This window comes from Seriola dumerili, unplaced genomic scaffold (genome assembly GCF_002260705.1).
Source record: "Seriola dumerili isolate Sdu_G_001 unplaced genomic scaffold, Sdu_1.0 BDQW01000177.1, whole genome shotgun sequence".
NCBI classification, from domain to species: domain Eukaryota; kingdom Metazoa; phylum Chordata; class Actinopteri; order Carangiformes; family Carangidae; genus Seriola; species Seriola dumerili.
The window spans coordinates 397,986-470,074 of NW_019174432.1; the positions used below are offsets into that span (position 1 = coordinate 397,986).

Sequence of the window (72,089 nt, forward strand, 5' to 3'; positions counted from 1 at the left end):
AGAAGAACATCAAGTGGAAGGCATATGAACAGATAAATCAATGGTCAAACATTTTTGCAAGATCAAAGACAAGTATCAAAGTACAGTTCAATGGAAATATATACATTCAGTAGACTATCAACAAAGTTTCTATACAGTTTTTTTGTTTTGTTGTTTTTTTTTTTCATCTGTAAAAAAGAAAAATAAATATTGGTTTTCATATTCTGCTCTTGGTGATGAATAATAACCCATGATTTGTGTATTTTTTATGTCTATGCACAATGCAAAGTGTTTCAAAGAATAGAGGCTAACAAATCAAATTATTATTATTATTATTATTTGGTTATTGTTATTGTTATTATTATTATTATTATTATTATTTATTTATTATTATTATTATTATTATTATAACTTATTCCCCTGAAAATGTTCCCCCCTCTCTTGATATAATAGAAACGAATGAGACAGTTTAATCATCTTGTCAGTCACTTAATATTTCTGTTCCATCACATTCTATCACAAAATATAGATAAATCTATGGGTAAAAGTAATTATTATCCTAAACTATATCAGGAAATGGATGAACAATCATGGCGGTGAGTTTGCTGTCGTTGTGCGCATGCCAGCACGTCTAAGTGGCAAAATGAAAAAAGGTAATGTTGTTTTTTTTTTACTTTTTTAGAGTATTTTCCCCACAGATTGACCATCACTTTTTGACAATTGCCGTTGCATCAGATAATATCATTTATCCAGCCTGGCTCTGGGCGATAGGTGTAGTCTAATTTTGTTGCCTCTGTGAGCTCCTGGCTCTTTGTGTGAGATCCAAGTTTTTGGGAGGCTGCCATATGCATGCCTAAAGGGGGGAAACCAATAAGATGTGAATTGTTCACATCTCGATATTGCAGTGCTTGTTTTTGAGGGCATTTTCTGGAAGGGCTTCTGTTCTTTTGACTTTCCAAACACGTCTTTTGCCCTGAGTTGTTTTTTTTCACCTTGCTTCGCCAGGGTGAGATTAAATCTTTTCCTTTTGATGAAGGTCTACTGATGCAAGAAATCCAAGTGCAAGTGACTTCTGTGGGATTTCGAGTTTCTCAATAATTTTTCAATGTTAATTTTATCAGCTGTTAGTCAGCTTGCTCTTGTTTTGGTGGCAAGTTGTGAAATGTCAACAGATTCTCAAAGCTTTGGTTTGAAATTGGATTTATAATGTACAAACCATTTAGTGACAGACCTGACCCAGATGCAATGCACAATAATCTAAACTACACTCAATCAAATTCCATGTGGTGCTTCAACAGATATATGAATGTTTTATTGCAACAGGTTACACAACTTGGCCACTGTTCCGCTTCAAATACGCTGGCAGTTCTGACACACAGGTTTCTGGCTCCATGCTTGTCTGATCTCTGTTCTCCCTGTTCTGAACATGAGACCACTGTCTCTGTTGAATTGCCAAAATCTAAAAATTTGAAAAGGTGCGATTAGAAAATTTTCTTGGACCTCAACAGATAGTAGGTCCATTGGTGCTCATGTTTTAAAGATTCCTGTCTGTTCAAAGCATTTGTAGATGTATATTTTTAACATATAGTTTATATGCTCTTAGCAAACATCCTAGACAAAAATCTAAAAAAAAACGAAAAAACAAATAGATTTCCTGCACATTTTGTATCCCCACAACCAGCTAGATCAGTTTTGATGCATATCGTTTAAGGATGTTGACTGAAGTTGTTTTATATAGGCAGTGAGAGATGATCATAAGACGCTCCGGCGAGGCGAAGATCCTAGCTTAGCAAATCCCCGAATATTTTTCGAGCATCGTACTAAAGCAGCCCTTCTTTTTCATGCAAGTTATGCTTTACTGTGTTGTGATTGCTGAAACGCCGCAACACACCAACAATTGCTCATCAGTTTGTATTAAGTAATTGAAAACAGCTCTGTTACACAGTCCATAATGATTAAAAATACTATTGATAAGAACTTTTACAAATGTGTCAAGACGACTTGTTTAAATCCATGCACTTCATGCATAGATGATGGTCATCCTCTGAGGCCTGCAAAGCCCCGCTTGGAGAAAGCAGAGAGGTTGAGTGTCTGCTGCACGTCAGCACTTTCCAGCCAGTTACCTGTCATTCCAGACCCGAACAAACACCCTCCCTCCCAAGAGCTGTTAACCTGCTTCATCAACCTGCTAACATGCCTGCTCAGACTGACCCCTGCAGCTTGGTAATGAATGAAACCATCACACACCGCAACACCTCCCTGCCAAAACTCTGCCGTAATTATCTGTTTCTTACCAGGCTTATTCTTATTCCAAGTGGTTTTTGAACAATGTTGCACCACATAACATTATCCCACAACACTGTTCACAATCCAGACCTTGCACAAAACATTTTCTACGCCTCAGGAATATATTTCTCCAAATGCCCGCCCTCGAATTTCAACAGATATTTCTTCACTACTCGTTTATAAATAACCGCATGGTACACTGGACAAATACAAAACTGGAACGTCACTACAACTTCTCTCTTATAGCTGCCACCGACCTGAATGCAACACTGCTCAAAATGCACATAAGCTAATGAAAACGTAAATGTTATTGTATTACGAAGAGTGATATGTATAGTCAGGCTGTCCACTTTAAACACACGCAGTCTCTTCGTGTGTGTGTGTGTGAGGTCCTGTTTGATCCTTGGTGTATTCCTTGAAAGCTGTAGCATGTCTCTGTCACCAAGACAAATTCCTGCACATCGTAGTGTCCTTCTTGTGATCCAGTTATACTGCTGTCATATGTTTGATGTGTGATTGTATGTTGTATTCTTTTTTTTTTTTCCCCTTCTTTTCCTTTTTTTTTTTTTTTTTTTTTTTTTTTTTTTCTTCTTTGTTTTTAAGCTTCCATCTCTCAGTCATTTTATCTGTGAGGCAGCTTTAGGTGTGGTCAAGGCCTGAAAAATGCCATAGGCTCTTAATTTCCAATCCGCTCCGCCAGCACGCTGATTGCTGCATTGACATGACGCATGATGATGAAAGCAATGGCGAAGGCGCATATCAGGCTCTTGCGCACACAAGTTGCTTGACTTGCTGTGTCGGGTCTGGAACCTGGAGGGAAAAAAGAAGGAGGAAGAAGAGGTGGGAATGGGTCCATTGAATTCAGGTGTTATTTCATGCTTAAACAAAGATATCTGATAGTAATTTCCGAATGAAAGAGCTCAATCACAAAACTTAACAATTACATGAACACAATTAATAAGGGAGGAACACTGCAAGAAAAAATTTTTGTTTTCACACCTTATGCTGCGTACACTGCATCTAGATTTGAAATTTGCATTGAGTTTTGGAACAACAAACACAATGGAACTAGAACTGACTGGCATATTAAAGGATCTCCTCCTAAGAGAAGGTGTGTTGTACTGCAGAACCATCTGAAGTAGAAGAAGGCAGCTGAAGCTCAATCAAATGTTCAAAATAGAAACTTTCATAAATCTGTTGTACCTATTTCTGTCCAAATGGAAGGGATTTCAAAAGGGAAATTTCTTCCATTTCTGTCCAGAGGCAATTAATGTTCTCATATTAAAAAAAAGTGTTTTTCCAACAGCAAAGATTAGATTTTTTCTCATTGTAAATCAATAGAATAGGGTTTAATAAAGGCTCCATGTCATTAAATCTACACACATTAGATAATAGCCATATAAACCACAATAATTCCCTCAGTAAATTGCCCATTAAAGGACGATTCCAGCCCTTGAGACACCAGTTTGCCATCTCCAGTTAATTTCCAGTTATTTTGTAATAAGAGGTGCAATTTAACTTTATCACATGCGGATGATCCCCTCAATCTGGGCGGTCTGGGCTTTAGCAAAGAGGTGTAAGTCATTTTTTACAGGTGGGGAGAAAAGGCGAGAGGGGAGAGAGGAACAGTTTGCTCAAATTATATATATGAGATATCCCATATTCTCTGCGCGCCAGAGATTGCTAACTTTTCAAGAAAGAGAATATGGCGGACTCCAACAAACAAAGCAGTGGTCAAAGATAAATGGGAAATCCTCCATAGACCAAACCGTCTCATTTCAGTTAAGCCTTAGCAGTCTGCCGGGTCGGGTTCGTTGACCATGTCCTCCGAAGGATGCGGCCCCCTGAAAATGGGACACAGCTTATGTGTTTGGGAGTGTGTGTGTGTGTCTTTCTCTCATCTCGGTACATTCATGTAGCAGATTCAAAAGGCATCAGGATTGGTGTGAATTTTTCATGAAGACGCAAGAGTTTTGTGACAAAGAAGTTGAGAAACAAAGTTTTCTGTAACAATGTGGTAAATATTTTAGAGGGGGGCTGGGCAATAATCACTATTAATTATAAATGTGTGGGGCAAGCACACTTTGAAGCCTTGTTTCTACTATAATGAAAGTAAAGTGGATCTATTTTACAGAGAGTGTGGTCCACAATTTAGGTCAATGTAATTGATAAGCTTGATCTTCCCTAAATGGCCTTAGTTTGCTGCACCTTTGTTTATAATCGATTTTACTGTAGATAATGTAGATGATGAAAAACTCATTTAAACAATTCTAACTCTGCCCCCCCTGAAATTTGAGATTGAAAGAATAAATCATTAATAAGCTCAGATCCCTGGCTTCATATATGGAGGCAAAACAGGCTCATCAGTAATGGATGAGAAATGTCTCCATTTTTCTGCCACTGCTGTGAGAACCAGTCCTTTTAATCACTCGCACTCTGTGGGAAATCATCGTCTGGCCTGATGTGACTGCCAATGTCCCCGTTGAAAACAATGTGATCTCATTCTGCAATATGCACTGATACAAATTACAGTACTGCCATTTTTTTTGGGGGGGGGGCTTACGGCATGTATAGATCACAAACAAGTAATCTGTATGCGGCCTGGACGGTCCAAATTGATGGTAATCGGCCACTACAGACGGCCCCTTGACGATTAACTTTGCTGGATAGTGCAAATGTATTCAGCAACTTATTGGGAAATGATAATGATCTGGTGTGCTCAGACGCCCAGGAGAGCGAGGACAATTGAAAGAAGTGACTGAAACATGAATGTGCCAGCCTTTAATTCTGAGACTGAGCTTCGAAACAACATTTGCATGCACATTCACTACCTGCACACAAATACGCATTATGAACCTGACTGGCAAAACAATCCTTTTAACATATTCAGTGTTTCCCTGCATGAATTCTGTTGTCCTCCCATGTGAGCGTTTGCTTATCCATCTGAAGATGTTTTTTCATGGATTCAGAGATTCCCTAGAACAAACTTTATTTGCTCTCTAATTCCCACCCTTACATAAATAAATTTGATTACCACTGGAGCTCCACCATAACGGCTTAGCTCTTGTGCTTATTTAGGTATGGTAGAGAGGCAAACATGCTAAATTGCCCATTTTGTTTGTGAAGCTGTAATGAGATTAACAAAACTTCCTCTAAGGGTTTGCATAGCTCTTAGGTATTATCTTGAGTATTTTTGCAACATGTTCTCATGTCCTCTCTCTACCACCCATTGGGCTCATGCCATCTCTGGGTTTTAAGTCATATTAAGAACCATGTCAAACCTTAGCTTGTTCGTTTGAAGCAGCATCAAGATTTTTTTTTTTTTTTTTAATGAAAAGCCTTTAAGCTTCACCAAGGAGGCAGATCGTCCCTGGATGCACAAAGGCGCTGGCAATATGCAGAACTTCAGTGAAAGCCCTTTACGGACTGATGCAATAGTGCTCTTTCTGAACCCTGCAGTTGAGTAATAAAGTTACTGTGAGTCACTGATCCCACAGAGGAATCTGGGATAAATCTGGCTTCTCGCCTAAAAAAAAAAAAGGGCTTTTTATTTTGGCACTGCACCACCATGTAGAAACTTATTCCATGACGATTTATGCATTCATGTGGAACTTCATTTTCTGACCTCCATTGATCAACAGATTTTTTTTGTATCTCCAAGGTTTTTACCCAGCACAGAAAAAAGATGAATGTCATGCCAGCTATTTCCTTTTGATTACCAGTGTTCACCTCGAGGCATTCAGCGACTGATTAATGTTGAGACAACAAAAATGAAATATTTTTCTTATTTCCTCTCCCTCTGGGAATGACAAACTCATTCTGGCAAGGGCTTGTACTGCCATTTGGAACCTTGTAGAGCATATCAAGTTGGAGAAATGTGTTAATGGACACAAAATAATCATTATGAATGATCCATTCTCTTATAGTGACATCCTTGCGATGGGTTAAAAGCTCTCTAGAGGCCGCTTTACAATTCTCCCTCTCTAAATTCCCATTTTCTTTGCAACTGCAATTTTTTTTAATTCACTTGTTTTTTTTCTAAATTAAGTCTAGGATATTTATTCAAAGATGTCTCAAGTTGCTAAATACATGTATAATATGTATATATCAGCATGTTTCAGAAGTGCTTAGACAGAGGTTTCTCTTTTAGCTATCCTTATTTGAGGCATCAGTAACATGCACCGTGAATCATCATCATACTGTTGTCTGATTCAGTGTTACAGTAGCTGTCTCTTTCAACAGTGTGACTCCCTTTCTTTTTTATTTCAGTATGCAGAACAGACACTTGAGAGATTTGAATGGCTTGTGTGGTGAACATAGAAAAAATACATCAACATGTAAATATACCAAAGCTGTGAAATGTAGCCGAGATGATTACTTTGCCATTTAGAAATGACATTAGACAAAGATTGAAATGGTTTTTCAAAAACATTTGGTAGAGGCAATTTTTTTTTTTGGTGGCTTTACAGAATGGTATGATGTAAACACACACCCAAGTCTGACAACTTGCATATCAATTTGTACAGTAAAGGTGGTGCAGTATTGCTAACAATAGCTTTCAAAAGCTGAAGATTTGAACGAGATACAAAATTCTGATAATAACATGTTGTCTTTTTTTTTCTTAGATGTTTTCAATGAGAGAAGGTTTTAACTTAAACAATTTTGCTTTGTAGAATACAACAGTAATAGGATCTGTTGCTCTGCTATGCATTTTATTTTCAAAAATGTTATTAATGAGGTTATTTCTAAGTTTTCTCTGCCACTGTTGTCTTGCTGGTAGCAGGTGGTGGTGATTGTCACTTGACAAGAGCTTTGACCATCCTTCCATTTACAAGACAAGTGGTTATAATACATCCTATGAGCAGCACTATGTCAGGGCAGATTGGAGGCCACAGTAAGTCGCTATAGGAAAGTGACGAAACAGGCCATGGGCAAGCTGGTTAGCATGCTAACTTCAGTAATGGAGACAAGAGTTAACATTGGTGTTGCTTTCCACTTCTGGAGACAGCTCTTGGTGAGTAAAGGAATGAAGTCTGATGCTGAACTTGCAACATTTCTTCTAGACTGGTTAGTAAACAGCTGTTAATGCTAACACTGGCGATGTAGCAATAGCTAAACTTACAAGTAGCTCCTTTCACTCATCTTTTTAAAAAAGGTTTCATATTAATGTTGTCTCTTTAAAGTTCTATTAACTGGATTTACTTTAACATTTACTTTGGACATAAATCTGTGCATTATTGTGCACTTTTGCTGTAAATGCACCTTTACCTCTAATAAACAAATGGATATGTCAACTGTTTGGAAGCTGCTGAACTGTTTGTTTTCCTTTGCTCACCCACCAGATGTCCTCACACTTTTCTCCTAGTTCCCATTCACCTGTCTGCCTTGCCCATCCACACTCCTGTTCCCACGTCTCATCAGTCCTGCAGTCACCTGGTCTCTCCCCACCTGCTCCTTGTTCCCCAATCAGCCTTTTCACTATTAATACCAGCCCACAGTCTTTGTCAGATCGTGCCCTTTTCGTTCCCAGTTAAGGTCCCTTGTGGTTCTTGTGGGGTGACTCCTGTTGTCTGTTCCTGCTTTCCTTGCCTGCTTGCTCACCTGCCATCTGCCTATAGGCCTTGTTTACTTCATAAAAGTATCTTCACAGCATCAGCCTGCCGTTGTGTGTCAGCATTTGCATCTACTGCCTGTCCTACTACCACTATGACATAGGCTGTATATAACCAAAAAAGCCAAAACTGCCAGTGATTCAATAATTTCACCAAAGACAAGTTGGATTTCCAGCATTCAGAGCTTGTTTGGCTCAAACTCAGTTCTGGGACGCAAACCAGTCCACCTCCTGGCAAATCAAGATAGTCCTAATCTCCTCTCACCACCCACTTATATTTTCAGCAGCTCAAGGACGGAACATGGTGCTGTGAGCAAGAGAACAGCATCATAAACATACAGTACATTATCGAAACATTTACTACCAAAAAGGGCTGATGTTTCCTTTCGAAGTCGAAAAGCAAGTGTACATGCAATATTATCACTCCAGTTATGTGTAAGATTTTTGTTTTTTAAATTTAGCCACCTTACTTTATTTACAGGTTGCCATAGCTCGAAGGAATGGCACAGCTGTCGGGAATACTTTGTTCTTTGCTTGTCATGGCACCAGTTCATGCTTGAAGGTCCCATATTTAAACCTTGCTGGTGTTTTATTTGAAGTTTTGATATCCATAAGATGTATTTGTGGTTTTAAGTACCAAAAACAATCTCAGTGTAGGTTTACATCTCCTCTGAGGCTTCTCTCTGGTGCTCGGGTAACAACAGGTGAGAAGAGAGACTCTGAGCCTCTCTTCTGATTGGCTGACTGTTTTCTGAGTGATCGAATAAAAATATAGCAGTTTTTCAGGTAAACACTCACAGAAACCAAATCCTGCAAGGTTGGATGGTGGGTCCGGGTGGGCTGAGCTTGGGGAATGACAGAGGGTGGTGACTGCTTTGTTGTGACATCACAAAGTTACGGGAAGTCCTGATGGCTTGTTTTAAGGCTCAGTTTCTGAATACAGGCTGTGTGCATTTCTCTGTGGACTGAGCGCTTTGATACTTTTCACAGTATTAATGTAGAACCTAGACCTGCTTTATAATCAAGACATGGAAATCTCACTTACATATACAATGATATATATACAATATCAGACCTTAAATGCACCATTTAAGGTACAGTGGTGACTTGGTGAACTAAGGTAGATATAATTACATATGATGTACATATAAACCAGCAATTTTTGGTGAGTTATTGTTGCAGATAATATCTCCCAGTCTGCTTTTAGATTGCAAGGATTGCAGCAGTCTGACCATTGCTGGTGGACATAAGAGATATAAGAGGTGACTTTGTTGGGATAAATGTGACAGATGGGGTTCAAAACACTGCTAAGCCAAAGGGTGTCTCCGAATGGAATAAAGCAATCCATGGACTCAGCGAACCACGAAAAATCCATTGCTGTCTATGGATTTCAATCTGAAATGTCAAGATGTCAATCAATACCGTGAGACTGATCCTCAAGCATTTCATAGCCATCTAAGGCTCATGTCATTGAGGATCTGACAAATCGAAAACTATTCAGACACATGGCAATGGTTGGTATATGATTTTTTTTTTTTTTTTTTTTTTTAATTCATGTGAAATACCATTCCACAGACATAGAAGAAGAACATCAGGTGGAGGCAATGAACAGATAATCACATGGTCAAACATTTTTGCAAGATCCAAAGACAAGTATCAAAGTACAGTTCAATGGAAATATAACATTCAGTAGACTATCAACAAGTTCATACAGTTTTTTTTTTGTTGTTTTTTTTTCATCTGTAAAAAGAAAATAAATATTGGTTTTCATATTCTGCTCTGGTGATGAATAATAAACCCATGATTTGTGTATTTTTATGTCTATGCACAATGCCAAAGTGTTTCAAAGAATAAGGCAACAAATCAAATTATTATTATTATTATTATTGTTATTGTTATTGTTATTATTATTATTATTATTATTATTATTATTATTATTATTATTATTATTATAACTTTATTCCCCATGAAAATGTCCCCCTCTCTGATATAATAGAAAACGAATGAGACAGTATCATTTGTCAGTCACTTAATATTCTGTTCCATCACATTCTTATCACAAAAATAGATAAATCTATGGTAAAGTAATTATTTATGCCTAAACTATATCAGGAAATGGATGAACAATCATGGCGGTGAGTTGCTGTCGTTGTGCGCTGCAGCACGTCTTAAAGTGCAAAATGGAAACAAAGGTATTTGTTTTTTTTTACTTTTTTTCAGAGTATTTTCCCCACAGACTTGACACTTTTTGACAAATTGCCCGTGTGCATCAGATAATCATTATCCAGCCTGGCTCTGGGCGATAGGGTAGTCTAATTTTGTTGCCTCTGTGAGCTCCTGGCTCTTGTGTGAGATCCAAGTTTTGGGAGCTGCCAATAGCAATCCTAAAAGGGGGGAAACTCATAAGATGTGAATTGTTCACATCTCGATATTGCAGTGTCTTGTTTTTGAGGGCATTTTGAAGGGCTTCTGTTCTTTTGACTTTCCAAACACGTCTTTGCCCTGAAGTTGTTTTTTTCACTTGCTTCCAGGTGAGATTAAATCTTTCCTGATGAAGGTCTACTGATCAGAAAATAGCAAGTGCAAGTGACTTCTGTGGGATTTCGAGTTTCTCAATAATTTTAAATGTTAATTTTATCAGCTGTTAGTCAGCTTGCTCTTGTTTTGTGGCCAAGTTGTGATGTCACAGATTCCTCAAAGCTTTGGTTGAAATTGGATTTATATGTACAATACACATTTAGTGACAGACCTGACCCAGATGCATGCACAATAATCTAAACTACACTCAATCAAATTCATGTGGTGCTTCACAGATATATGAATGTTTTATTGCAACAGGTTACACCATTTGGCCACTGTCCGGCTTCAATACGCTGGGCAGCTTCTGACACAGGTTTCTGCTCATCTGTCTGATCTCTGTATCTCCCTGTTTGAACATGAGAGCCACTGTCTCTGTTGAATTGCCAAAATCTAAATTTGAAAAGTGCGATTAGAAAATTTTCTGACCTCAACAGATAGTAGGTCCATTGGTGCTCATGTTTCTAAAGATTCCTGTCTGTTCAAAGCATTGTTAGATGTATATTTTTACATATAGTTATTGCTCTATAGCAACACATCCAGACAAAAATCTAAAAAAAAAAGAAAAAAGAACAAAATAATTTCCTGCACATTTGTATCCCCACAACCAGCTAGATCAGTTTTGATGCATATCGTTTAAATGGTTGACTTGAAGTTGTTTGGCTCGTCAGTGGCAGTGAGAGATGATCATCAGACGCTCCGGCGAGGCGAAAGATCCATAGCTTAGCAATCCCCGAAAATAATTTTTACGAGCATGTACTAAAGCAGCCCTTCTTTTTCATGCAAGTTGTATGCTTTTACTTGTGTTGTGATTGCTGAAACCCCGCACCACAAACAATTGCTCACAGTTGTCATTAAGTAATTGAAAACAGCTCTGTTTACACAGTCATAATGATTAATACATTGATAAGAACTTTTACAAATGTGTCAAGACGACTTGTTTAAATCCATGCACTTCATGCATAGATGATGGTCATCCTCTGAGGCCTGCAAAGCCCCGCTGTGGAGACAGAGAGAGTTGAGTGTCTGCTGCACGTCCAGCCACTTTCCAGCCAGTTACCTGTCCATTCAGACCCGAACACCCTTCCTCCCAAGAGCTGTTAACCTGCTTCACCCTGCTCCATCCTGCTCAGACTGAACCCCTGCAGCTTGTGAATGAATGAAACCATCCACACAATCGCACACACCTCCCTGCAAACTCTGCCTATTATCTGTTTCTTACCAGGCTATTCTTATTCCCAAGTGGTTTTTGAACAATGTTGCACCACATACCATTATCACCACAACACTGTTCACTCCAGACCTTGCACAAAACACTTTCTAGCCTCAGGAATATATTTTCTCCAATGCCCCCCTCGATATTTCAACAGATATTTCTTCCTACTCGTTTATAATAAACCGCATGGTACACTGGACAAATACAAAACTGGACAGTCACTACACTTCTCTCTATAGCTGCCACCAGACTGAATGCAACACTGCTCAAATGCACATAGCTAATGAAAAGTAAATGTATTGTATTACGAAGAGTGATATGTATAGTCAGCTGTCCACTTTAAACACACCGCAGTCTCTTCGTGTGTGTGTGTGTGAGGTCCTGTTGTCCTTGGTATTCTGAAAGCTGTCAGCATGTCTCTGTCACCAAGACAAATTCCTGCACATGTAGTGTCCTTTGTGACTCCAGTTATACTGCTGTCATATGTTTGATGTGTGATTGTCTGTTGTATTCTTTTTTTTCTTCTTTTCTTTTTTTTTTTTTCTTCTTTGTTTTTAAGCTTCATCTCTCAGTCATTTATCTGTGAGGCAGCCTTTAGGTGGTGGTCAAGGCTGAAAATGCCATAGCTCTTATTTCATGCCGCTCCGCAGCACCTGATTGGCTGCAATGAGCATGACGCTGATGATGAAAGCAATGGCGAAGGCGCATATCAGGCTCTTGCGCACACAAGTCTGCTTGACTTGCTGTGTCGGGCTGGAACCTGGAGGGAAAAAAAGAAGAGAGGAAGAAGAGGTGGGAATGGGTCCATTGAATCAGGTGTTATTTAATGCTTAAAAAGATATCTGATAGTAATTTCCGAATGAAAGAGCTCATCACAAAACCTTACAATTACATGAACACAATTATAAGGGAGGAACACTGCCAAGAAAAATTTGTTTTCACACCTGTATGCTGCGTAACTGCATCTAGATTGAAATGTTGATTGGAGTTTTGGAACAACAAACAAAATGGACTAGAACCTGACTGGCATATTAAAGGATGCTCCTCCTAAGAGAAGGTGTAGTGTACCTGCAGAACCATCTGAAGTAAGAAGCAAGGCAGCTGAAGCTAAATCAAATGTTCAAATAGAAACTTTCATATCTGTTGTACCTTATTTCTGTCCAAATGGAGGGATTTCAAAAGGGATTTCTTCATTTCCTCCAGAGGCAATTAATGTTCTCATATTTAAAAAAAAATCGTCAATCTTCAGAAAGTGTTTTTCCAACAGCAAAGATTAGATTTTCTCATTGTAAATCATAGAATGGGTTTATAAAGGCTCCAGTCATTAAATCTACACATTAGATAAATAGCCATATAAACCACAAAATTCCCTCAGTAAATTGCCCATTAAAGGACGATTCCAGCCCTTTGAGACACCAGTTTGCCATCTCCAGTTAATTCCAGTTATTTTGTAATAAAGAGGTGCAATTTACTTTATCACTATGCGGATGATCCCCCTCAATCTGGGCGTCTGGAGCTTTAGCAAGAGTGTAGTCATTTTTACAGGTGGGGAGAAAAGGCGAGAGGGGGAGAGAGGGAACAGTTGCTCAAATTATAACAGCTGCCTAAGAGGGCACAGCATTTCATACACCGCTGATGACATGCTGGGATACATTATGATCTATCGAGGCTGGTGAGTGGAGTAATTGGTGTCTCTGCTGTTTAAACAGCACGGTTTGTGTGATCCATGTGTGATTGTTGGATGTTGGGGCAAAACATTGGGACCAGAAACATTTTCAGATTGTGAGGATTGTTTTTTTTTTAAGGTTGAAATCTGTAATGTTTTCATTAAGGAAAAATATCATCATTAATATATTGCGAATTGGAGTGTGGAGAAGATGAAAGAGAAGAAATAATTTATTTTACTATGATTAGACATGCTCTATTCAACTGAGGAATGTTGATCAGCCATCTGACAGCCATCATAATGAATTATTATATATGTGGCTTGTAATGGCCATAATGCTTGTATTTCAAAGAGAAATTTCCCCTATTCATAAACCCCTCGCTTACCCAAAATGGCACTTAACATGGCAGATAGTTTAGATTTTTATTCATTTGAGATTTCCACCTCTAAGATTTTAATAAAAGAAAAGTAAATTCAAGTCAAGTGAAATTTTATTTGTAGCACCAAATCATAACAGCAGTTATCTCAGGGCACTTTTCATACTGAGCAGGTCCAGACTGTACTCCTTTATATTATTTACAGAGACCCAACAATTCCCGAGGACTAAATTACATTTATTTGTGGTGTTCAAAGCCTAGCCTATATGAGGTTAAGATGCATGCAATATAACTACAACTTCTGCGTCTTAATTCCACGTGGGTCTTATGCTGAATGTCATATTCCTCTCTGGGGAATATGACCTGCAAATAAGGCAAAACATTGGCAAATAAAACTGAAAATGGTCCATTATTTGTGTGTGTGTGTGTGACTTGGGTGAAGTGACCCTTTAAATATTTAAATTTTAATCACCAGAAATACAAACAGCTGAAGTCTGTTAAGTATAAGGAGGTTCTTACTTACTGTCTATATCCACCTGGCAGTCCTCAGGGTTCTCTATGTGGTTCTCCTCAGTCATGATGATGTTCTCGATGTCTTTCATTGAAAGGTGATCGCAGAAGGTGTCGTACAGAAGCCTCTTGAGCTCCTCCACTGTCAACTTCTGCATGTCACACTGGAGACACACACACCCATAACTGAACATTAACATGGACACAGGCTGGTGGGCACAATACCACACAAACACAAACACACACACACACAACGTATAACGAGGAAGTAAACAACAGAAATAGCAGTGTATGGAAAAAGATTAAGTTGAGTGTAAATTTTATCAGGTTTTGGAAATATAAATAAAAACATAGAACAGACAATGTGAACAGAAGGGTTAAACTTCTGACTAAGTTGACATCCAATCAAAACACAAGTTCCCACCAGCTACATTTCCAATTGGACGATTAAGCGGTGTGGAGTTCAAACTCCTCACTTGGAGTCAAACCTGCAGCCCGGTGGAAAACGAAACTTTATTCAGATGTTGTTTGTTTTCCTGTATTGTTGTTAAAAATGCTACTATTGGACCCTTTAATATTGGATCAATAATATGATGGACAAACCAAAGGAAGTCTCACATCTGACTGCCTGAAATTATTGATAACAGAATTCTAGCTTGAAATGAAACCAAAGAATAAAGATGAAATTTATGTTTTTCCACATTATAAAATAAATCTAATGCATTATGCAGTGGTGGACGAAATGGAGAGATAATTTATTTTTAGTGAAGGTATCAATACCACATGATAAAAATACTCCAGTCCTGCAAAAATCCTTCAAAATCTTACAATTACCTTTCCTGACTATTGTCAACAGAATTTCATTATGATAAAATACACAATAAGGAGTGTGGCTCCTGTCTGTGTCATACTATTATACTGTATGTTATGTGACTGGATTATACTGTAATTACCAATGCATTAGTATGTGAGCGGCTTTTTACTGGTGTAGTTGGCATTAGGAGCTCATGTCAAATCCTTTATATACTGTTGCATAGTTTAACCTATGGTAAGGCTCTGTATTTTATAAGCTGATTATATGTTTTGTATGTAAAACCATATACTGCAATGTAAGCTGTCAGATAAATTCAGTGGAGTATGTAATCGTAACATTAGTTATGTTAAGTTTTGGAGTAAATATACGTAGTTACATTCCACTGTGTAAAAATTGAGTAAAATAAAATAAATGTGAATGACTAAGCCCAAACACTAAAAACAGAATCCAGGCTCTGTGCCTGTTTGGAAAGCATATTTATGTCCTTGATTTTCAGCTCAGCCTGAGCTGCAGCTCACCAGTGTGACCGCAGGCTCTGTGTGATCAATGCAGCAGCACATGCTTACTACTATTCAGTTATATAATGTTATGTGAAGCTATGCAGCAGCAGTCCCTCAGGTTTCTTGACTCTCCCAGCAGGTGTCTTTGGTTGTGATTCTTTGTTGTGCGAGAGAAGGGGATTTGTGGGAATTCTTGGTGCAGTGTGAGTGCACGAACACTCAGTTTGGATGCTCACTTTCTGACAGCCACTCTGGCTCTATCGTATAACTACAGCAAAGGCGGGTTTGACACAAGCTCCATCCCATTAATTTCCATCCCACTGTCAAAGTGAGCTGTTGATTATCTAATGAGGTGTCTGTAAATAAATTAATATCTATTTTACATAAAAATTGACTTCTAAGTAATAAGATTGTCGGCACACACACACAGAGGCAGAGATGAAGGTCTTGATGAAGGATAGAGTTCTTTAGGGAATCCAAACCTCTCCAAGATTAAAACGCTCCCATTAAAGACACAGTGGATGTGGCAATTAAAACTGGTTTTCCTTTAAAGTCGTACTGTGGCAGCGTCTAAATGTTTCTGCACTTGTGAGGTTTGCTACAGCTGTGACTCTGCTGTCTATCTTCTCTCTAATAGGCAGGAAGTGAGTGACTGAATAATGAGCACCTTCCAGAAAACGGAGTCAAAGTCAGTGCCGTTGAACTTATCTGGCATCCCAGCTGCTGTCAGCTTTGGGCCCAGAAGAGTGACAAACTCCTCGAAGTCCACCTGTCCGTCGCCTGGGGGAAAGAGGAGAAGTTGGTGTTTATTGTTGCCGGCTCTACTGCTGCCCAGTTTTGTGGGCGAATAGAGAGCAAAGCTTCTACGCTTTGTGGTTTAAGATAATAAAATCCAGGCTGTGCGTTTGCCTCACCGTCCATGTCCAGTCTCTGGATGATGACTTCCAGCTCCACCTCGTTTGGCATGTAGCCCAGGGAGCGCATGGCCATTCCCAGCTCCTGCTTCGAGATGAATCCATTCCCATCGCGGTCGAACACTTTGAAGGCCTCGCGGATTTCTGCAGAGACAAGACACACACACACACACACACACACACACACACACACACACACACACACACACACACACACACACACACACAAACACACACACCAGCTGAAGTCTTACGGCAGAGCAGGATATGAAAGTGGGAAATATTCCACGCACCAAGACATATTTGTTATGCCGCATCAATGCTTGAGTCATAGTTATATGTGGGTTGGCAGCTTAGAAGAACAAATTCCACCAGTGAAATGACAAATAAATAAATATATAATAAAATAAAGAGCCAAAATGAAATCAATATAAAGAGCTGAGATCGGAACAAATTGTCAACATTTTTTAAAGGGCAGTACTCTCTGCCTTCTGTTTATTTTTTAAAATTTTATGGCCATGAATTAAACCTGTGAAGTCTTAGTTTCTCAGCTGCCACAACCTGAAAAGCTTTAATGCCAAAAATAACCTAACCTATAAGGAATATGATCTGCTATCACACGAGGGGGAAAGTGTAGCTGTGTGTTCAGGTGGTTTCCTAGATTCCCATCAGTCTGATAATTTCTTAGAAAGAAAGATAAATGAATGACAAAAAGCTTAATATAAGATACACACTGAAACACTCAAATGACTGTTGAACCCCTGTGTGTAAGAGCTGACATAATAAAATCAAATGAAATATAACTCCCTATAATGTGAAAGTATTCTTACTACTGCCAAGCGGATTTTAAGGTAGCCCAGAAAACCTCTGTAACAAAACGGTAAATTTGTGGACAGTGAAGGATATTTAAAGAGCCAAGTGTTTGTCTCAAGACTTGGTGGACCAAATCTGAACTAAAATCAATGAACTATTGAATTTGAATTCAGTGGTGGTGAGAAAGAAGACTCCAGGGCACTTGTGGTGTTCTGTATTGGTTGGATGCGTAAGAACTGGATGGGCTGTTGGTACTTGAAAGTAGAATAATTAATGTCTCCAGGAAATAACCTGTGGCATTTCCATATATTTATATGCCAGTTTTATTTCTCACAATTGCCAGTTAAAGGGAAACTACAGATTTTATTTTCATTGGAAATACTACTCAGTTTTTACAGCAATTATAAAACTACTCCAGAATCACAGAAGGCATCGAGAGACTAAGTCATCATCAGGGTCTATTCTTAATTTCTGTTAATTGAATACCACCCATTTCCATGGAGGACTACTGTTTTTTACTTTCCTATTTTTTTTTAACGATTTCTGGTGAACTTTTGATGGATTTGGAATCCATGTTGTGTTGCTGCGGTAAAAATACTGTTTTAATGTAAAAAAATAAAATAAAAAAATCCAGAAAAACCCTGAGATTATGATCAATGCATTAGTTTTCATCAAGCGGTTACCTCCAGGGCTGAAAAATGAAGCCAAAAGCTGCATTTCCTGGAATGACCACTAGAGTCTCCAGAAGCCAGTCAATCCCCATAGACTCCTAAGTCAAAATGTCCAGCTTTACAGTAGAAATAAACATGGTCTCTATAGCTAATTTCCCCCTTCGTGACAGCTGTATGGGGGGGGTGAATTGAAATTTATAAAGGCTTAAAGTTGCATAATTGAGGTTGTGGCCACGTGCCCCACCTCTTTGCCCATTTTTGGATTAGCCAAGATGGCTACGGCAGAGCAGCCCACTCTGAATTTCAAAACCGCTCTACAGAAACCTATGGGTGACTGCATGAAGGCTACGTCCATCTTTATATACTGTCTTTGGTTTACCTCTTGTTTTTAGTAGCTGCTGCCTGTCGTGTCTATGAGATGCTGTAATGTTGAATCTCATCTCCGCTGTTCAGTTCACGCCACACCGCTATAAACCATTTCAAGATTCTCAACCTTGCCACGAACTCACATTAAGAGCTGAAATTTAATAAGATTTTGACCACTCATAATCTTTCTCTTGAGGCTGCCCAGACTACCCAGAGTTCCCATTTAACATAACTTGGTAATGAAAAACTGGAGTAATGTGATTCATGCAATTAGCAGTGGTAACAGGAGTTAGTTTGAGATAAACAGAAAAAAAAACAGAGAGCCGCCATGCCCCAGATAGAGAAAACACCATCACTTACAGAAACCTCAATATAAAGTCCCATGAAAAGACAATTTAAAAGTGTAAAAAATGCCTCCCACTGTTACACAGCCACCATCACAACGGGAAATCTTTTAAGCATTTAATTCCTTCGTTCAGCCACACTGTGTATTCCCCTTATACTCTTCATGAGGGGCTGAATCCCTGCATTTATATGCAATAACACCCACGACCGGGTCAACTACAATTTTTTGACTCATCACATCCTTGTGTGTGTCACATGCCTGATTAGCGCACAGAAGAGCAGAGCAGGAGATGAATCTTAAGATAGAGATGATGCACGGCGTAAATCTTCAGTAAATCACATGTAATCTCTTTAATCTAGCGCTTGTTGAAATCAGAAACCTTAAAATACATCATTAAACATTCATGTAAGTGTCATCATCTATCTCTTTTTTTTTTTTTTTATGGTTTAGGAAAGGTTTCCAGAAGGTTGACACAGAGATATAGCTTATGTCATAGAAAAGATAAGATTATAAATGAGAGAAAATGTTTACTGGGATTCCAAGGAATAATGAAAACAAAACGAGAAGTGAACGCTGTTGCTGAATAACGCATCCCTTGTCTCTATTAAACAAGTGACAATAACAGCCTTCCAGGAAGACCAAATAAAAATTCAAATGTGTATTTAAATAACATTCCCCTCTCAGTTTACAGCCAATTAGCTGCTGTTAAGTTACTGAAGTGTAATACTAAACAAACTTTATCAATCCCCTGCAAAAGCCCAAAGTCTTGTAAATAGGAATTGCTGCTCCGGTGATTTACAGGAGTGTCAGCACGCAGACGAATGGCCAAAGCCTCGGGCCAAAATCCACAGCGTGACAGTCTGTGACAAATATTTCAGCTGGAGAACAAAACATAAAATATCAATGATGGCAGGAAGCAGTGTGTGTCAGTCTCTCTGTGTGTGTTTAATGTGGCAGCAGGGCTTCAGGAAATAGTTTGTCGTACGCGTCCACGTCCACAGAATAGAAACTGTGCCACAGGGACAAGGGTTCTTGGCAATCATGTATTACAATGGATTACATCTGGGCATGCAATTTATAAAAACCAAGCCGAGTAACATTCGCAGCAGTTATTTCTCACATTGCTTTTTCGTGCAAAATGTCTTACTGTATAGTTTGAATCATTGAGAGCCTCCAGCTGTGTTTTTTTTCCCCATCCCTGAGTGTGATCTTATTGTTTGTTTTATAGAATAACAATACCTCAGTATCCACCTGAGGTCCCCCGCTCCATCTGTTTACTTTAGAAAGAGGGGCTTTCCAGCAGACACTTGATGGAAAAAGGAAAAAAAAAAAATCATGTTGCCACCTTGCAGGAGGCGAACACTTTCTTAAATAATGTGCCAAAACAGTTTTGGCAAATACTCCGTCTCCCCCGAAAGCTTTATTTATTGATCAAAGGCCAAGGTGAGCAAAACATCCCGACTGGTGAGGGGCGTACTGTGTATATATGATATAAAAAAAAGTTGGTATTGTGTAAAAAGAAATACCGGCACAGTTTGTTGAAGGAGGATTTTATATTCTGTCACAAACCATTTACAGAATACAAATGCTTCAGTTCTGCAAGGGCTAGAAATATAATGACTGGCTTATCAAGTCTAGTGAGATATACAGGCGTGAAGCTGGAATCTGTATCGCCATTACAAATATATTATCAAAACTACTTGGTTCCACTTGAAATCAGGACGGAACACTTCTTCTAGAGTGAACTAACGAACGTGTAAAGTAAAGCGGACCGTACACATCCCCCGCTCCAACGGTTTATCAAAAGAGGCTGACGAATCATCCTCTAAAAGAATTAATTTCTCTCTCTGACCACACTTCATCCAGATAGATAAACTCTCAGAGAGATAGCACTCTATCTTAATTGTTCCCCGAAGAGATGACTACACTCTTCCATTTTCACTTTAGTCTGTGAGCTCAAAATGAGCCAAATTCTCATGCATGCCCCCATAGTGACTCTATTGTAATAGAGAAACTGAGAAAAAAAATACTTCCTGACTGCAAATAAGCGCATTGGCAAAAAAAAAAGTTGTAGCTGGTCTTGGTCTATGGCAGCACAGATGACCTGAATTATCCTGCCCAATCAAAGAGAGGCAGTTGGCAAAAGTTAACTACCGCTTACTCATGCCGCCTTGAAATAAATGGGTCTTAATACAAGGAGCACATAATTAAAGCAACAGCGGGTCAGTGGCTTCAAATCACTTTCATGTTCCCAAACCAAATCATAGAGGTAAAAACAAACAAAGAAAGCAGAGGATTTATTTCTGAGTAACCATTATGACACGAGCTTAGAGTATTTCACACTGTTACACCTTCCACCTGAGAAACAATGATTCAAAATGGTGAAGTCTAGGTCCGCAGCTAAGGATTGTTCACAGTATCTCAGTGACACCGTAACGGAACTTCTTCAAATTTGGCAAAAACATTCATTAAGACTCAAGGATGAACTGATTCGATTTTGCAGGTCAAAGGTCGCGGTGACCTCGGTGAACGTGATATCTCAGTAATGCCTTGAGGGACTTTTTTCTTTGTTTTCTTGCGAATGCAATGTATCAGGAATGCCCAGAGGTTAATATCATTAGTTCTGTCACACTGTGACCTCACAAAACACATTTTGGGCCATAACTCTCACAAAGTCTTTCACTACATGACACAATTTAACTCGTATCTCAGCAGGATAAATCTAGGTGATAATATTTTATATCCAAATGGGGAAAGGTCAACTTCACTGTGACATCATAATGTTCTGTGAAAACACTTCTGACCATTATTCAACACTGTAACTAAGGAAGGGGAGATTGTGACCATATTTCCTGCAACTTCATTGGTTGGCGGAGGCATACAACCACGAGGCGGTAATTCTAGTTTTTTGAAAAAAAAACAAAAAAAAAACAAGATTAATATTAATATTCTATATTCCCACAGCCCAAGGTGACATGGTCAAATTGTTTTTGTCTGAACAAACAAACAATAAACAAATCCTGACATTTGAGAAGGCCGGTCTTTTTCATTTATTAAAATGATTATCACAATGGTTATTGATTAATTTGACAAATTATTTCAACGTTAATGCTTTTTTGTTTCTACTTTAAAAGCTGCAGTAAACTTGTTGTTCAGCACAGCGAGCTGTAAACACAACACTGCCACATTACCACCTTTTCTAAAGTCCTCTATGGGAAACATGTTGGTTCTGTTTAGTCACTCTTTGATTAAATCCTTCACTGTGTTCAGCGGTTAGTTGCTAACTGTGTTTGACGTTTGCTGTGTGTCTTTGCTTAAAGAAGCTGCCTGCTGCAGCTCGGTGACCGTGATGAGACTGAAACAAAACGGCCACAGCTCAGGCTCGCTGTAGACCCAGGTTATAATTCTCTCTGGGTTAGTCACTATAAGCAAACAACTTCACGTTACACTTTGTCATTTGATCCCTTTATGAAATATTGATTAGAGCTATTCAGAAAGCTTCTGTATCTTTGGAACCAGTGAGTGTACATAATTTCTGCCAAAAATACCATCATCCATTTGTTCTAAATCATTTTCCTGTTAAAATCACAAATCACATCTTTGGATGTTCAAACCCAAAAAATTAGTTAATTTTAATCAATCAGTAATTAGAAAAAGTGTTGGAAGTAAATTACTCACTGTGCATGTTTGTTGAAGTCTATTGACAACTGTGTCTCCTAGAAATTATGTTTTTATACAACTAAACTGTTTTTTCCCAATTATTTGTGGTGGCAGTGTATTCCCTGGCTCAATTCATTTTTCATTATTTTTTTTTTAAATTAATGAAGCGTTTATTAACAGCAGCAGAATCATCAGGAGGTGGATGGGTTTGGAGGGTGGGGGCCGTACAAAGTGTGCGACTGTCATACAAGACACCAGGGTTTGCATCCAGTCTTGTAAATGGTGAATGATCTGCACTTACTTACATAGCACTTTTCTGAGTCTTCATGATCTTCCCCTAACCTTAACCAAGTGATATGAGTGTCTAAACATAACCATAATTTTAATGATGCTGTGGATAATTCGTACTGCAAGATCAGATATTTTGGCAGAAAATAAATGTGCGGATCATTTTACTGACTGTAAATTAACAAAAATTCCTGACATTAAGAGAAAACATATTCCTGTACCAATTATTTCTGCTGTTGCGTATTTGCTGTTCTGCTGCATATTAGCTGTATATAAATGTAATTTCTGGGAGAGAAACTGGAATAAAAACAAGATATATAATGAACCTGCCACCTGGAATGTCACCTTTTTAGATTTTTCTTTGATTGCTGCAGATATCACTATTGCTCCTGGCCTATTTAAACTCAGCTTCAATTACAACATTAATATCTACATACGATTTTGTTTTTCAGATTGAGAGGTTGGCGTTGCTGCATCTTCCTCCCAGTCTGTGGGACCAATGCTCCATCAGGGAGGTGTGAATATTTTTGTTGAAAGCGTGTGGTATTTGCTTTGATGTAGAGAGGTGCTTGTTGGCCTTCAAAGATGCGATGCCACTCCGTCCCCTGTGGTGTGATCTGACAGAGGATGAAAAGCCCCAAGTTAAGATCGTGAGCTGCGAGAGCCAAGCATCTAAAGCTGAACTCCCACAACAGAAAGGTGCAGTGTACTCCCGTTGCTCTCCCCCGTACATTGCTGTATATCAATGAAGTGCACTGGATCCTTGCTGCAGCACAGAGATGCCGAACAGTCTGTGAACTGTGCGCAGCGCTAGACAGAGCAAGGTATCACTTGGAAATAGAGCTGATTCATACAGACTAAGAGAAAATGCTTGGATTCATGACAAAGGTGAAGCTTCAATGACGAGAGGCATGACATCCGCTTTCTATTTTCTATCAGACTCCGGAGGATATACATATAATAAAGAAACAAGTGATAGGAAAAAATTGGGTGAAATGAACTCTCCTCATCCTCACAGAACAGAAACACATCACATGGGAAATATTTACTTGGATTTTTTGAAGCATGCCTAGAGCAAAGCTTTACCCCTTTTCAGGCTAAATTTAGCATCAGTGAAAACTTTTGCTAATTACACACAGTGAGCTTTGAGCAGAACGCGCTAATGCCGGGGCTTTTGTAGCGGTGAAGTGTCCATGAATGTAATCCAAGGGCCTGTTTTTCAGAGCCAGAGAATCCTCTTTGCCTCAGTCAGACCTGCATCTGCTCAGGGCTGCTTTGGATTGGTAATTGCAGCACACCCACTCTTTATGTAAGACCTTATCAGTGTGAGGAAAAACACAGATTTGCTGTGTGTGTGTGTGTGTGTGTGTGTGTGTGTGCGCGCGTGCATGAACCTTGTGCGACTATTTTTAAACACCGATAGCAACCTTAATCCATCTTTAGCTGGATATGGGCCAATGTGGGCACCCAGAAGATTTTAATATTACCATAACCGGTTTTTAACAAGGCTCTGGAGTATTCAAAAGGGGTATATGGCAGATACTAAGTCGTCTGTGTCTTAAGGAAAAATCCCATCTCTGGGTTTGGATAGAAACTGCTCCCTACATTATGAAAGCGCTTTAACCTCACCAATGCAATGCTGACAAGACCATGGGGAGAAACTGGAAAAGGGTTGCAGTGCTTTATTCTCAATAAGAAAAAAAAAATCCCTTCGCCAACTTCTTCAACCCCATCTGACCTTGAATGATTGAAGTCCTTGAAACACTGTGTAAGTTTAGCCCATCTCTGATTTTTCTTTCACTTTTCTGTAGGAGAACCATTGATCTGCTTCTATTTTCCCCCCTCCCTCGCTGCAAGTTTCCGTCACCGCAGCCGATACTGGAGGTAAATGCTCAAGGCAAAAACCCATGAGAAGGACCTTAAACAAAAAGGTCAGATGGGAACAATCAGAAGCCCCCCCCCCCCATGCATTACGGCTTATCCAACACTCCCTCATCAGTTCCACCACGTTAACGGTACGTGCTCGCTTATTGATGCCATTTTTCTATCGCTGTATTTTGTTATTGTCTGGTGTAGACTTTGCAGTATTGTTCATCAAAGGGAGGAAATATTACCCAGGAGGGGGAAAAAAAAGCACTTCACCTTCCAGAACTCATCACAGTTCATTTCACAGGTAATAAAGTCTGCTGGATCCACTCCTTCATGGCAGTCGATCAAAATGGAAATAAATGAGTTAACTTCAACCTACCTGACAGCCATAATCACAGCACTTCATGATATTCGCTGCTAATCTGCACCACATGTTTCCCAACAAAACCAAATTTGGCAAGGTAGGCTGTCACACCACATTACAGCAACTGATTAACTGAGAATCTGTACGAGGCTGCGGTTGCTGTCGTGATGAAAATGTCAAACGTTCAAAGTGGTCACTAAAGTGTCAACAAACAAATTTTTTTTTTCTTTAAGATTTTAGATTATCTGCCTCTGAATGTGCATCCATTTCACAATAAGCGCAAAGAAATAAGCAATAAACTGTTTCTATGTTGAAGAAATAGATCATTATTTTGTGAAATACATTTTCTGGCAGGGAGATGAGAAGATTGATACCACTCTCACATTTGTACAGTAAATATGAAGCTTCCAGGAGCAATCGGTTAGCCTAGCTTAGCACAAAGACTGGACACAGGGGGAAAGAGCTAGCCTGGCTCTGTCAAAAACTGAAATGTAAAAGTGACAAATTGCCATTTTTCACAGGGGATTGTCCGCAGCATTATTTCCTGGCCAGGCACAGTAACCTCTTCACTGACTACACAACAGGTTTTGGCAAGTGTGAACAGTGTTCAGTTCACAGTTTCAAAAATTAACTAGTTCATGTTCATTTGTTCAGTTTTTTTTTTGTTTTTTTTTAAATAGGCCACTATTCTCTATTCCCCCTTCTACCCATCCATCCCCTGCCCCAAATCATTGCCACTCCCAAAATAAATGAATTATTGTACACCACCGAAGAGTCACAGACATTAGTTACATTTAAAATCCGTATATAAATATAATCCGTCTGAGTCTTCACTCGTTTGTTCATAAAACTGCGTCAAATGGTCAAACAAACTGGCTTCAGCAGTAGTAGATGCGTCTGTACCGCCTGTACCACTAGTACCAGCCATGCCGGGCCGTGTCTATGGAGATGTCATGCGGTGTGCCGTAAAACTGTTGTAATACGTGACGTTCACGTTCATCATTTGTAAACTGATTTGTTCAGTTCAAGCGTTCACAAAAAATTTGAATGCACACCACTGAGTGCTAATGAGAGCGCAGTGACAGTGGCTTTGTATTTTTTGTACAGACATTAGGGTGGTACCAGTGTTTTCATTCGACTCTCCTCTAGAAGGCGAATAAACATTTCAGACTTTAGCTTTACATATTTTTATTTTAATGAAATACAATTTTTCCAATGTTTTTCCAAAGTAACATTAAATTATAGCCAATGACATCATAACAAACTCCACAAAAAGTCCACAACAAATTTCACACATTTCTTTCTGATACAACCTGTGGCTCAGCAGCTGTGCCGCTGGGTCACTTCACCCTCTGAGAAATGGCTCATTTCTGCTCACAGCTTTATCACCATCTATGTCAAGTAGAGCTTTTTCATATGCCGCTTGTCTCATCCAGGCAGGTGATACAACCGAGAAAGCCATTTTGAAATCCATTTCTGCCTGTCTGTCCGTCCGTCCGTCTGGCAGATTGTGTAAGGTGACTCTTCATCATTCACGCAGAGTGGGGAGGTTCGGGATTGAGCGGAACGACATGAAGGCGCACAAAGTGAGATTTATTATTCTCACCCTGATTATATACGAGCAGGGTGTTTTCATGGGTGTCCCCACTGCTGCACAATATGTCACGAACCATATCCTTTGCCAGAATGGATGAAGTTAATCTTGTCCTGTCTGTGTGTTTTGTTTTTTTTCCTTTGATGGTTTTAAATGATAATCAGGAAGGCCCGAGGCTTAAACAAAACAAACATATATGTAGTGATATGTCACTACATGTCCACCATCTTTCCTCCACACGCACACCTGCAAAATTATCTCACCATCCTGTAATGGTGTTTTAAAAAAGACCATCACCAAAGTCAAATTCTGTCAATGAACTCTGAATATGCCGCAGGCTTTACAGGCATTTAACTTTGGAGTAATTTAACAAATACCGCAGTCAGTGCTGTTGATGCTGCATGTCTTCCTTCATTGTTTATCATTAACTAAAGCCGTCTGACTTATAAACTAATGTTTGTTACGGTGTCAAAGGGATTTGAAAGGCAGAAAGTGGAAGTAGAATGGTGTTGGCTTCATCAATGAGCTTCAGCTTCACTTTTTTCTTCATTTTTGATTTATTGTTTCAGAGAGAGAATGGCTTGATGAAATAGTTTTTTTTCTGTCAAAAGGTATGAAAGGCTCTCATCTACACAAGGGGAAACAAACCGTCTGTTTAGGGCAACCAATAAAACAAGATGTTTTTTCTATGTAAGTGACTAACTGAGACTTCCCGGTAGAGAGCTTTGCTAATAGTAGTCAATCGCTCAAGTGAACAGAGGAGAGAAATAAATGTTTGGTTTTGGTAAACGCATCTGGATCCTCCTTTAAAATGAGCCAGCATATCTGCTGCAGTCATGATTGGTCATTTTTTTCTGTGTTGTCCATTTCTTCTTAGCAGCATATGTTTTCAAACCGTCTCAGCTGACCCCTTGGATGTACGCCCCCATGGCGCCCACTGATTCTGCACCAGCAACGCGTTATGTGCATAATTTCTGTCTTGCCGAGCAGATGCCGATGTCTTTAAATATCTTCATTTGTATTCATGTAAGTATTTCCAAAGGAATGGAAGTCAACCCTCCACCTCGGGGCAAAGAAATGAGTCAATGTTTTCTGCTGCAGCTACAGTAGGAGTCGAGCAGAAACATCAAGATCGCCTCACAGGCAGTTTATGCCATTAGGAGCAAAGTGGTGTCAGTGTTTTTTTTTTTTTTTTTTTTTTTTTTGAGCAGTTGTCAGTCAAAGCAATTTGCAAATCCCAAAAAACTCTGCCAAGGGAACAACTAAAAATGTTGAAAAAGAATCCCCTGTAGCATGTGTTGAATTTTTACTACTGAAAGCAAACTACTTTCAAAAACTAAATGTAGAGTGAAAGTATCTTAAGAAAAAAATCTTAAATGCATATTTATGACTCCAGGATACACGAGGAAGAGAAACCTCCTCCAATTAGTCCTGTCCACAAGCCTACAGCACTGACTGTTAGAGATTCACAATCAAAATATGGAGACTTCACCTATTGAAATTCACTAGCCCAACGTCTCAGCCCTCACTGAATTTCATATTCTCCGCAACAAATCAAACTAATCCTGCTGCTATGTTGAGTCTGCTATGTTGTTGAAAAAAAGAGATTTACACTTAAGTTAAAGGGTTACAACACAGCTAGCATAGGTACCATGAAGCTAACATGTGCCTCCTCAAACATATATGTACAAAACATATCACATAGAACCCACAACGTTTTTTCAGCTTGGGCTTCATGTATGTTCTCCTGCAAGTTTTCAATGCAGGTGGAGTTTGTTGAGAGTCAAAGGAGCTAATTGTAAGTTTTGCTATTGCTACATAGCTAATGTTAGTATTAGTAGCCATTTTCTTACCAGTCTGGAAGATACGTTGCGAGTTCAGCATCGAACATTCCTGTATTGGCCAAGAGCTGTCTCCAACGGTGGAAAGCAATTGTAATGTTAACTTATGTCTCTATCACGTCTTGTATTCTACTGAAGTTAGCACCTTAACCAGCTAACTCACTTTCCGATAGCGACTCATTAGCCTCCACTCTGCCCTGAAGGCCGCTCAAAGGATGTATTATTACCTCTTGTCTTGTAAACGCAACGATGGCCTTGTCAAATGACAACCAACACCCCCTGCTCCCCACACAAAACCCTGTTTGTCAGCAGAGAAAACTTACAATTAGCCCTTTCAAACACAACAAAACTACACAAGAGTGAACAGCCATGCTGGCAGCGCGGCTGCGAGTTGTGCTTGGGCGCATCAGTGCTTTTAAGCTAAATGCATTTCAGGGTTAAGCAGGTACATTGTTCACAGTCTTACTTAAGCATGCTTGCATTTTAACATTTGTCATTAGCATTAAACACTAAATACATGTACTTATAGCTAAAGCTAATTGCAATGTTGGTTTTGCATGAATTTAGTAATAATGCAAATTCCTGGGCAAATAGAAATTTTAACTGGATGGTGGTAGCTGGAAAGGAATCACCAAAGTGATTTACAATTCATCCTGAAGGGGACATGAATGTATGAACCAGATTCCATTGTAGTTGTTGAGACATCCAAAATCACAAATCTTAATTTGCTAGTGGCACTACAGGAAAAGTTACCAAAGTCAATGTAATGCATCCTCTGGTGACTATAAATGTACAAATTTGAATGAAAACTCCATCAAATACTTATTGGGATATTCTAGCCTGGACCAGTGTAGTGGACCAACTGACTGAAAGACCAGCATTGCTATTTCTAGCGTCCTTCCGGAAGCCATATGCATAACAAACCTTCTGCTCAGTCAAAGTGAATTAAATAATGTAAACATGGAGTTTGCACACTGAGATATAAGGACAAGGACTGATCAGCTTGGGCTTTTTTCTTTTTCCCTGACTAGTGAACCTGTGTCGCTGTACATCACAAAATAAATAGAATAAGCTTCGGGCTGCAGTGATTTTGGTCCCGTTATTCCGATCACTTCCTGTTTGCAACATCTCAGCTTCCTGTCTCTTGGGGCGAGTGACAGCCCAATCTGTATTTGATCTGAAGGGGAGGAAAACCCCCCCACCCCCCATCTCACTCTGACATGAGAGTGAACAAATGCAGAGATAACTTTGTAGGCTGGGTTGATTTTGATTACTGCCGACAGTTACTCTGTGAGTTTAAAATGCTCCTTGAGAGATATGTCTCTGCTGGGGCTCTTTGACAGGTACACAGATACACTTTCATGTTTCTTCAACAATAAGGCTTTCACGCCCAAACCAAACACACTGGAACTGGCACAGAGTGAGGAAAGGTATCATTAAACATGTTTATGTCTATATATCTATATATCTATATATATAGATATATAGATATATACTGTATACACTGACATTTTAATCTGAGAATTATTTGATATTCTGCTTCCATTTGCAGTAAAAGGACGTGTAAAATATGATGTCCATCAAATATAACAACCATGTAAATAAAGTCAATTCTCCTGTCTGCCTTTCTCTGGCTCTTTTGTATTTGTACTGCATATTTTGAGTGGCGTCTGTAAGCATATAAAAGGGACCGAGACAGTAATTTGTGTTGACATTTTGCTTTCAGAATGATTAACCAGCGTATAGATGGGGATAGTAATGCAATGTTTAGGTTTTTTGTTATGAATTAATTTATGTTTGTGACATCTGCTGCTTCCCCAATAAACTGCAGCTGCAATGCTTCCATTCTTCCATGCGTAAAATTCAGTCATTAGAAAACAGGTGCATTGTCCTCATGTCCAGCTTTTTCCAGCAGCTTGCTCATGTATGTCAAATGGATTAACTTACCTTTACGTCAGGATTTATTGACCATTTATGAATAAAACCTATTTTCACACTTGATCCAAAATGAATAAAGGTGTTTTGAGATTTTTTGGAAAATCTGTGAGCAACAACGTTGTGGGAAAATGGGATTAATTCTTGAAATAAGATTACTTTCCTCAAACGTCGTTTCTATATTTACAATCATAAGTGACCTGAAGGCAGAAATGATGATATGTATCATTATATTTCAGTAATTTTGAACTCGTCTGTGCAACTTCCATGAGTCTAAACATAGGAAAAGTGAGAGACAAAGAAACGGAAAGCGGGAGAAGATTTCAAGTGCAAAGATCAATAAACTCCACTGATCACAACCTTGTCGCAAAGATGCAACCACTCTGCTCCTATCTTGTGTTTTTGCTTGTGCCTATACAGGAAACTACTGGCATCTGTTTACATGAAGCTCACTCTGGGACCTGTTACAAATGATTTAAGATCAGCCCTGGGATTATTCTGAAGCTGCTTCCATTAGGGCTGTTGTTAGGCAGTGTGGAAATGGGCTACCTACTTAATTCCACCTGCAGTGAAATTGACACTGAGCTTTGTATATGTATGTATATGTGTGTGTGTGCGTGTGTGCGCGTGTGCGCATGTGCGCGCGTGTGTGCGTGTGTATCCTTTAGTGGTGGAGGAGGTCTAAACTATATTGAGCTACTGTAATATGACCAACTGTTTTTTTTCCTCCCTCTTGTGTAGGAGGGGAAATGGAGAATATGGAGTCCAATTCAATTTATGCTCGCATCATTGTACATTAAGGCACTTGCTGCCAACCACCCCACCCACCCACCCACATACTACCACGCACATACACACACATACTCGCACACGCAGGCTTATCGAGTATCAGAAAAATAGCATTTTGTTCCAATTATAGCTTTGACAGCCTTCTCGTTCACAAAGTATGGTGCCATTGGTTCATTCCCTGGGGGTGTCCAAGCCAGTAATTGAAAATCAAGTCCTTGGCTATGCGTGCCAATAGGGCTTGAGCCTCCTGTCCTCATACATGCACCCGCACACACACATTCACTAATGTGCAATTTCGTTTTCGTGACAAAGCCTTGTCTCCCTGACGGCCGAGCTGATGTATGTGACACCTCAGACTTCCAGCCAATTCTCGTCCGTCTCTCCGGAGATGAGAGCGGTGACGAAACTTGGAGACTGTCGCCCGAGCAAGCGCCTTCTCTCATCAATGAGTCTGTCATGAAACGTCACAGCTGTCAAAATCTGACTGATAGGTCCTTGAGATCGTTGGCTGCATATTATAATTTAGAGCTTATTGACCTTTACGGTAACTGCAATCCAGGAACAGCAACTATGTTAACCCTTGCATTTTGTTTAAATTGGCTTTACTTTCTCATTGTTTGTGGTTGCACTAAATCTACTACTGCATGTTTTGTAGATGTAGCATCTTTTTCTTCTGGCCTTATTAAAGCTCAGTAATGTTGAAAAATATTGGTAATTCTTCTCTTTTCTGCATACAGGGCTTCCACATTTACTGAAGGTGAACCAGAAAGCATTGCTATTACATTATGTGTTATATCTTATATGATTTATATGAACTAAGCATTATTATGCTGTATCCTTCATAGTGATGTTACTTGTTACTTGTTCAGGTGAATAAGATCTGACTCCCTGTCAGAACTCTGTGTTATAAAACTACAATAACAGAAATCCTATTAGATTTATTTGGGATTTCAGATGATAGAGCTGTGTAGAAAGGTATTTTCAACACCAGCTGAGGTCTGTCATGCCCACAACAGAAGTAACAGCAAACTTATGAAACATCATCAGTTCAAAATCACCTTACAAAAAGACCTGAAGTCACAAAATCAGAGCAACGTCCGATAAAAAGGGGACTTTATCACAATGCAGTAACAGAAATTACTTTATGATCCCAGCTGCTCATCTGTAGCACCGTCCTCCATGTTTGAGCAGCTGAGAGCACGACAAGGCTAACAGCAGGGTTGTGTCCAGAAACTAAAAGCTGAGTTTTGAATGCCCACATCTTGTCATATAGTAAAGAATTTATTTACTACTCTTTTCAACGAACCAACCAGCCCTATAAAATTTATATTATTCCCACTTTGTGCTCTCTGACAGGAAAAAAAGCCGTGAATCTCAGGTGTGCTTTTGCCATCGACAACAGCAACATTCAATCTGCTCGGTGACACCGTCTTTAAAAGTCTGCCTCTTTCACAACCTGCAAGGCATCCCTCACACGGGATCACTAATGTTCTGCAACAGCTGAAAAAGGCTTTGTCACCACTGTTAACCATGCATTACCTCAGGCTCTCCTATTCTCTCTCCACAAAGCATCCCATTGCCTCTCTAGTCAAACTGCCACCATATAAGCTGTAAAAAGCTCAAATGGCTCACTTTGTCTTGCGACAGAGTGACTGCATCAGAAGGGTACAAGTGGATTTGAGTAATTACAGTCAAAATGAAGTGTTGTCTGTTTATTGCACCCAAAGCTGACTGTAAATTGAAGTGGGAGGCAGGAAGGGAAACTGAAATTCCTCAATCTCAACAGCCAAAAAGCTTCTGCTGGAGTCTGAAATATGAGATGTCCATCTGTTTTAGTGCAAAAGAAAAATATATTTTTCTGTCATGCAATGTCTCTTTACACTGGAAATCATGTTTGCCAAAAAAAACACAGAATGATGCAATGCTATAATCATGGGCATGACACCAAGCAAAGATCACTTTTGGCACTGAGATGTTGACAGTTCTCTTTTATCACAGGCTCAGTTTGTTGGATGTCAACGCAAAAGCAGTGGAATATAAACTGCAGAGGGCATATTGACACCTTAAAACCAGCCTGATCTGTCTTGCACCCATTCCTTCATTTCTTGTGTGTGTGTGTGTGTGTGTGTGTGTGTGTGTGTGTGTGTGTGTGTGTGTGTGTGTGTGTGTGTGTGTGTGTGTGTGCACGCACGCTGTTCATTAAACACCTTTTTGGAGTCCAAACTCAATTCATATTTTACCATGTCTATTCAGCTTTTCTAATTAATATCAACCCGAGCACTGAAAACCATTCCCTGCCAACTTTATTATGTAATTATAAGTGTGTCTTTGCACGTATTGCAGATGCAAACCTGTATGTGTGTGTGTGTGTGTGTTTGGCTGTGTGATCTCCTATGTGTGCAACTCCAGGTTCAATTAACAGTTCATTTCTGATCCATCCCTGGGATATTCTGCACCAGCACCCACTGACCAGATCCCACAACAAGACTCAGCTTGTCTGCACTTCACACATATGCATTTCAGTAAGAGCCTAAACAGAAATGCATAACTTTAAGAGATACTCTCTGAATCTATCCAACATCCAGAATCTTGTTTCCTCCTAACAAAGTGCACATTAATAAGGATGAGCGGTACAGCGTGGAAAATCATTCATCAGGGATACGGCTGTTACCTTACAGCGCCACCGCACTGAAAAACACGGCAGCAATGCAAGAACTTAATGTCATCACACACACTGTGGGGCTTGAACATTGTCCCAGGGGCTGCTGCATGATAATGTGCAGATGTCGCAGGTTCGCATCACAAAGCGCTCCCAGGCATAGCATGAATATTCTCAGGATACTGAAAAGCAAATTGTTCAGAATAGTATGTCTGCGTGCTTGTTTGGTGGGATGTCACTTCTCTTGCTGTCAGGTGCCACTGCAGAGTTGCAAAGGTTCAATGATTTACAAATAACTTTTCAAATCAAGAGAGAGATTTTTCCTACATTTTAGTTGAATCATTTAGCAGCAGAAAAAAAATAAAAAAACAATGGAATAACAAACACTTCTGGACAATCTGACCATAAAGGTGTGTGTGGCCAGATTTAATGGACGAGTGAACTCAGGCTCCCATGGACCACATTTCCACTGAAGAGCTTCTGCTTCTAGTTAGAGCCAGTGCATCATTGCTAACCCCAAGAAGCAACACTTTATGGCAGAGAGGATGCAGAGATGCCTGGTTTTTTTTGTTGTTTTAAAACACACCAGCACCTGTACTGAGCTAAAAATCTATATTTTCAATCAGTGCAAGAAAATTGAAACAAGATATCTGATCTTTGAGTTGCACTGATAACAAAGTGGGGGATTATTTTTGCACATTCTGTTTCATAAATTAAACTCGTGGGGGGGGGGTTGCGGTAAATGAGTCCAAACCCCTTTGGAAGTTGTTTTTAAGATTTATAATCAAACATTTCAAAATCTATGTCCCTGTACTAAATCAGAGATCTCTGAGCGCTGTCCAAGGTGCTGACCGCGCTCCCACCGCAGCAGGAGCTGACCACAGCCACATACAGCACTGGTAGGAGGAAACAGCTCCTGAGTTGCTCGGGAGCACTGAGCACCCTCGGGTGTACACGGGAACAGGTAGGCTATCATCTCACCTTCAACTTCGTCTTCGGGCAGGTTCACCGGGGCGCTGTAGGAGAGGATGTCAGGGATGGTGCAGATCCCCCGGTACATCAACGTGGAGGTGACTGGATGCATCGGCATGACTGCGACCTTTGGCTGCCACCTGCGCCCTCTTCATACAGGAATGTCTACAGAGAGGAGCCCAACTTCCCCCCTCACGGTCACCGAGGGAACGAGGGAAGCAAGTCCATGGATGTGGGAGAGAGGGTTGAGGTGGCAAACGGTTTCCGCAGCGTGTCCGCCTAAATCTTGATTTTATGTCAATGAATGAAGAGCAGCAAAAAAATATGTAGGGGGGTTGTCTTACCTCATTGCAGTTTTAGTATTTGCTAGGAAAACCATAAAAGATAAAAGTCTCTAGAGAGAAAACTACCTCAGAATGAGACAATGCGCACATATATACATCACCAGAACCAGGAACCCAGACAAGCTCCACATGTGAGGCAGTGCGAATGAGTGCAGGCTATTTGTCTCTGCTCTAAACCGATCGATCGATACTGTAGGTTATCAATCCACTGGCAGTTTGTATTTTTTGTTCCCAGGGTTTGTCTGTTGCGAGCAAATTCATGCATCCACTTGTTGGATACGTGCGCTCACTTGACGCACTCCGTCCCCAGGATCCAGCCAGCTTTCATATAATCCACAGAAACGGCAAAAAAAAAAAGAAAAAAGAAAATGGACTGAAAATCTAAATGTGTGTAGAGATGACAGTTCAGCGCGTGTCCGGATCCTCAAAAGACAATAACTGCTCGTTCACCTCTTAATTGCTCATGGGTACGGGGGCGCGTTGCGATCCAGTTGTTCCATCTTCAGTGGAGGAGTGTTTTTTTGTGAAAGGAAGCTCTCTGCGTGGATCAGATATGTAGTCTGCCTCTTTTCTCTGTCTCACCCGCCGTCACTCTGTCTCTCTCTCTCATACATACACACACACGCACACACACACACTCTGTATGGGTGTAGGCAGCCCCCCCTTTTCCCTCTCCCTCCCTCCCGTATAACACACAAACACAACCAACCCTGCTTCCCCTTCTATGTCTCTTTCTTTTTGTTCAATTGCTCTCACCGTCGTTACACTCCAACCACAAAGTGTGATTGATGACCATGTGTGGAAGGTGTATATGGTTGATTTCCTCCTTCCCTGCCGAAGCTATAAGAAAAAAATTAATACCCAGCAATGCCCTTTGCTTAAATTATGATCCATAAGGCTGATGACCAGGCACTTATTATGCAGCTGAAGTACAGCTATAGTTGGCAAGACTCTATATAGAAATTAGGCTTCAGGAGATAATAATAGGAAGCATTTTATAGTTTGTGAGCAGGAGAAAAAAGGGATAAAGGGAGAAGCAGAGTTAAAAATTTGCTGTAGCTTTTCTGTCTCCTCATTTCCAATTGTATGCTTAGCAGCACTATCTGTGCAAAGTGACCCTTTGAAATTAACCGTTGTACTTTTCAATTGACATGGTTGGCTAAGCAGTTCAGGGCAAGATGTAGTAGGGCGATGTTGAATGGAGCCACTTGAATTTCTGATGACCATGAGCGTCTTTGTATTTCCCTGAAATGTATTCCTCTCTTGGCAGGAGCCTGCATGTCAGGTGCTTCTCTGTTTCTTCCTCTTCATTTCAATCATCACAGGGACAGCCGTCAACTTTTTGGGGGCCTCTGAGGTGAGGTTTTTCCGTTTTTGCTGCCTCCATCCACTATGATTTCTACAATGTTCTTGCTTTATGAATAAAACAAGAGTTAACCACGAATTAGCGATTTCCACGCTATATCTTTTAGCAAAATGTGAGCTGTTTTGAGGGAACATAGCAATAAAAGTGATTTATTATTATGCAAAGTGGCTATAGAAATATTCATGAAGTCCATTTACTGGCTCCACAGTAACCTTTAATATCTTTTTAAGATTGGCTTTACTTCATGATGTGAAGATGCGGTATGAGATGGTAACCCTTCCCATTGCCACAAACTGGGCTTGTACATTTGATCAAGGTATGAAAAAAAATATTATTAGGAGAAATAAGGGAATATATCTTGTTTTTATGTGATACAGGCAATGCATGAACAAATATGTATTCCCTTTGGTTGCCAAAACCTCAGTCACAGACAAAGAAATGCCCAGGGTATTATCCTATTACTTATATTTCATGTCAACCGACCCCAGTGAGGTCTCACTCCCTGTTAGACCTTATATCAACAAACTATTATAGAACTGCAGCAACAGGAATATAAATAGACTTATTTGGGATTTGGAAGGATAGTGCTGCCTAAAAGCTACTGTCAACACCGATCACAGATAAAGAGCACATTGACATCCATTGTATTTATAGCTGTGGTCTCTTAGACCCCAGAGAGAAGTGATGTTATTTTTTTGTAACACACTTCTGAACAAGTCCAAATCGTGTTCATGAGAAATTTTCATAAAAGTCATGAAGCATCAAGCTGATGAAACAATGTGAATGATGAGGGCTTCAGTGATGAACCACCTCCATCTTCATTCCTTGAACATGGATGCAGTTCCAAAAACACAACCAAGTAGTCCGAGTTGTTCTGTTCACTTAGCCCGGTCCTGATTAGTACAAATATGGCTGACTGGGTTATATAACCCCGACAAAATCTTCAAACTTCTCCAAGACTCATGGTCACTGAGTCAGTGAGTCCACACATAAAAACATCCTGGCTGGCATTTTCTAATGCTCAACAGACCATCGGTCAGTCTGACAGCAGTGTCCTGCAACCGCTGGCTAGACATAAAAGGGCACCACAAACTTTGTATCCTCGGGTGACATGTGGCACCTTTTATTTCCTGCAAAAACAGCCCTACCTAAAGCCCTCTCAACAGGAGGAAACTTTGAAGGTCAGACCACTTTCAGAATCCAATAGGCACAGAGTTTCGACTCCAATGCATCACAGGGCTCTTTTGTCATTGAGAATGTTTAATGATTACACCCTGCTATGCTTAGGTCTCTAAGGTTCTGGTTATATACACCTTCAGTATACGTGAGAGTTGAGCGGGTGTTAAGGCTGGCATAGATGGCAGCTGATCCTGCCACCCCAGTGCCTTCTCATGCTGTTAGGTCTCTAAATGCTGCTGTGCAGATGAATTGACACGTAAGAAACTTTAAGTTTAAATGATAGCCACCCAAAAGCAAAGAATAGAAATTTATGAGTGGATATTAGAATTTTATTTGAATAAGTAATGACGCCAGTAGAGAAAAAGAAATAATAGTGAGTAAAGAAAATAAACAGAAATGAACATTTTGCATTTTCTACTCACCCTCAAGTAAGTCAAAAAAACATTTGAAGCTCTAATGTCGGCATTAGCAAAGCAAGTGCAAGTCTGATCAGCTGAAGTGGACTTGAACATTTTCTTTTTGAGTTCTTAAAGTGCAAAAAAAAAAAAAAAATGACCAGCAAATTACCCTGAACAGCTCAGCAGAATAATCCAAGTGTTCAGAAGCCAAATGATTGCACTGTGAATTCAAGAGTCCAATATTTCCCTCATTAAGACCTAGATTTCCCTCATTTACCATGCGTCACCCTGCAGCAGTTTGGCGTAACAGTTTTGCCGCCTTCATCTGCTCATGGTTCCTCTTTCCAAGACTGAAAGTTGTGACTACGAAACTAAAACTCATTGTGTATTCAAGTGCTTTTAGTCTCTGAATAATCTCTAAAAAGCTATTTCTTTTTCTTCTGTGTCATTTATTATTGACGGAGAAGTGCAGAACTACTTGTGCTGCAGAATGAATTATTTGAATCATGATGCAAGTGATTTTCAAAAAAAGAGTGCATTTTGTTGATGAGGAAAGACCAAGACTGTCTTGCCTGACTAAGAAGACCTGTCATCCAATCTTTGCCCTTTCTTAATAAGGTACATGATGAAATTAAGGGGTCCCATGAAGAGAGATTTCCATGTCTTTTTTGATAAAGCAGGTCTGGGGTTCTGTATTAATACTGCCAAAGTATCAAAGCGCTCAGTCCACAGACAAACAATCCATAATCAGAAACTGAGCCTTAAAACGAGCCAGGTCTTCCATCAGGATTTCCTTTTATTCGATCACAGCAAGAAGCCAATTGGTGAGCCAATCAGAAGCGAGGCTCAGAGCCTCGCTTCTGATTGGTTCACTGACCTGTTGATGCTGGAGTTCCGGAGAAGCCTGAGAGAGGAGATGAAAAACTACACTGAGATGGTTTTTGGTGCTTAAAACCACAATATATTACCATCCTTTAGTGTCGCGAAACTAATGTGTATTTACACTTCGAGCAGACACAAGGCAACATTTACAGATATTTTTATCCTCTTTACTTTGTTTTAGTCTAACTCCTGAAGGAAATGTTTGGTTCTTTGCTTGTTAAAATGTTCCATGTTCACCAACTAGGGGGAACTTGGTCAGCATGGGAAGGTCGTTGGCTTGTCAGTTAAAAACAGCTGCCTGAGTTGATGAGAGCAGTGAAAGTGAATCAGAACAGAAAAAAGTTACAGGCGGTAAAACCAAAACCATACACTGAAAGATGCTAAAATGCTCCATTGAACAAATGGGAAGAGTGATACATTTCTGTGAGTTTGTCACTAGAAGTGACTCCTTTCACTTCAGTTCAAAGTCAGTTTTCCCATCATATTTATAAACATATTGATTGATATTGATTTTAATTATTGAAAAATAAACCTGTCTATCTACCAAAATGTTAAAAGTGAGAATCTGTTGTAGATTCTAAGTAGGAATTCCTTAAATTTATGGTTTCATATTCATGTTGCTTTTGTGAACTTGACGCACATTGCGTGACACCTGAGAGTCTTTCATTTTATACTTCTAACACAAACGACGTAATGATTGACAAGTTGATTCCTTCGTACCACTTCGGTTTCTAATGACGTTATGACTTAACAGATCGTAAACTCGTCATCCTCAGCTCATCTTACAGTAATCAGAAAAAAAACATGTAATCCTCCCCCTCTTGCTGCTTTTTCTTCCCCCACAGCTCCTCCTCAGATAAGCAAAGGAGAAAGGCTTGACGAGACTGCAACAAGGACAGAGCGCAGAGAAGAGCTCAGGTATGCACACAAGCTGCCTGATTGAATTGTCGCAGATTAAAGGGAAAGGGAGTGAAAGACTGCAATTTCATGTCAGGCTACCTGCCAGAAGTTATTACTTCTGAGGATTTACCATATTTCAAAATAAGTAACAGGATCCAGACAGCCTGGATGAAAAAAAAAAACAAAGCCATATTTGAAAAATATGTGGACATTTGTTGTGTACTGTGGAATGTGATGCTGGCGCTATGGTCAGATCTGTCTGCCCTCGTGAAACAAATAAACCTTTTCAATTCGAACTGCGGCCTTGGCTATTGACCAGTACAGAGAAAAAGTATTGGAGTGAATAATGGCTCATACTGTGAGCCCATTGAGCTGCTTCAGGATTATAAGCATGGAGCCAGAGAGAGCTGGAGACTGAAGCTTTTCCTCTCTGCTTGGGAGAAACAAAGACAGATGTGGTCATTTCACAAACCCCTGAACAGACTTCTGGCATTAAAGCTCTGCATTACAACTAGTTAATGTCATTAGGTGATGCATTTACAAAATGCACACACGACAAGAAGGATGTTTTGGGAGTCGGAAATGCTGACAAAAGTCAGACATTACTTACTAAGCTCTACCTTGGATCACTCCACCATCCCTCAGTCCTATTACACATCCAGACATCCTCTGTTGGGGAGACTGGCATCATCCTTCTTTTCAGATTATGCCTCTCTCTTCCACCAAACATGGCTGGCCTGGTGGTGCCATTCTTAAAAGTTTCTGGCTATGGGAAAAGGAGTTCCAGTCTATGAGGGAATTGTGGATATGCCAGTGGGCGCCTGCACTCAATCTGCCTCTGAATGAGGCTGCAGGATCAACATAAGCTGCACTGCAGGCCCAAACATGTATTCCCGAGGTCTTTTGGCTTGTGTTTATCTCCATGATACGCCCTCCTCTCTTTCCTTCCTCCTTTCCTTGCTGGGCAGCCCCAAGCTGGACCCCATCAATGGTTTTCAGAGGATGTCGGTGCCTGTTTGAAGTGCTGCTTTGCTATTTGGGGAGCTTCCGCCGGGAGGAGGTGTAGGAGGGGGAAAAAAGAGGATTTGGAAGCAAAGAAAACCTCTTTATTTGCGGAAGAAACGAAATAGCAACCCCTGGTGGCAAACAGATGCAGACTGCTTCCTCCCTGTGGTAACAAGCTCGTGATCTTCAAAAAATCATGCAAGCCTTTGCAGGAGCTGAGACTGTGAGGGCATATGAGGTACTGCTGTGAGGGAAGAAAAAATGAGCGCTTGCAGTCTTGTATTTGAATTTAAATTTGTCTTTATGACTGGTATTAGACACAGACAATGTAACACTGTAATCACATCCATTCATTTATGCTTATATTTGCCTAAAAGATGAACAACCCCTTAGTTATGACAAATAAATGTTACAAAAACAAAATGTCCTGCAGCTTGTTCACTCCGAAATACTTAATGTTCCATTTACATTAGGTTTGACTTGTGTTCAGGTACTGTCCCTGGGCACAATTATGAGCCCTCTTCATTTGACAGGGTTGACTTGTGATTGAGAATAATAAAAAGTCACCATATGTACAAAACTAACAGACCTGCCAGTTCCTGACAGGCAGTAAGGTTAGAAAGAAATCTGGCAGAGGAAATCATTAAACTGAGCATAGTAAAATCATGAAGAACTCCCACAAACAATGAATGAAAAGACCATAAACAAATAAGCCCAGTATCCCTAGGACAATTATGAATGCCACAAATGATGTTCATTCAGCATTCAGGAGGTACTGTGCTCTTTGTGTAAAGAAGCAGGAAGGAAAGGTGTGAATGTTGGGACACATGACTTTCATGAAAGAGACCAGGGTTTGTGTTCAGCCGTCACAAACCTGCAACTAACATTTGCCTTTTCAATAGCCATAACCACAAACTTTCCCTAACCAACAGTCTGTTTCCACCACAGGAATTTCTCCATGGAGGATCACAGGATCTCAGAAACTTGAAACCCTGCACGGAACTTTTTTTAAATCTTCAGATGTAGTAGAAAGACAAAGGTAAGAGGCACAGAGAGGACTCTTAGTTCCTACGTTAGTTTTGATTGGGTCCATAGTTCCTGGAACTACTCAAGAAGCATTCAGTTGCTGAACTGGTATTCCATGATTCAATCACCATATTTTTAAACATTAACCATAACATACTCTATTTGTCATGCACAGATATGCATAGTAGAAAAATAATAATTTTCAAAATGTTGGCACTGGATGTAAGAAAATTGTTGCTCTTGAACATCATCCAGCTTTGAAGAATCGTCCAATACTGACATTCTTGGGAAATAAGAAACATCAGGCATGCAACAATCACTGGTGCTATTGTACATTGTATAATTCAAGGGGGGCACATAATCTGTGAAATAAAGATAACACTGTGCATATATCACCCAGGCCACCACTCAATAAAACCTGGAACTTTGTGCAGCTGGCCAGTGCAGGGTTATCCCCCAGCCATTTGATTAAACTTAATGTTCCATTAAGAGTGCATCAATCAGATTTTAAATGATTTGGATGCCCATTAGCTCTCACAGAGCCACAGTACTGAGACCACTCCCGGTGTAATGATATTGAACAGACACTGGAGACTTCATGTTTTGAAAAGCCATTGCCCCCCCCCCCCCAGTTTCTCCCACAGACACCCGTGATGTCAGCCTGACCGTGTCACCAACAGGCGTCTGAACAGCGATGCAATAATCCGAGAAGCGATCCGAACTTAGAGCAGAGAAATTCCTGGTAGAGTTTCCTGCCTCAAGCTCCCAGTTTGAGGGATATCAGATGAACACAAGCACAGAGTTCGCCCTCCCTCCAGAATGTTAATGCTATCTCCCAAACATCAAAGTTGTGGAAACTAGGGTAAGAAAGCCGCGTCATGTTTACTTCCTGAGTGAGCTGCCGAGTGTTTACACACCTTTTCTACAGGAACCATTTCGACACATCAAAAACGCCTGAGTCTGTTTTCCCTCGTATGACCCAGAAATGAAAGACAACACTGAAGGCAGTAAAAAGAGAAACCACGAGGGAATTTAGCCTTTTGAAAAAAGTTAAGCAAACTCCAAGTTCAGTAAGAGTGAGGTGAAATCTGATTAGGTAACTGTGACACTGGTGAAAATGTTCTTTGTTGTCTTTTTTTTGCGTCAATGTTCCTGAGGGCAGAAAATGTCCCAGTGGAAGTCCTTAAACATGGAAATACAGACGTTTCTTTAAGGGTTCTGGTGTTTGTCATCTGTTTAGCATACTGCATGCCTGGTTGCAGCTTCATGTTATTTTCAACCTTTGGAGAGAAATTTAATACAATTTTGCTCAGATTTCTCAATAAAACTTGGCATTATTTCCTAACATCCTTGGAGACACATCCTAGACCTACAAATTATACTTTCTCAAACTTTTCCAAAGTGTTGCAAGTATCAGTCAACTATTGAATCACCTCCTCAAGACTCTCCTCTATATGGAAATGGGGGGAAAAATGCAAACGTCTCCCTGGTTAAAATCAATTATTCACAGTCATCTCCAGGGATGTGCAGGCTCTCGCAGTTTCCTAAGATGATTCGAAGTGTGTGTGTGTGTGTGTGTGTATGTGTGTGCACGTGTGCATGTGTGAGTAGGTTCAAGCTAAACCCTTTAGCATAATGTGAGTAACATTCAGGATGAAGAGTGTATCCGGGCAAGCCCTCCCTGCCGCTGTCATCTCCTCCATGACTGAACCCTACTGAGAAAATGGGCCTCTTAGACAGGTCTGCAAGAGCAGATAGGAAAAGGTTGCACTGTCTCTTCAGTGTAGAGTCTCACTGGCTATCCCACTGCTGAGAAGTTGTGAATGTTTTATAAAGACAGGGTGTGCGCTGTTCCTCAGCAACCTTTTGTCACTGGAACTGTGTGTGTGTGTGTGTGTGTGTCTGTGTGTGTGTGTGCCCTACCTCCCTCATGTGTTCTACACCTTTCTTCTTTCCATTTTTCCATTTTCACTTTTTCTCCTCAACTATAGTGAATATCCACATCCAGAACTGTTGGCATGTGCCTGTCAGTAGAGAAGGTAATGGCCTGTGTAATCACTGTCAAAGTACATGCATTATATTCAATATGCAAACACATTCAACATCTTTCTGATTTGCAGGTATTGTGAATATAAAACCTGTTCAAGATTTTATCAACAATGTTTTCAGTCCGTTCAGTTTAGAACTAAAGAGGTTATAAGGCTTAATCTGAATGTATTATTACTAGTGCTGTGTTTGTTCTACTAGTTCCTAACCCGACGCATCAGATGGTTTGTTAAGCAGAACCATCTTGGAAGGATTCGTTCGAAACTGTTTAGAAAAGGGCAGGCACTTTCAAGAAATACTTTACAGGTGATTGGATGAACCACCTGTCTATTTCAGTATATCACAGGTTAAGTTCAACCAATCAGATCATGTATCCTTTACATTTTTTTCACCTCCAGCAGATCCGGTTGGTAAATCAAACTGGCCAAAGCCAGCAGGTAGCAGAGCGAAAAATCTTTTCCGTCAAGAAAAGCCTTCAGTGCCGTTCTCTGCTCTACTTTCAATGAAGAAATACTCTCCAGGTCTGATATAATTGATGCTATAGCATCATCTATGATAACCTATTTTGGAGCCGCCATTGTTATTAAAGAAAAATAGCTTCTCGCTGTTGTCACACCTAAGACACGCTTGTAGCTCCCAGGAGTTCCTCCCTCATAATTTTGTAATATTAATAATTTTTTACATTAGTTACAAAGGCATTTGCAATCACATTAAATAACGCATTATCTCTCTTTACAGATTAAAGGGGAAACTGTTCCTTGTCTTTATTTGTTAAATGTGAGCTGCAACATAGATTATGCTTAAAGGATCTTTAGTAAATATCCTTAATATAATATTTCACAGTGTCATTAAAAAGAAGACACTGATTTCAACATTTCAAGCATAGTAACTTTTTTCATACCCTCATTGGCCTCACATTCATGAGCAAAACATTTAGCCTCCATTCAAAGATACAATGTCACTTTCCAGCATCAGTCAGCCAAGAGCTAGTCATGCCCGTCTCCCTATAAGTTAGTTACTGTGGTCCATTTTCCGCCCCCACACGTCACCCTCTCTGATGAGCTGTCTATCGCGAAACAGCATGTAACCATGCTGAGGTAACTGGGTTACAGACACCCAGACACCACATGAGCAGGAGAAAATCATGAATGCGACAAAAATTCAATAAAAAAAAAAAATCTAATAGTTAAATCATTGACCATTTTTTTTTCATCTGCTACGTTTAGACTATTCCTTCTGTGATCTGTTGCTGTGAATGTACCTGCAATGTGCCTTTGAGTTTCATCTTTATAAACCTCTGACAGAGTCTCCAAAGCAACGGTTTGCATAGCTCAGTGCAATCAACAAACAAAACACAAAAAAAGCCAAATCCCAAATTCTGCACGTGACAGGCTGTGAGATGTTTTTTTAATTCAGCATATTCAAGGTTACTTTAGCCTCTAGGCAACATGCTAACAAATATCTACCTTTTAGAGCGAAATAGGTTGTGAGTTGCCTTTTGCCTCTGCGGACTCCTGTCAAGGCTATGTTAGCTTCTAGGCTGCATGCTAACTATCTACCCAAAAATCTCTTTTGACTCTGCAGACTCCAAATAACAAGATCAAGGTTGTGTTAGCTTATAAGCAGCATGCAAACAATCACCACAGTAATGGTGTATACAAAACTTAGTGTTAATGTGTAGTTGGTGACTTACAGCATGTACAACTATTCTAGATGCTGCTGCTGGATTCCTGCAGGTAGTCAACTGTGACAGAGTCATCTTCAGGTGACTCAGGGTCAAAGAGAGACTGTTGAGAGTGTTGAGTACCACATCCTTTTTACTTATTTCAATGTGTAAAAAGTTGTTTCTTTTTAAAAGTATGTTGCAAGCTGAGAGCACTTGATGTAATAAGAAATTGTTCACTTTACTGAACTAGTCTCTCATCAGCTGGCCCCTCTGCTTCATTCACTATTTACAGTGTTAAGCCTGAGGTTGATCACAGCAGTCGAGGAGGTCTGACAGCCACATACTTTCTCTTGCATTTGTTGGCTGTCAACGGCTCCTCTCCACTTTACCGCACTGGCTTCCCTCTTGAATACCAAACAGTGTACATTACTACACTGCTGTGTGACCCAGTAATAAATGTGAAGAAAAGTGGATGTGAATGCTGACCTGCCATGCATTCTTCTTTAACAGCCTTTGTTAGCATGCCCCGCCGCCACCACCCTTCTCTCACATATGTGTGTGTGCTCTCTGAGGTAGAGCCACCAGACTGTGACAAAAGAAATGGAGGAGCAGTGCAGGAATTGTAGCCGCTGGTTCTGGTTCACACTATACTTGCATACAGCCCATCCGTCACTACTCTCGTCTTGTTATGGAACAGCAGGAATCTCATGCTATTACTTAATTACATCATTCAATTTTTTTTTTTTTTTCTGATTAAATGCCACTTTCCCCTAATTTCTTTCTTTTAAATATCTGAGTGATGTAAATGTCAGTTTTACCCTACTTGTATGAATTAATGTTTGTACCTTTTGCTGTGACGAATGGAAATGTTGGAATGAATTTAAATGTGTGTGTGTGTAAGTGTGTAAATTCTTTTCTTTATGGTCTTTATTTGTCTAATGCGCTGTCAGACATACGGTAATTTCATGCTGCTTTGTAATTCTGCAATATATACACAAAAATCACAAAAGAGTCCTGCAGAGTCTTGCATTACTGCATGCATAAATTACAAAAGGATTCTTTAAAATGTAAATGAGAGAGACATACCTCATTTAACGTCTTTCAAATTCAAAAAGGCTTGAGTAATATTCCTGATCCTATTCCTATTTCCCGACACCCGTGAAGGGCACTGTAGGGTCCTCGGCATGAGTGGATGTGCTCCCGATGCTAGCAGGTGTGACAGACAGATGGGTGCTGTACCCCTCATTTCTGCAGGATTTTCAGGGAGTCCTTCAGATGTCCCATGTGCAGATTCGCCACTGTTGATGGATGAACTTCAAATAAAGCAGTAGTTCAATGGAGACACTCAATGGGCCTTGTCAGTCAATCTGTCACCCCTCCTATTCACCCCCACCCCAAACTTCCCATCACAACAGTATTTCTCCCAGGTAACAGCCTGTGGTCGATACTCCCCCATTGTGAAAGACTCCATTTCCCTGTGACACTATGACTATGTGTTTGCAGCCAAGAATCGACACAGATGGACCCTGTGTTATTTCCTCTTCCACTGCTTGCAGTCTCATCAATCTGTGTTGGAGAGTAACATGTTGTGTAACTGTGACACATTGGGCATTGTAAAAAGCTCTGCAATCATTCATTACATCAGTGTCAAGACTTCAAAGAAAATTATTTCTCCATGCCTGCACCAGGAAGAAAATGTTTTTTTGATGCTGCCGAATTTGTTCATCACATTAAAAGAGTTAAAGGGCTAAGGAACAAAAATATGTCCTTTCTTACTCAAAAGAAAAAAGGATCAAGACGTGGTGCCTCAAACATGTCCAAAGGCAAAGAATCCAAAGTTGTTTCTATACAGTGAAAAGGATAGCTGTTAATTTCTCCAGAGAAATATACGAGGGATCAAAAGCTACCTTCATACAAAAAGAGTACGACCTGTCAGAGCACAACCTTATTTTGACATTTTAAAACTCCAGGTCAACTTTTCTGCTTTGTTTTTTGCTTTATTTGATAAAAGGGACAGGGTGTTCCTCTTATCTGAGGTAAGATCTAAGGTAGGAGATGAGGATAAGAGGAACACCCTGTCAGTGTTCTTGAATACAGATTGATGACAAAGGAAACACTGACACTTTACAAAGAGTCTTCTGTTGTACAAAGTGTCTATGTACTGTGCAGTGTCTTCGTACAGTGCTGGTGGAAATGAAGGCTACATAGCCTATTAGCCTTGTTTGACCTCTGCCTGCACTGCAGCTTTTCCTCTAAATGGATGTTTAACATGTGGCTTCACTTGCTCGGCACAAGTAAATGAAATCATTTAAAACAAACTACTTGTATTCATTCACCTCTGCTGCTAAGTGCCACACTAATTACAACCTGCTACATTCATGGTATCATCTAATATTACTTAGCTGGATATTTGCTGCGTCATATTCTCAACAGAATGAAACTGTTGCTAAAGTCAGTCTGACATTTGATCATGTGATCATAGATGACTGATTTGTGTAAACATGCCACTATATAATCAGTGGTTACATAACCTTTGAAATGCTCGTCAGGTGTGCCCCGGTACTTTAACAACACATCTGAGCTTCATTGCTCCTTGGGATCCCTCCAATGGAGGGATTAACACCATTCTTCAACAGCTACAGCATCTGATGCTTGAGGTAGCAGTGAGACAGTTTAGGTATTTCTTGGACATTAATGGTGACATAAAATTAGACTGGTGCCATATTTTAAAGATTCTGTCACGTCTGTTGGATCAGTGAGAATTGTCTTTCACACAAGTTCAAGGTTAGTTTATTCTTTTTAAAGAATTCATTCATTTATAAATATTAAAATACATTTTACTGCACACAGTTTGAAAAAAAAAAAAGAAAAGAAGAAAGCAGCCTATGTTTATATGTTGTATATACACACATCAGTACACAAGCTTGTCTTTTTGTGAGATTGTATGGGGGGGTGAAGGGTCCTCATGACCACAGAACTTTATCTGGAGCAGCTTGACAACAGCCGCGATGAGCCACAGCGATAGCGGTGCAGGAACAGTGCCAGTGTGAGCAAGGTCAGCGAAAGACTGACTGACTGTCACATCTCCCAAAGACAAAAGCTGGAGATCAGACACCAAATCTACCTTTGAGAAAGATGACTTTTTGTCTTTGGGGTGTCCGTACAGATACAATAGTCTTATTTTTACTTTATTTTGTTTGTGTTTTTTATCTATTTCTTTACAGCATTTGACATAATATAATTGTACCTTACATATAGCAGTGGACCGCATGTGTAATTTCGTACAGTTGTCCTGTCTTAACAGCAGGGAGTTATGAACTGTGAAAGAGAACAGGTCAGATGTACAATAGAGTGGTAGAAGAGGGACCCACTCTTGTAGATGCATTAGCACCAGATAAGCACCAGCCTGAATACACACAGTACCACAACTATACAGCAGATACATACACACTCCTGCACGCACACACTCACTCACTCACTCTCACACTCTCTCTCTCTCTCTCTCTCCTGTTCTCTTGTGTTTTGTTGTTGGAGCTGCTACTGCTATAATAACCCAGCTTTGATTGTAACCAGTGAACCAAAAACATGACTTGGTCCGCATACCAATACGTTGAATACTGGCTGGCTGAATGGCGAGCATTAAATGAATCATAAATCATCCCTCATCCACTGCTGATCAAATAAGTTGTTGAGTATTTTACACAAAGAAAGGGTCACTTGTATTCTGATATTTAGCTATTTACTGTATGTATTCCCAGCGTTTGATGTTCATTGACATGTGATTTGTTATTTGCATTACTGACAGCGGTGACTTGAGGTGTCAGTCAGAGCTTTACAGGAGAAGGAAGGTTTCTGAGGCAATCCCTCTGTGCCCCCTCACCCCTCCCTGCCTCTGCCTGGCTGTGTAATGCTGTCAAATGAGGAATGGACAGTGAGGGGCTAATGTATTTCTGCCTGTCGGGGGATATCAAACCGTGTGCCTTGCTAGATGGTGAGGAGCCTTCATTTGAGTGTAAAAGAGTGCCCAACTCCTTTTCCACCCCACACTGCTGAAATGGGCTATCCTCTCCATCCCTGAGTAGAGATTAGGGATTCCATAGCTGGGGGATTCAGGTAACTGATAAGCCTGAATATTAAAGACAGGGAGCTCTGAAGTTCTATATACAGCTTTGTACCATAAAACTTCCCATTAAAGATGAGAGAGGAAAGGATTTACCTAAAAACACATGGGAACTGCCCTATATGCAGTATCTCTATACTTTTCCATTAGTAGCATTTCAATAAGGAAAAATCAATTTGAAGTGTAAAACTATTTACTGAGGTTAGCAACAGAGAAAGGCTTTGGCTATTAGACCCCATAGGCATATAGGCTCATGAAGATAGAAGAGAGGACATGACTTCACAGAGTCTAGACACATGATGCTGATAGTGGGTTGTGGAATTGAATCACAGAATTTTTATTTTTTTAAATGGCTTCCAAGAACTGACAGTGAATTTATGAAAAACCATGGAAAAACTGCATGGTAGAGCTGTGTCCTAAACCCCCTCCCCACATAATGTTCTAGTATAGGAATTTGAGGGGCTGGATAGAAATTCAACAATTTGATAGTTGCACATTTGGCGCATCACTGTAACGACTGGTTTTTGGCCCTGTCTTTGAGTGTGGCCAGCTAAAATTCTCCTAGCCTGTTTAGCTAATTGTGCGGTTTTACAGTCCATAAATGTACTATATGGTCAAGTTTATTGGGTTTGCTAGCTTGTAGTGACATTATGCTAGTTTATGAACAGAGGCAAAAACTACGAAGCTGTTAAGTCGAGAAATGTGTTCCCAGGTGAATATTATTCAACACTTCTATTCCCTAATTCCTAAATAATGTTTATCTTGCTTTTGTCCTTGGTGGGTGTGTTGTTGTTGTTTGCCACAGCACAACAACATTATCATGGCATAAACCTTCTGTAAACTTTTCATGGGATTAAACATTGCCAGAGTTGTTTCCTAACAAATGGCATTCACACTAGTTTAGCCTTTATTATCTGAAACAAGCACTGATCAGTTTCACAGGTAAGCTTGCACACCACTACACAATAATCTACTTGTCTTTTATGAAGGCCATTCTCTCTACAACAACAAACAAAACTGGAAAACACAGTTTAACAGGATAATACTTTTTTGTTGTTGTTTTTTTTTGTCTCTAGCTGCTGCACTAACATGTGGTTGCTATCAGTGTCAACAGCAGCAACTGAAGTCATGTAGATGAAACCCTGTTAATAGTCTGGCTGGAAAAAACACATTGGACCCCAGTAATGTTAACATAGGCCCTTATCATGCAGTCAAGTCAATTCTCTCTCTGACAAGTCACCTGACAGCTATGGTTACGGAAAGACAGGCCGAGCCAGTCATGCCTAAGTGATCTTGATTGATTTTGGTCCAAGCCTAGAGTCAATGTTTCAGTTCCGGCGTCAGCACCCGCATGAGCCAGAGCTGTCAATCACAGCCTGAGACAAGGCCTTCTCTAAGTTTGGTGCCACAAATCAATATAACATCACTGACTGCTATCATGGAGTAAATGAAGCCTTTGTAAGGAGGTGAATGAGACAGAAGGAAAATCTTTGAGGTGTCTTTCTGTCTAGAGTTGGCACCGACGATGTTGACATGTTGGTAGAGGCAAATACACATTTTCTTATATCAGAGGAAGCCTCTGGTGATTCAGAAAAGTTGGAGAATGAGCCTACTTTAGAGAGCTGGAAGAAATTATTCAATAGTGAGAAAAAGAAGACATTATAGACAAAGCCCGAAGACAATTATACAAGTGCACAATCACATCTTCAGAATGAAATTGTGTCAATTACCTGAATTCGTGCATCAATGGAATAGTTTCTATCTACAGTACAGTGCTGGTATAACCATTAATGAGGTATACAGTGATACAAAGTACATATAATGTGAAAACTAAAGCACAAGAAATATTTCTGTGCTTGTGTTCATGTCATTTTTCATTGACCTGGACCTTGTGCATTAATTGGCATAATGAATGGCAGCAAAATTGCCTGAAATGTTTGAGCTGCTTATGGTGATGAGTATGAATGTCCATTAGACAGAAATCAAATCAATTTGTGCAAAACTACTCAGTGTATATAAGGGGAACTCCATTATGACAATGAAATCTGCAACTCATATTGCTCAGTATTGTATTTCAAATCAAGTAAATGTGTCCTCCCACACAAATTGTGCAGGCGTCAGAGCAGCAAAGATGCATCATCCTCTCATGAGCTAATTAAGAGTTTATAAAGTGTTTTGAAAAGAAACGAATACACATGAAAGGTTCTGTAAAGAGGAGATAAAATGAGACTTCAGAGAAAAAGCATTAAGAAAAAGATAAATACACTGAGGAATTTAACTAACAGTACTCTATAATTGGTTGTTTCAAAGGCACAGTTCCTGTAAGGTCGGTCACTAACTAGAGGTTAGACATCGGTGGGTTTTCAATGTGTATCTCAGTGTAGAGGTGTCAATTTTTCCTCATCTCCTTCATTACTTGACTGCTTGACTGTTTTCTTTTTCTCTTTTTTTTTTGGCTATTCGTATCTCATCCTTTCCAACTTTGAAACAAATGCTCTCTAAATATTAAGAGATGCTGCCAGTAAAGCAGAAGATTCCATTAAGGTTTTTATCTTGCTTTCCTTAGTTTTTAACTAATAAATGCAAGTCCTAAAGTTACCATGCAGAAGTTGAGGTATTCGTCACAAGTTTTATTATGGGGGACAAAAAAATCTGGAAACTAATGAGAAGATTGCAGATGTTAGATGTCAGAACAGGGAAATGGTGGCCTGTGTCTCTGTCAAAATATACAAATTTGCGAATGGATATTATCTGTTCTTTTGGATGAATTTTGCGAAACATGACTGCCAACCTCTCATTTAGAGTGCTTGATTTAGGCCTATTGTCTGTATAACAAGTCTGTGAAGTCTGTGCTATTTGAAGTAAACAGGAGTGAGTGCACCCTAAGCGGGATTATAACACAGATACTTATGGCACACATGTAAAAGGTAACACAGCATTGGGGATGGAATTGTACAAATCAGCAAAATTATTAGCTACAGCATAGCTCTCTTTTAATGTGATCTGTAACATCTTAACAATAAAAGTATCTCCAACTGGGAACTCTAAACTTGGGGATATACACTCTTTGTTTTGTACTTGAGATCCTAACTGCTTGTGAAGCCACTGCAGCATTGAGATTGATTTTTAGGTACGTGAGGACATCAGAGAGGAGCAGACGTCTAAACAAGGAAAGGAGACACTGATGATCTTCTTAAGATGTGTGAAGCAAGGGCATAGGTTTGGTGTCAACATTTGTAGGGACGAAACAACCCCACCACCCCTCCAAAACAAAGAAATTGGCTTTTTAATGCCGTCGCTTTATTAACATATAAGATCTGAATTTAAGTTCAGAAGTGTCCATTCACAAATGTAATATATGTACATGTGTTGAATTTCCATATATGGAATATATGTACATATGAAGTAAAATCATAATTATAACCTATATATGTAAAAATGACATGAAACCTGTTTGTCATAGTTTGCCATGGTGGACATTTTGTTTGAATTTATGTTTGGACTTCTGTCACTTCCTGTTTTATTTTGTAGTGGTGTCTCTTGATGTTTGTACTTTCTGTCTTTGTCTTTGTGTTTCCCTGTTTGGTGATTGTCTGCCCCGCCCTAATGTGTTTCACCTGTGTTCTATCACCCTTGCCTCCCTTGTGTCTATATAGTCTCTGTGCTCCCCTTTGTCTGTGTTGTTTTGTCTGTAGTTGTCCTCGGTGTCTGCTGCGTTTGTCCCCAGAGTTACCAGTTAAGTCCTTGTCTTCCTCGTTCTTCTGGTTTTCGTGATCCCTTGTGTTTCCCTGTGGTTCATCAGTTTTGTAAGTCTTTCTGTTTAATAAACATTTTTCACCATCTCCCTTGTGTAGGCTGCATTTTGGGTCCAGCCCTGTGTAAAAACGTGAAACTGTTAGTAATTGGAACAATATTATATAATGACATATATGTCTAACTAAAATAAACATGTATTTTAGTATGTCCGTTTATATTATAGACATATGTTTAATAAATATATATCCATCACAAATCCTCTCAGTATGTATTCGTGTTGTATATGTAAATATAAAGATAGACATGTATGTTTAAATTTAATGAGAAATTGTTAAGAAAGTCATGTACAAGCATATAATCTTTTAAAAAGCATGTTGTTTTAATAAAGTTGCATATAACTTTTTAAGTTGTAAAATATCCTGCTTTCAATTCATATCTTTTTCACAAGTGTTTATATGTATATATATATTTTTACTCCATAATATAGGTATTAGCATCTGCCCCAAAAAACCATTATCGTTAGGGCTGTAATAAAGAGTTATAGAAACGTCATAGTATGATAAGGCATAAAAAGTCATAAAAATGACACAGTGTACTGAGGCTTGGAAAAGACATAGTATAATAACACGTAAAAAGTCATGAAAATGTCATAGTATAGTAAGGCATAAGAATTCATAAAAGCGTCATATTAAGTCATAAAAAGTCGTAAAAATGTCATAGTATATTGAGGCATAAAAAGTCATTAAAGCATGACAGTATGGTAAGGCAAAAAAAGTTGTAAGAAGGTCATTCTATAGTAAGGCATGAAAAGTCATTAAAAGGTCATAGTAAAATAAGGAAAAAAAAATCATAAAAACGACAGTAAGGCATAAAATCGTAAAAACGTCACAGTATATATAGTAAGGCAAGAGAAAGAAATGAAAGAGTTAGAATAAAGTAAGTTAATATAAGTAATTTAAACAACATAGTATAGTAAGGCATAAAAAGTCGCAGTATATTAAGGGGCAAAAAGTCAAAGTAGTATAGTAAGGCTTAAAATGTCATGAAAAAAATCATAGTACAATGAGCCTTTAAAAGTCATAAAAAACTCATAGTATAATAAAGATTAAAAAGTCATGATATAGTAAGGCATAAAATGTCATAGTATAGTATGTGAAAAAAAAAAAAAAAGTTGTTTTATAGTATGGGGAAAAAAAAGTCACAAAATAGGACATAGTATAGTAAGGCACGAAACATCATAGTATACTATGGCAAAAAAAAGTCATGAGAAAAATAGTATAGTATGGCAAAAAAAGTCAAAGATTACATAGTATAAAAAGTCTTAAAAAAGTCATAAAAAGTCATAGTACAGTAATGCATAAAAAGTCATAGTATAATAAGGCATAAAAACAACATAGTCATTAAAACGACATTAAAAAGTCATAGCATAGTAAGGCATGAAAAATGTTGTAGTAAGGCCTAAAAAGTCATAATACAGTTTGGCCAAAAAAGTCATAAAGACGACATAGTATAGTATGGCAAAAAAAAGTCAAAAAATGAAGTTGTATAGTAAGGTTTAAAAGTCATAAAAAAGTCATAGCATAGTAAGGCATGAAAAATGTTGTAGTAAGGCCTAAAAAGTCATAATACAGTTTGGCTAAAAAAGTCATAAAAACGACATAGTATAGTATGGCAAAATAAAGTCAAAAAATGGCATTGTATAATAAGGCTTAAAAAGTGACAAAAAAGTCATAGCATAGTAAGGCATGAAAAATCATATTATACTAAGGCATAAAAAGTCATAATACAGTTTGGCTAAAAAAGTCATGAAAACGCCATAGTATAGTATGGCAAAAAACTTCAAAAAATGATATTGTATAATAAGGTTTAAAAAGTCATAAAAAAGTCATAGCATAGTAAGGCATGAAAAATCATATTATAGTAAGGCCTAAAAAGTCATAATACAATTTGGCCAAAAAAGTCATAAAAACGACATAGTATAATATGGCAAAAAAAAGTCAAAAAATGAAAATGTATAGTAAGGCTTAAAAAGTCATAAAAAAGTCATAGCATAGTAGGGCATGAAAAATCATATTATAGTAAGGCCTAAAAAGTCATGGTATAGTATCAGAAGAAAAGTCATAAAAACGACATAGTATAGTATGGCAAAAAAAAGTCAAAAAATGACATTGTATAATAAGGCTTAAAAAGTCATAAAAAAGTCATAGCATAGTAAGGCATGAAAAATCATATTATAGTAAGGCATGAAAAATCATGTTATAGTAATGCCTAAAAAGTCATAATACAGTTTGGCTAAAAAAGTCATAAAAACGCCATAGTATAGTATGGCAAAACAAGTCAAAAAATGACATTGTATAATAAGGCTTAAAAAGTCATTAAAAAGTCATAGCATAGTAAGGAATGAACAATCATATTATAGTAAGGCCTAAAAAGTCATAATACAGTTTGGCGAAAAAAGTCATAAAAACGCCATAGTATAGTATGGCAAAACAAGTCAAAAAATGACATTGTATAATAAGGCTTAAAAAGTCATTAAAAAGTCATAGCATAGTAAGGAATGAACAATCATATTATAGTAAGGCCTAAAAAGTCATAATACAGTTTGGCGAAAAAAGTCATAAAAACGCAATAGTATAGTATGGCAAAAAAGTCAAAAAATGAAATTGTATAGTAAAGCTTAAAAAGTCATACTACAATAATACATGAAAAATCATATTAAAGTAAGGCCTAAAAAGTCATAATACAGTTTGGCTAAAAAAGTCATAAAAACGACATAGTATAGTATGGCAAAAAATGTCAAAAAATGACATTGTATAATAAGGCTTAAAAAGTGACAAAAAAGTCATAGCATAGTAAGGCATGAAAAATCATATTATAGTAAGGCATAAAAAGTCATAATACAGTTGGCCGAAAAAGTCATAAAAACGACATAGTATAGTATCAGAAGAAAAGTCAAAAAATGAAATTGTATAGTATGGCTTAAAAAGTCATTAAAAAGTCATAGCATAGTAAGGTATGAAAAATCATGTTATAGTAAGGCCTAAAAAGTCATAATACAGTTTGGCCAAAAAAGTCATAAAAACGACATAGTATAGTATGGCAAAAAATGTCAAAAAATGAAATTTTATAGTAAGGCTTAAAAAGTCATAAAAAAGTCATAGCATAGTAAGGAATGAACAATCTTATTATAGTAAGACCTAAAAAGTCATTATACAGTTTGGCCAAAAAAGTCATAAAAACGACATAGTATAGTATGGCAAAAAAAGTAAAAAAATGACATTGTATAATAAGGTTTAAAAAGTCATAAAAAAAGTCATAGCATAGTAAGGAATGAACAATCATATTATAGTAAGGCCTAAAAAGTCATTATACAGTTTGGCCAAAAAAGTCATAAAAACGCCATAGTATAGTATGGCAAAAAATGTCAAAAAATGAAATTGTATAGTAAGGCTTAAAAAGTTATAAAAAAAAGTCATAGCATAGTAAGGAATGAACAATCTTATTATAGTAAGGCCTAAAAAGTCATTATACAGTTTGGCCTAAAAAGTCATAAAAACGACATAGTATAGTATGGCAAAAAAGTCAAAAAATGACATTTTATAATAAGGCTTAAAAAGTCATAAAAAAGTCATAGCATAGTAAGGAATGAACAATCATATTATAGTAAGACCTAAAAAGTCATTATACAGTTTGGCCAAAAAAGTCATAAAAACGACATAGTATAGTATGGCAAAAAAAGTAAAAAAATGACATTGTATAATAAGGCTTAAAAAGTCATAAAAAAAGTCATAGCATAGTAAGGAATGAACAATCATATTATAGTAAGGCCTAAAAAGTCATTATACAGTTTGGCCAAAAAAGTCATAAAAACGCCATAGTATAGTATGGCAAAAAAAGTCAAAAAATGAAATTGTATAGTAAGGCTTAAAAAGTCATAAAAAAGTCATAGCATAGTAAGGAATGAACAATCATATTATAGTAAGGCCTAAAAAGTCATGGTATAGTATCAGAAGAAAAGTCATAAAAACGACATAGTATAGTATGGCAAAAAATGTCAAAAAATGACATTGTATAATAAGGCTTAAAAAGTCATAAAAAAGTCATAGCATAGTAAGGAATGAACAATCATATTATAGTAAGGCCTAAAAAGTCATGGTATAGTATCAGAAGAAAAGTCATAAAAATGACATAGTATAGTATGGCAAAAAATGTCAAAAAATGACATTGTATAATAAGGCTTAAAAAGTCATAAAAAAGTCATAGCATAGTAAGGAATGAACAATCATATTATAGTAAGGCCTAAAAAGTCATGGTATAGTATCAGAAGAAAAGTCATAAAAATGACATAGTATAGTATGGCAAAAAATGTCAAAAAATGACATTGTATAATAAGGCTTAAAAAGTCATAAAAAAGTCATAGCATAGTAAGGAATGAACAATCATATTATAGTAAGGCCTAAAAAGTCATGGTATAGTATCAGAAGAAAAGTCATAAAAATGACATAGTATAGTATGGCAAAAAATGTCAAAAAATGACATTGTATAATAAGGCTTAAAAAGTCATAAAAAAGTCATAGCATAGTAAGGAATGAACAATCATATTATAGTAAGGCCTAAAAAGTCATGGTATAGTATCAGAAGAAAAGTCATAAAAATGACATAGTATAGTATGGCAAAAAATGTCAAAAAATGACATTGTATAATAAGGCTTAAAAAGTCATAAAAAAGTCATAGCATAGTAAGGAATGAACAATCATATTATAGTAAGGCCTAAAAAGTCATGGTATAGTATCAGAAGAAAAGTCATAAAAATGACATAGTATAGTATGGCAAAAAATGTCAAAAAATGACATTGTATAATAAGGCTTAAAAAGTCATAAAAAAGTCATAGCATAGTAAGGAATGAACAATCATATTATAGTAAGGCCTAAAAAGTCATGGTATAGTATCAGAAGAAAAGTCATAAAAATGACATAGTATAGTATGGCAAAAAATGTCAAAAAATGACATTGTATAATAAGGCTTAAAAAGTCATAAAAAAGTCATAGCATAGTAAGGAATGAACAATCATATTATAGTAAGGCCTAAAAAGTCATGGTATAGTATCAGAAGAAAAGTCATAAAAATGACATAGTATAGTATGGCAAAAAATGTCAAAAAATGACATTGTATAATAAGGCTTAAAAAGTCATAAAAAAGTCATAGCATAGTAAGGAATGAACAATCATATTATAGTAAGGCCTAAAAAGTCATGGTATAGTATCAGAAGAAAAGTCATAAAAATGACATAGTATAGTATGGCAAAAAATGTCAAAAAATGACATTGTATAATAAGGCTTAAAAAGTCATAAAAAAGTCATAGCATAGTAAGGAATGAACAATCATATTATAGTAAGGCCTAAAAAGTCATGGTATAGTATCAGAAGAAAAGTCATAAAAATGACATAGTATAGTATGGCAAAAAATGTCAAAAAATGACATTGTATAATAAGGCTTAAAAAGTCATAAAAAAGTCATAGCATAGTAAGGAATGAACAATCATATTATAGTAAGGCCTAAAAAGTCATGGTATAGTATCAGAAGAAAAGTCATAAAAATGACATAGTATAGTATGGCAAAAAATGTCAAAAAATGACATTGTATAATAAGGCTTAAAAAGTCATAAAAAAGTCATAGCATAGTAAGGAATGAACAATCATATTATAGTAAGGCCTAAAAAGTCATGGTATAGTATCAGAAGAAAAGTCATAAAAATGACATAGTATAGTATGGCAAAAAATGTCAAAAAATGACATTGTATAATAAGGCTTAAAAAGTCATAAAAAAGTCATAGCATAGTAAGGAATGAACAATCATATTATAGTAAGGCCTAAAAAGTCATGGTATAGTATCAGAAGAAAAGTCATAAAAATGACATAGTATAGTATGGCAAAAAATGTCAAAAAATGACATTGTATAATAAGGCTTAAAAAGTCATAAAAAAGTCATAGCATAGTAAGGAATGAACAATCATATTATAGTAAGGCCTAAAAAGTCATGGTATAGTATCAGAAGAAAAGTCATAAAAATGACATAGTATAGTATGGCAAAAAATGTCAAAAAATGACATTGTATAATAAGGCTTAAAAAGTCATAAAAAAGTCATAGCATAGTAAGGAATGAACAATCATATTATAGTAAGGCCTAAAAAGTCATGGTATAGTATCAGAAGAAAAGTCATAAAAATGACATAGTATAGTATGGCAAAAAATGTCAAAAAATGACATTGTATAATAAGGCTTAAAAAGTCATAAAAAAGTCATAGCATAGTAAGGAATGAACAATCATATTATAGTAAGGCCTAAAAAGTCATGGTATAGTATCAGAAGAAAAGTCATAAAAATGACATAGTATAGTATGGCAAAAAATGTCAAAAAATGACATTGTATAATAAGGCTTAAAAAGTCATAAAAAAGTCATAGCATAGTAAGGAATGAACAATCATATTATAGTAAGGCCTAAAAAGTCATGGTATAGTATCAGAAGAAAAGTCATAAAAATGACATAGTATAGTATGGCAAAAAATGTCAAAAAATGACATTGTATAATAAGGCTTAAAAAGTCATAAAAAAGTCATAGCATAGTAAGGAATGAACAATCATATTATAGTAAGGCCTAAAAAGTCATGGTATAGTATCAGAAGAAAAGTCATAAAAATGACATAGTATAGTATGGCAAAAAATGTCAAAAAATGACATTGTATAATAAGGCTTAAAAAGTCATAAAAAAGTCATAGCATAGTAAGGAATGAACAATCATATTATAGTAAGGCCTAAAAAGTCATGGTATAGTATCAGAAGAAAAGTCATAAAAATGACATAGTATAGTATGGCAAAAAATGTCAAAAAATGACATTGTATAATAAGGCTTAAAAAGTCATAAAAAAGTCATAGCATAGTAAGGAATGAACAATCATATTATAGTAAGGCCTAAAAAGTCATGGTATAGTATCAGAAGAAAAGTCATAAAAATGACATAGTATAGTATGGCAAAAAATGTCAAAAAATGACATTGTATAATAAGGCTTAAAAAGTCATAAAAAAGTCATAGCATAGTAAGGAATGAACAATCATATTATAGTAAGGCCTAAAAAGTCATGGTATAGTATCAGAAGAAAAGTCATAAAAATGACATAGTATAGTATGGCAAAAAATGTCAAAAAATGACATTGTATAATAAGGCTTAAAAAGTCATAAAAAAGTCATAGCATAGTAAGGAATGAACAATCATATCATAGTAAGGCCTAAAAAGTCATGGTATAGTATCAGAAGAAAAGTCATAAAAACGACATAGTATAGTATGGCAAAAAATGTCAAAAAATGACATTGTATAATAAGGCTTAAAAAGTCATAAAAAAGTCATAGCATAGTAAGGAATGAACAATCATATTATAGTAAGGCCTAAAAAGTCATGGTATAGTATCAGAAGAAAAGTCATAAAAATGACATAGTATAGTATGGCAAAAAATGTCAAAAAATGACATTGTATAATAAGGCTTAAAAAGTGACAAAAAAGTCATAGCATAGTAAGGCATGAAAAATCATATTATAGTAAGGCATAAAAAGTCATAATACAGTTGGCCGAAAAAGTCATAAAAACGACATAGTATAGTATGGCAAAAAAAGTCAAAAAATGAAATTGTATAGTAAGGCTTAAAAAGTCATTAAAAAAAGTCATAGCATAGTAAGGCATGAAAAATCATATTATAGTAAGGCATAAAAAGTCATAATACAGTTGGCCGAAAAAGTCATAAAAACGACATAGTATAGTATGGCAAAAAAAGTCAAACAATGAAATTGTATAGTAAGGCTTAAAAAGTCATAAAAATGTCATAGCATAGTAAGGCATGAAAAATCATGTTATAGTAAGGCCTAAAAAGTCATAATACAGTTTGGCCAAAAAAGTCATAAAAACGACATAGTATAGTATGGCAAAAAAGTCAAAAAATGACATTGTATAATAAGGCTTAAAAAGTCATAAAAAAGTCATAGCAGAGTAAGGCATGAAAAATCATATTATAGCAAGGCCTAAAAAGTCATAATACAGTTTGGCTAAAAAAGTCATAAAAACGCCATAGTATAGTATGGCAAAAAATGTCAAAAAATGAAATTGTATAATAAGGTTTAAAAGTCATAAAAAAGTCATAGCATAGTAAGGCATGAAAAATCATATTATAGTAAGGCCTAAAAAGTCATGGTATAGTATCAGAAGAAAAGTCATAAAAACGACATAGTATAGTATGGCATAAAATGTCAAAAAATGACATTGTATAGTAAGTCTTAAAAAGTCATAAAAAAGTCATAGCATAGTAAGGCATGAAAAATCATATTATAGTACGGCCTAAAAAGTCATAGTATAGTATGGCAAAAAAAGTCATAAAAACGACATAGTAGAGTATGGCATAAAAACGATAGCATAGTATGGAATAAAGATTTGTGTACAAAATTGTATAGCAAGGAGTAAAAACATCATAGTACAGTACTGCACAAAAAAGTCAAAGCATTCAATTCAATTCAACTTTATTTATATATTCCCAAATCATAACATACATTATCTCACAGCACTTTATATGGTAATGTCAACACTTTACTTTTTAATAGAGAAACCCAACATTTCCCACAAAGAGCAAGCACTTGGCGATCGGGGGAGAGTAAAAATTCAATTTTAACAGGAAGGACTGGGTTCAGGATGGGCCGTCTGCCTCGACTGGTTGAGTTTGAGAGAGAGACCATGGAGAGCAGTACCGAGAAGCATGAAAAGTCATAAAAACAACATTGTATAGTAAGGCTTGAGAAGTCATGAAAATGACACAAAGGCATGAAAAGTCATAAAAACGTCATTATAGTAAGGAGTAAAATCAACACAGTATACTAAGGCATAAAAAATCATATTATATGACGTATTATGATATGATGATGTTACAACTTTTTAACATCATATCATAATATGTCATAAATTCATAAAAACATCATAGTATATTAAGGCATGAAAAGTAATAAAAATAAAATAGTATAGTAAGGCAAAAAACGGCATAAAAACAATATTGTATAGTAAGGCATAAGAAGTCATAAAAATGTCATAGTACAGAAAGGCATAAAAAATTCAAAGCATTCAATTCAATTTTCTTTGTATGTTCCCAAATCATAATATACATTGTCTCACAGCACTTTACAGGGTAAGGTCAAGACCTTCCTTATATAGAGAGAAAGCCAACAGTTCCCACAAAGAGCATGCACTTGTTGAAAGGGGGGGGGGGCGTCTGCCTCGACTGGTTGAGTTTCAGAGGAGAAAGTGGGGGTGGGGAAGGAGCGAGAGACCATGGACTGCAGTATAGAGAAGCATACAGTATAGTAAGGCAAAAAAAGTCATAAAAACGACATTGTATAGTAAGGCATAAAAATTGATAAAAACATCATAGTATAGTAAGGAATAAAAAGGACATAGTATACTATGGCGTATAAACAACCTAGTATACTAAGGCATAAACAGTCATAAAAACAACATAATATAGTAAGGCATGAAAAGTCATAAAAATTACACAGTATAGTAAGGCATAAAAAAGTCATAGTATAGTAAGGCATAAAAAGTCATATTATAGTAAAGCACAAAAAAGTCATAGTATAGTACCATTTTATGATTACTCCTGCTAGCAACCTGACTGAAGCCTACAGAAGACAGAAATCAGGATTAGTTATTGCTAGCTAACATTGTTAAATAACATTAACTTGACATTCTTCTGGTGATGGTAGGTACCACTGTGATATTCTCACATGACATGAGCCTTCAGATAACCCCCGCCCTTCCAGTCAGTCAAATGCTAGCATGCCTAAATTGGTTGTCTTGGAGATGCAGCCTCTTGGAGAGCACATTGGAATGATCTAATATGATTTAATTCCAAACATAGTGCGAATGAGCTCACTCAAATATTAGTATGAACTATTCTGTCCTCCCAAAATATTGGTAATGACATGTCCCTAATATCCATATGCAAACCTACGCCCTTGGTGTGAAGGTCATCAAATGATATTACTTGTGATGGACAGACAATATACTGACCCACCAAGCCAACAGCTGTCACTGAGATGTAACCCTTTGGGACACAAATGTTCCTCACAAGTAATCTCTGGCATGAGATTGATGCACATCATCTTCTTACAAAAATCAAAGGATCCCATCTTACAAAACATTGCTTTAATATACAGTATAATCATGTGTTTTTCTCAATATCGTATGATCGGGTTGCCATATTTTTTTCCCTTTTTTACCCGGCACATACAGCACCAGTCTTGAATACAACCCTTCATTGCATTAATACAACTTCTTCTTTTCACTGGGGTATTCACCAGCTGGATCACGTCCACTTTCAGTCAGGCAAACGAAAAAGACGCCACTTCCAAACTCATTATGATTGGACAGCTGTTCTGGTGGAGGGCTTTCCAAAAACAACAATCACTTCCTGGGCAGCCGCTGACAGCCAATGCTGGGTCTTGTAACGGCTTCGGAGACACACTTGTGCTGTGCAGCCACTCCACACTGTTAACACATCTCAATTTGGCATGTGGTAGAGCTGGCACTTCTTTCTAATGTTTTGAGGCAGTGATAGTTTGGGACACAAAGTCTTTTCAGCAAATTTGAACTGATGAGGTTCTCAATTTGTGCTCCTGGAAACTAGAGCACAGTTAGATTTTGTTTCCCTGGGGCCACCTGTGCTGAAATTAATGCACATGACCATCTATCCACCAAATGGCACCTGTTATATTCTACTGAGAGTTAGCAGCCTCATGTTTATTCTATTGCGTTGCTGTGGCATGTCATGAATCAACTACCATTCCTTGACAAGTAAATCTCATTAGGGGTATATTTTTGTGTGTGTCTTTGTGTGTGTGTGTGTGTGTGTGTGTGTGTGTGTGTGTGTGTGTTATGTGCAGTCTGGCTGGCTGGAGAGTGATGAGAAAGTGAGACGAGGAGGAGGAGGAAGTTTCTTTCCGGCAGATGTTCACCATCTCAGTTGTCCAGGCCAACCACAACACAGCCTTATGGGTAATACCCAGGTGGCGTGACCGGTTCTCAGCGCACACATATGTGGGGAAAAGAGTGTGCAATGATGTCCAGCTCCAATTTGTGCTGATTTACAGCCCAGCCAACACAGAGGAAGAGGAGCGGATGTTAGGGCAGATACCCTGAACTCAAGTTTGCACACACTCATGCATACTGTGCCTACAGAAACAAATATGTGTCCAGTGTTTGTCTGCACACACAGAGCATATGCAGCAGTATTAAACAATATGAACAAGTCCCTAGATATCCATTATTTTTCCATGGAGCTTTGCAATCAGTGGACCACAGATGATTGTGTGGCCTGTCAGCAAGGTTGTCAGCTGCAAGGGCATGGCTGTACTTTTTGCAGCCAATCAGAATCACAATTAACCTGCCAAATTGATTTAATTATATTAACAGCAGTCCTGCTCAACACTTCCCAGGTCTGTACAATTCTAATTTCAGAGGGAACAGAGAAATAAGAAAAAGCACCACAGAAAAAAAACAATACCCAGAACCCACGGCTGCATCCACCACTGAGGTAGATCGTAAGCTCAGAGGCAATTTTATTCATTTTTGTGCTCATTTTCAATTACTACCTAATCAGTGCTTGCTGGGTAGTGGTATTAACACATCAAAACAAAGAGGTGTTATGAAAGCTAAAACCAGAGGAGGGAAAATACGTGACTTGCCTGTTCAAATTTTTTGCTCCTGCACACGATTCAAATGGAATCAACTACAGCAGAACTAATGATTATAAGCTATGACAAAAATGAAGAGATTGGTAATATGGTTAGTTTTTTCATAAAGACTTAATATTTTTAATTATTTCTACGTTTTATTCAGAAAGCAGTCTGAGGCGCCAGTGCAGAAGTGGCAGGTGTCAATCCCTGGAGCTGGTAAACTCTAAATTGAAGAATATAAAGTTCTCTTACTTTGCTGCTAGAAAGAATCTGATTGTGTGTCTTGTTAGCTTGAGGCTCATTGTAAGCAAGAGTGGCACTCCTTCACTAAAGCATTGCAAACACGAGTAAATAATAAGGATTTTAGTGTATTTATAATTGTTTTCTGAACTGAAGCCAAAGTAGTTCTGAAGGGATGCGTAACATTTTGCGATGGATCTCTTCAGTTCTCACTTATATGGAGTGCAATACCTGAAAATCCTGTCTTTTTTTGTCTGTAATATCATCTCAACAGGTGTCCCCCCCCGCCCCCCCCCCCCCCGTCACTAATTGTCGCTTCCCTTTTCGATGTAAACAACATAATATGTCATTATGCAAATGCGCACTTATGAATGTGTTTGCCCTGCAACAGTGTCAGGGGCTCCTGAATTCCAGCAGTCAAGAAGGAAATGCCAGCAAATTCATCAACATGCAGAAGTAGCATTCAACAACCTTAGAGGGAGAGAAGTGATGCTCTCCTTTACAACGCTCAAAGTTCTGCCTTATTTACAGGAAGCTAAATCCCTCTCTGGCTGCAGTTTTAATGAAGGCATGGTAGGGAAGTTTTGCAATGGAAAATTTTTTTTAGAAACAAAAAAAAAAAATCAACTTATTTCTGAATGCATTTATTTATTGCTCAGGGCTCCACAACAAACTGCTGTTTTTTTAAGTTTTATATTTAAATGAGAAATTTATACTATGATCACACAATGGTCCCTACTTAAAATAAACTAATTTCTGTAAGTCGTTTTGGGCCAAGTTTTAAATGAATGTATTTGAAAGTAAATACACACCACCTCTATTAACCTTAGCTAATTGCCAAACAGGAATATTATACATAATAAACATTGCAAGTGCTGTGAATGGAGAGAGATCCATTACAAATTTTGACTGATTTTAAACTAATCAGGCAAATCAATTAAGTTTAAAAGTTGAAATCCTCAAGAGTAAAATCTAAACACCTGTAAGGCCCGTAATAAAATATTGGTTATTTGTCAATAAAAATCCTTTTATATTCAATTTAGCATTTAGGAGACAGGCGTATGTCAGGACAACTCTTTGAATAATGTATGTAGCCTCCCGCAGTTCACTCCCTGTCTCCACCACTTCAGTCCCAGAGTTTGTTTTTACTTGTTATTCAAAGCTGTCTTTTGTTGTCTGGACTCTGTAATTTGTGCCACCCTGTCTCCAAGAAATTACATTTCTATACAACTCAGCCGCAGCAACAAATACAGTTCGTTGGAAACGTATTCTCTGGCTTTATTATATGTTCAGAGGCAACATATGTTTTTGAATGACTAAAGTGTTATATTTATTAACGGATGCGGAGGCACCAGGAGGTGGTCGGGGTGGATGGTGGGCATACAAAGTGCACAACTGTCACAACTGTGTCATCGTATTACATACATAATATATAAATTAACAACATATCTGCATGTAAATAGAAAGCGTATTTGCTGTTGTCGTAGTTTCAAGTTTGCAATTACAAATGTGTAAGAGGTTGGTGCAGGCGCACCGACTATTCTTGTTCATACTGTAGCCTATACTACTATGATTCTAAGATATTATAAATAAATTGTCACTGTTCCACTACCATAACTGCATCTTTACCATTGTAACTAATAACCAATGACAACAAAGGTCCTCTAACCTTAAGTAAGTACTTATCATAACCAAAACTATGACGTTTATACCTACCCAAATTGTTTTTATGCTTAAATCTAACCAAACCGTGACCCTTCCATAAGCTTAACCATGTGTTTATTATTGTAATCATGACGATGAAGGTCAGATATGCCTGCTGCTATAGGGGCGCTATTTCATGAGATGCTCCTATGGATCATATAGAAGGGTAGGGACAAACAATCTCATTGGTTGGTGATATGTAAAACAATGTACTGTAAAGGTGTCCACATATATTATAAAGAAAGTATAATAGCTTTTATAGCCAAATCTCAAATGAGACCACCTGAGACTAACTCTATTTCTGCTCCACACTCAAAGTCAGACACATTCACATGTGGACATTTCCCAGTACAACTACAGTCTTATCTATTGTCCACTGAGCATTTCTCGTCTCTTACTTACTGTTCATCACTAGCTCTTACGCTACAGGAGTCTGTCCTGACTGCTACATAATTACATCATTTATCGCAGTTGAAAGGTTATTTTACATGTAAACATTTGCTCCTAATTATCTGCTGACAAGTGAACCTGACTACACACTGGTCACTCTAAATGACAACATTTGCATCAGGGAAAAAGAAAAATAACCAACACCAAGTGAGCTGTCTAATGATTAGTTGTGCAGAAAATCTTCCTTTATTAACAGATATTTAAGTACTTTTCCTGAATAAAGCATGTCACAAAGGAGAAAACAACAAATCTGTGAACGAAACATATCTTATGCAGTTAAATCACACTTATTTACATTCTGTCTCCCTGTAGCCTCGCAGCGATTATAACAGAGAAGACACCAACAGCAGCTGTGATGAACATTTAGGATAGAGACAGGGTGTTTGTGTCAAACAGAAAGTATATTTCCCCACCGTACCACCCTTTGGCTCCTGCAAATATTGGGAAAGTGCCTCTGAAAAAACAACTATTTGAGTTGAATCTCAGATTGTGGACGCTTACAATTCCCACACTGACTTACTCACATGCATGTGGGGGTTTGTGTATGTAAACAACTTGAAGTAGAATTCATTTTCACTGCTGACTGATGGGTGTGACAACAGCCTATCTGTGTGAACGTAATGGATTATCAATAGTAGATAATAGGATATTGATTGATAAAATCATCAAATTCTCTCTTATATTTTCTGTATACAAAAATACACAGCTTGTGGACGCGGTATCTGCTTCAGGGTACTTTCCCTCCCTGACTAACTCATCAGTGTGTGTGTGTGTGTGTGTGTGTGTGTGTGTGTGTGTGTGTGTGTGTGTCCTTTATGTCTGGGGATTTGGATGGAAAATCCCCATATCTGACAGTAGAGTCCATTAAGATTCTGCACAACACACCGGTCGAGGTTTCACTCGAGGGTGGAGGGGGTATTCTCTCTCGCTCTCTTCCCTCTACCGTGCTGCTCTCCCATGTATGTGACACACATTTAGTCCTTTGCGCGCGCGCACACACACACACACACACACACACACAGTCACACATTCACCAGTCATCTTTTCATCTGTGCTGCGCCTTCCCCACGCTACACCCCTGCCTTCTCTCTCTCTCTCTCTCTCTCTCTCGCTGCAACAGACTTGTTTCCAGACTCTCAGTTGAGCTGCAATGTTACTGCAGCACAGTCCACTTCGAAAAAGTCAGCCCACCTGGAGAGGGGCGTATGAACCCCCCACCCCCACGGAAAAAATAGAGGTGGCTAGACTAAACAAGAATAGACTACAACACAAGAGAAAACAATAAATGAGGATGCAGGGAATTAATCTCTTTGTCCGATTATGTTCCATATTCAGGAAAGTGTCAGAAGCTTTCAGGTTTTACATTTGGATGACGAACAGCATCAGAATCACTTCGTACTAAGGTGTTGCACGCTGCCTACATTTCACACCTCGCCACTTCACTCAAAGCTTAAATCAGTTACAACTTTTACCTTGTTTGCCACGACCTTTACATGCGCAACCAACAAGATGACAGCTGGCCGTGATATTACCTGGAAGTGACTCGTGGTCGACAAAAAGGTTATTCTGTTTGTCGCAGTTCCCACAACTGTACAACACCTTGAACCGTGAAAGGGCTCCTACCAGCAAATTAATTTCAACTTCTTTGCTCAATAGAAAAGGGCATTAACATGATTCTAGATGGTTGTTTGTTGCACAGTGTATCCAAAGTCACGTACAGTGGTGATAGTTTTCCCGAAAGTAAAACTCGAAAGACACGAGTATTGCATCTGTAACATATCAGTTCATTTGCAGTTAGAAAATACTAATTTCAACCCTATTTAACTCCACAAAGGCAAGACAGGATAAAAATGCACTAAAGATCAAGTTTTACTAAGTTATCAACTTTACAAGGTAAAACCACCTCATGAAAAAACACCATTAATCACAGAAATAGCTTAAATACAGAGAACACTTACACTGTCTGATTTCTTCCATACAGGTTATTGCTGTCATAATGAATCAAGGAAGACATTAAAGAGAATGTGGACATGGCATTGGAGACAAAAATGCAACAAGTAACTGTGTAGATCCAAAGTCTGCACCGTCTCTGTGATGGACGAAACTCTAAACAAGACTATAAACACGATCATAAAGTACAGTAGGGAATCTAGCAGAGGGGGAAAAAGGTGGACAGAAGTGGTGGTGAGGTGATTCTGCAATGCAGGAAAGGCTACGGAAAACTGCTGGTCTGGGGAAACAATGTGGAATGAAACGATGTTAGAGCAGGCAGGTATGAATAACAGACACGGAAAATGTCATAACATAATATGATGGCGCTGAGACAATGACACTGGCATAGAAGAGTGTCTGCACTCACTTCTGGACGAAAAATTGCTTTCCTGCTGCCTGCTGCACAAAAACCTATGCTACATCATTTTACCCTGCATCTTATACCACTGATGATGTGTAAAGAGATTACTGATTTCCAGACGAGGAATCCATTTAAAAACATCACAGAGTAATTAGACAAATAAACAACATGTTCAGGCTGTAAAACTTAATTGCAGGTTTTCTAGATTTTTATGTGGATCTTTTTTACCTTTGATGTGGACTACTGAAGGGGAAATGACTTTGACACTTCACTACAGTCACTGATCATTAACACAGAGAATAATCTCAGACAACAATGGGCGTATACTCTTTAAAAAAACTCTTTAGTTTTTTCAATCACACTCGACTCATCCTGCTGTAACACACCTCTAATGAACAAATCTGAAATTTCACAGAGGAATACCCGTGACAGACTTGTGCCGATACAACAATCAATACTTATTCATTGATATCTGATTCTCCTTTTAGTCAAGATCCCAAAGCATATGAGTCTTTCAAACAATGTCGGTAATGAGTTGAATATTCAAGTAATTTTTTCCACAAAGCTAATTGAGTCTTGGATTTTGTTAGTTTGAATTTACCACTACAAGTGTATTTCCTGCTTCTTTCATGCCTGTGAAAAAGTCAAATCTCAGCTTTGCCTTTCTTTCTGACGAGAACCTCTCACACACATCTCATCCAGACTTGTGAGAGAAGCAAATTCTCTATCAGAGGATATTATCTTCCAGGGTGACGGCACCTCATCATTCTCAGGGGCATGTTCCTTTGATATGCATTTTTCCAGTGAAGCTTATGCCCTCGTTGCCTAAAGTTTAATGAAAGAAAATATTTATGGCACTAAAAAGGCAGATAGAGCACTCTGGGGTGCCCATAATTGGTGCTAGTGGGTAATCGTTTAGGATAATTTTGTCACTGTGCTGAGGCGCTGTTGTCAGGAGTCCAATGTCAGAGGATTTCCCCTAGGATATAAATAAGGTCTAGTAGTTTGGAAAAATAAACAAGGAGCAGTTTATGGGCTCTCATGATGAAATTACTTTGAGGAAAGAATAGTAACAGTTAAAAAGTTAAAATGCTTGACATCTGTGGACTATAGTTCTCCAACGTTAACGACAAAATGGGTGGATTTTGATTGCCTTTCTAAAATAACCCATACAAGTGTTTTCTGATTCAATAGGAATATCATCAGGACAAAATCATTTGTCAGTGTTTTTCAAAACAGTTATAAAAATGATTCATATTTGGCTGAGGATAGGAACTTAAAATTACTTGATTATGGTTAGGGAGACATTGTGTTTAAACTGCTTTCCCAATGAAGTTGTGGTATCAATCTAATCGCTGGCTGTGGCTATAATATTTCTAATTTACTGATGAGTCAAATGACTATTTGCAATATGAAAGGGGTCATTTGTAGTGATGAACCATGACGTCACCCATAAGTGAGTTGTTTTGAAGCTCAGACCAGGCTGCTCTGCCATTGCCATCTTGGCAATGCCTGACTCCGCCTAACTCCAGGGTAATCAAAAAATGGGCAAAGAGCTAGGTGGGGCATGTGTGGAGCCGAGACTTCGATGGTACATCCCCACCTGTCTCTCAAAGCGACACACCCACAATTAAGCAGAACTTAGCCTCAGCCTAGAACTCAGCCATAATAAAATTTAAATGGGTGAGTTATATAAATTCATCCCCGTACAGTTGCAATGAAGGGGGAAATTAACTATAATTTTTTCTTTTTTTGTACCAGGCTATTTACATGTTTATTTCTGCCTTTGAGTCAAGCCGGTCTTAAGTGACCATTTGAGTTTTTGGCACTTCCATGTTGGCTTAATTTTTCAGCCCAGGAGGTTGCTGCTTGTGATGAACCCACAGAGAATTATTACCAACTGCGGTTACCCTCAGTGTTTTAAGAGCTTTTAAACTAACAGTTTAGCTACTCACTGCACAGCATCAATGGCAGATAGAAAAAGTTGGTGCATATAGCTTCTGAAGCTACACTTTTTTTTTTTTTTTTTTTTTTTTTTTAACCTATACTGAGTTAGACATTTCCCTCAGGTAAAACAATGGAGTGTTTCAGTGCGAGACCCCAGTGCTGATCCATCTATCACTGGCGCATTGAGCAGGTAATCAGGAGCTAAAGCTTTGAGATAACCATCCATTCAAGGACATCTGTTGTATACTGGGTGACCTTCAACATAAAACCAATTACACATACAATTAATCATGCTTGTGTGCACTACAGAGAACACATGACAAATGACAAG

At 38.2% G+C, this 72,089-nt stretch overlaps 1 protein-coding gene across 1 annotated transcript; it reads right to left on the reverse strand.

The window, feature by feature from the left end:
• Positions 1–12,298: 12,298 nt before the first annotated feature.
• LOC111227358 (calcium-binding protein 7-like) lies at positions 12,299–34,952 on the reverse strand. Its single transcript, XM_022752810.1, has 5 exons — positions 34,627–34,952; positions 16,451–16,594; positions 16,204–16,316; positions 14,236–14,386; positions 12,299–12,429 (listed from the first exon to the last, which is right to left on the reverse strand). Exons 1-5 carry the CDS (start codon positions 34,733–34,735, stop codon positions 12,299–12,301), a joined length of 648 nt encoding a protein of 215 aa, XP_022608531.1. The 5' UTR covers positions 34,736–34,952.
• Between the last annotated feature and the right edge of the window lie 37,137 nt (positions 34,953–72,089).

What these genes read in the sequence shown, in the direction of transcription:
- LOC111227358 (XM_022752810.1), bottom strand. Translation starts at nt 34,735, where the DNA reads ATGCCGATGCATCCAGTCACCTCCACGTTGATGTACCGGGGGATCTGC. An exon ending in TTGACTCCGTTTTCTGGAAG is followed by an intron (nt 14,387 to 16,203) that starts GTGCTCATTATT and finishes GTGTGTCTCCAG; the next exon opens with TGTGACATGCAGAAGTTGAC. An exon ending in CTGCCAGGTGGATATAGACA is followed by an intron (nt 12,430 to 14,235) that starts GTAAGTAAGAAC and finishes TTTTCCCTCCAG; the next exon opens with GTTCCAGCCCGACACAGCAA.